The sequence below is a fragment of the Anastrepha obliqua genome, chromosome 2, assembly GCF_027943255.1.
Source record: "Anastrepha obliqua isolate idAnaObli1 chromosome 2, idAnaObli1_1.0, whole genome shotgun sequence".
In the NCBI taxonomy this organism is placed as follows: domain Eukaryota; kingdom Metazoa; phylum Arthropoda; class Insecta; order Diptera; family Tephritidae; genus Anastrepha; species Anastrepha obliqua.
In genome coordinates this window covers 21,255,418-21,327,506 of record NC_072893.1, presented here as the reverse complement: position 1 = coordinate 21,327,506, position 72,089 = coordinate 21,255,418, and the positions used below count along the sequence as shown (strand labels likewise).

The following is a 72,089-nucleotide window of genomic DNA, read 5'->3' as shown; positions in this document are numbered from 1 at the left end:
CATGCCTACGTACAGTGAATGCTAAATTTAAGTACATATATATACCTACTTATACATACATACATACATAAATACCTATATATAAAGAATTAACTTTAGTAGCGTGAGTTCACGATAAAAATCTAATGAAAAAGCAAACACCAAAACTTAATATTTACTTACTATAAAATACATAAACGAGTATTATTTATAAATTGCAATTTGTGTATATGTAGTGGTTAGCATATCAGCTGTTAGTAGTTAACTAATTAATTTGTGTGCATACGTACAAATAAAAACAAAACGAAGCGAATAGCAATTCATTTAAATCCCAACTGATTATACACTGAGCAATACTAAAAACAAAAACAGCAACGTTCTGGCAACGGCTCATGGACGAAGAGAGCCAAGGCCCGTGGTTATCTGTCGTAGATTTTTTGTTAGCCCTGAAATTATCGCATGTTTGAAGTGGGTAAAAAATCGCCTGGATTTTTGATACTTTTTTTTTGCTGACGGTGTGCGTGCTTACCTTCACCCTTCATACAAAAAAAAACACAATATCAGGCATTCTTTATATGGTTAAATATAAAAAAAATTAAAAATCAACCCAATTTTTGAGCCACTTCAAACTTGCACTTTACAATACTAAAATTCAATAGACTATAAAACTGCATAGTCAAATTTTTCTAAAAACCTGTTTAAATAGTTTCAAATGTTAATGAAAATTTTTGAACTTTTTGAAGTGAAACTTCTTACGCGTCGATGGACGAGCAAGAACGGAGAGTAAAATTTCAAGGCCATGCAACGTTTTGGGCATTTTCGTTCCGCGAGAGAGAAAAAATATATAACGTAAAGGAAAAGGAGAGAGAGAACTATGCCTTATATTGGGTTGGGGGAAAGAAATGTCGTATTTGTGATCGAAATTTGACGCTTTATTTAACGTACTTAGAATTATCCGATTCAAGTCAAATATGCCCCATTTGGTTCGCAAACTTGTTGCCATTTAGAAGGCAACTTCATTATCCCCCTTTTATAACTTATTTGCAAAAAACTCAGACAACCAGTTTTCGCAAGCCTCTTTTGAGGCCAACTTGGTATCACCAAAGGCGTTTTGCATGGACCGGAAGAGATGATAGTCACGATCTTTTTCGCTTGGCGTTGTCGTACGTGATCCACTTTTCATCGCCAGTCACTATCCGCTTCAAAAATGGGTCAAGTTCGTTCCGTTTTAGCTGAGAATCGCAAACGTTTATTCGGACCAATTGATTTTTTTGCGTCAACACGTGTGGCACCCAAACATCCAGCTCTTTTTGGAATCCAATCTTCTGCAAATGGTTCCAAACGGTTTCGTGGTCTACACCTAGCTCCTGACTAATCGAGCGAATGCTCACATGCCGGTCTCTTTGGATAACTTCAACGATTTTGTCAATCTCTACGAAGATTGGCCTACCAGTACGGGGTGCATCTTCGACATCTACTACACCAGAACTAAATCGATCGAACCAACGCTGTGCTGTGCGAATCGTTACAGTATCAGGCCCATAAACTTCACAAATTTTTGCCGCGGCCTTCGTTGCATTTTTGCCTCTATGGTAGTAAAAACGTAAAATATGGCGAATTTCTTGCTTGGTGGACTCCATTTTTGACGCGCTATATCTTAAGACTGAAACGTACAATCACAACACTGTCAAAGAGACACTTGTAGTAAAGATTGTCGTCTTCAAATCGCCGTTTAGTGTGACCCGATGCAAAAAGTACAACGCAAGATATGTTTAAATGTCGCGCTCAATTGACAAAATACGACATTACTTTTTCCCCAACCCAATATATATCTTAGATACACTTTAGGCTAGTTTTCCTGAGTTTTTCCTTGTGGTTCCTAATTTCTAGTGAGAAATAACACTGCCTACTTTTTGGCGCTTGTTTGTTGGTGCAAACGAGTAGGAAATATATTTTTGGTGCCCACTTTTTGGCGTTATATTTCCTTCCTGCCTACTGTTTGGGGCGTTTAATGGTCCCAATTCTTTTTGGCGTTTTTTTTTGTTTTGTGCCTATTTTTAGCGCCTATTTCCCTTTCCTCGCCAGTGCTTGTGCGTACTATAAAGTGCTATCCATTCTGTCGTCGGATTTATTGGTAATTGAGGTAATTTGCAATCGCTGCGTTTGTGCGGGTGATAAACGGTCGAAGTAGTGCGCGTTGTTGCCACGGTTTGTGTCCGGCGTTTACCTACACCGGTCAACCCTTCTCCGTTTCTTGTAAATTTTGTCTATTTGTATTCTCTGCAAATGTTGTGAATTTATTTAGATATATATTCTTTCTCTCCCACTCTCTCTCTCATTCTCTCTCGGGTCTCTCCCTCTTTCTTTGTCTGCCTTGAAAGTTTCACTTCTGTTGTGTTACTTGTGCCTGTAAAACTAACCATTTATTGGCCCTAAAATTTCTTATTTTCATTTTTTTGAGCTCACAGTTAAAATTTGTGCTTGTACCTTTCCATGTGCACTTCTTGTGCTTAACCATTTCTTGGCCCTAAAATTTCTTATTTTCTGTTTTTGAACTCACAGTTAAAAACGTGTGCTTGTACTTGCAACTAAATACTCGATACTTTTTGCTCGACAAAAGTAGTTGCTTTACTCGCTGTTTTATTCGAGTTTGGCACTTGGTATCAATATTTTTTTGCAGTATTTGTTATATGACAACGCTAAAACTATAATTCATCAAAAAGTCATACAGCGCGATAAGCGCTTAAGCGAGTTTGGCTGAGTTTAACAAAGCGCACCATTCGTTTGGTGCTAACCGGCGCCAGTTGGACCCACCAAGTGAAGTAAAGTTCTTCTTCACCTGAGCTTTCCAAAGTAGAGGAGGCCTTCCTCTTCCTCTTGTACCACCACCAGCTGGTACCGCATCGAATACTTTCAGAGACGGAGCGTTTGTATCTATTCGAACGACATGACAAAGCCAACGTAGCCGCTGGATCTTTATTTGCTGCGCTATGTCTATGCCGTCGAAAAGCTCATACAGCTCACCGTTCCATCGCCTGTGATATTCGTCGTCTACAACGTGCAAAGATCAAAAAATCTTCCGCAGAATCTTTCTCTCAAACACTCCAAGCGTCGCTTCATCGGTCCAAAGTAGCACTTGTTGGCAAGAGAGATTCTACGCTAGATTTCCAGGCTGACATTGTTATCGGTGTTAATGCTGGTTCCTAAATAAACAACATCTCTCACAACCTCGAAATTATAACTGTCAACAGTGACGGGGGTGCCGATATGCGAGTGCGCCTACTGTTTGTTTCATGATAGGAGGTATTTCCTTTTGTTTTCGTTAACAACCAGAACCATTCGCTTTGCCTCTTTATCCAGTTTGGAAAGGCGGAACTAACAGCGCGGTTGTTAAGGCCGGTGATGTCAATGCCATCGGCATACGCCAACAATACTGCGCTAGAAAATTGTGCCTGAGCGGTTAAGTTCTGCGGCTCGTACGATCCTCTCCAACATCAGGTTGCAGAAGTCACACGACAGTGAATCACCCTGTCTGAAACCTCGTTTGGCATCAAACGGCTCGGAGAGGTCCTTCACAAATTCACTACATCATGTCAAAGTGTTTACTTTTTGTGTAACTTCTGCATGAATTTAATTCTGATATCTTCCTCTCATAAGAACTTAGAAAAAGTAGCAAACCTTGACTGTGACAAATATATATATAATAAAAGGGCAATGTATGCTGTTCCTTGCGAAAGACCTTTCCCGAAAACAGGAAGTAATTGGTAATTACACGGAAAAGAAACCACCTAGCAGACTAGTTATAATTTCGTTTGTTTAGAGCTAGATGTTTAATTTGACTCCAGGAACTTCCTGCTCTGTCAGCCTCTGCTACTATTTGTCGCCTCTATGTGTTGGATGGTCTCCCGCACCTACGGCTTCCTTGGGAATTCCAGTCTAGAGCGCTGTCCTTGCGATGTCATCCCGTGGTTTGCGCAATGTGTGTCCGATCCATTTCCACATGCGACGCATAACTTCTATGTGAACTGGTGTTTGCCCGGTGGCCGCCCAAAGATCATCGTTGCTTATAATATCAGGCCAGAATATCCGCATTATCTTTCGTAGGCAACGGTTTAGGAAGGATTGCATTGATTGTGATATGCCTGTTGTTAAGTTCCAAGTTTCACATCCATACAGAACTACCGACTTCACGTTGGCATCAACTATTTTCAGTTTTGTGTGCCTGGAGATGTGGGTTAGCCTCCATACCTTGTCTAGCATGACAAATTCAACGTGTCTCTTAGATATTCGGTTGGGTATGTCAGTTGTTGATCCGTCGTTTTTTGAAATTATGCTCCCAAGGTAGCAAAATTCATCTACATCTTCAAGCGGCGTGTCGGCAATTTGAAGGGATTGCGTTTCGGTGGTGTTAATCCGCATTACTTTGATCTTTGCTTTGTTAATTTTTGGACCTGTTTGTGCTACTGCATGTAGTTTAGCTGATGCACTATTTATGAAAGTTCTGTTAGTAAGGCGGTGTGACGGGAATATGTCGAATTCGCGAAACTGCAGACGAGCGTAGTCTATTAGACAAATGTTTAGTGATTCAGGGTTAAATAGCATTTTTGAGTATTAAAATGTGCTACGAAAATATTTGCGGAAAAATTTCAGTTGACTCACAAAAGCTGTCAATATAAGTGTTTACTTCTAATTGGTATTCATACTTAAAAAAAGACAACTATTTCATGCTTCAAAAAAACTTTAGGTTCTACGAGGTTCCTACGAAGTCTACGAGGTTCTACGAGGTCTACGCATGAAGTACTTTCAGGATAATATGACCTATTCTCTGTGCCAAAACTGCTGTTTGACGGTGTTATTAGTGTATTATTTTTATATTTTAGTATTGAATTAAAATGTAGTCGCTTTTATTTATTTTACTTCATTTATGTTCTTTAATTTTCAATTTTTTTTAATTAAATAGTTTTTTTACCTACTTTTCTGAACTTTTTTGTATTTTTTTTTATTTAATTTTTTTTTAATTATTTTTTTTTTTTGAATTTAATTTCTTTTTAACTTAATTTCTTTTTCACTTTTATTTTTGTTTAACTTTTTTACTATTTTTTAATATAATATTAAATGAAAAAATTAAATTTTATTTTTTAATTTGTTAATTTTATTAATTTTTTGAGCTTTTATTTTTTTCACTATTATTCTCTTACCTTTGTTTAACCTTTTTTGTTACTTTTATTTTCTTTTTAGCTTGTATTTTTTTAAATTTAATTCTTTCTTATTTTTTATTTTTATTTTTTGTTCTTTTAATTTAATTTTTTTTTATTTAAACTTTATTTTATATTTTTTTAAATTAAATTTTTTTTTAGCTTTTATCGTTTTTTAATTTTAATTTTAGTTTTACTTTTATTTTTTTTTTATTTAATTTATTCATTTTTTTTTATTTCATTTTTTTTACTTCTTGTTTTTACTTCTTTTTAACTTTTTATTAACTTTTATTTTCGTTTTAGCCTGTATTTTTTTAATTTAATTGTTTTTATTTTTTATTTTTATTTTTTGTTCTTTGAATTTAATTTTTTTTAACTTAAATTTTTTTTACTCTAATTTTTGTTTGACTTTAATTTTGTTTTTAAGTTTTAATTTTTTTTATTTAATATTTCTTTTTAACTTTTCACTTTGTTTAATTTTATTACTTTTTTTTAACTTTTGTTTTTTAATTTTATTAATTTTTGTTTTATAATTTTTTTTATTTAAATTTTATTTTCTTAATTGAATTATTTTTTTTTACTTTGTTTAACTTTTATTTCCTTTTTAGCTTGTATTTTTTTTTTTAATAAAATTTTTTTTTATTTATTTTTCTTATTGTTCGTTGAATTTAATTTTTCTTTTAACTTAAATTGTTTTTTACTGTAATTTTTTTTACTTTGATTTTGCTTTTAAGTTTTGTTTTTTTTTTTTAATTTAATATTTTTTTTACTTTTATCTTTTTTTCAATTTTTTTATTTTTTTTTATTAATTCTTTACTTTTTGTTTTAACTTTTTTTTATTCTTTTATAACATTTATCTCCGTTTTAGCTTGTATTTTGTTTTATTTAATTTTTATTTTTTTATTCTTTCAATTTAATTTTTCTTAACTTAAATCTATTTTTACTTTTATTTTTGTTTAACATTGATTTCGTTTTCAAGTTTTATTTATTTTTTTTATCTTTTTTTAAATTTATTAATTTTTTTTTTTACTTGTATTTTTTTAATTTTATTAATTTTTTTTTTTAACTTTCACTTTTTTAATTTGTATTTTTTAAACAAAAACATGTAGTTCGAGTAAACTTTAAAAATTATTTCCCTGCTCTCTCCCTTCGTTTCTTGTACAAAATATCTAGAAGAAAAATTATAATACTATAGGGCGAGTACATTTGTATGTATAGAATTATAGCAAGTAGAGACTCATTTATAGGTTGCTGTTAGAGAATCAAAACTATGTATTGCGCACACATACTAATGCATGCGCAAGCAAGTGCTTTTACTTAATGTGCATGTGTGTGTGTGTGTAGCTACAAACTGATGAAACTATGAAATTGTAACACCAATATTTTGCTGGAGAAACGTATGAAATGCAGTGCAGTGTTGAAACCGAATTATGAGACATGAAAAATATTAAATTTTATTAAACTAAAAATAAAAATAAAAATAAGCTAAAAAATGCAAATATGTATAAATATATATATTAGACTTAAAAAATAAACACTTAATATACAATAACAAATATGTATGTGCATAACTGTTATAGTTCGTATAATAAATTTACAATAAAATGTGTAAACTAAATATTATTAAATTATGAGAATTATATTATGCAATAAAAATGTTAGGTACGTCAAATTAAATGTGTTTTGTCAAAAACTTTTTCCATAACCAAGTACCTATGACACTTCTAATGTGCTGCAGATGCTAAATTTGAAGAGCAAAAAAAAAAACATTTAGTTATGGCTAACTTTAAAAAATACAATATTTTATTTTAAACAAAATATAAAAATTATATTTGTGAAGCAAAGAAATAACAAAGTCTAACAAATTTAAATTTTTTTTCCTTTCAACAGAATGACAACCCTATAGTTCTAAAAGTTTATGCTATGTTGACTATTTTCGCTGAATACATATACGGCCCAAAAGGCCTAGATTTTTTTAAAGTAGACAACATTTTTCACATTAAAAATATTAAAAGAGGAAAAAACGTTTTGCCAATTGATGATTGCCACGAACCTTACTTTCGTTGCGTTTATTTCAAGTCTAAACCAGCAGCCCACTTAGCGCTTATATGAGCTTAAATTACCACAGATAGTTAAATAAATAAATTGAAAAAAAGGGTTTGGAAATTCTTAAAATTCACGCTTTGATACCGAAAAGTTATATTGCACGAAATACCCGTTGGTAGATAGGTTAGATGGCAAAAGTCCCTTCACTGGTAGGTTAGATGGCAAGAGTCCCTTCACTTTCCGCATGACAGTTTCATACGCTAGTCTAACTAATTTTGCTTTGCTGGATTGCTAACTTCGGGCTTACGCGCCTTATAGGATGCATAAAGTTCTTCATGCGATGATCGACGCCGTGCTACAAGTAGCACTAGAGCGCCGTTTTGATACCATAATGTGGAACCTCAAGCGCCTACCTGGCCAATCCGTACATTTGCAAAGAAAGCGCTGAAGTCTCTCTCTCTGCAAGATCTCCACAGCTTCTGCAATGGAGGTTGTACGGAAGTCCAAGCTTATCCGCATAAGTCCCCATCACCCAGGCTGGAACTCCAATCACCCAGTACCCGGTGAACACCGCTATGAGTTTGGAAGTTGAATGACGGTATATCCGAAGCACTTTAAGCATTATGCTTCAGTCGTACTGAGGCCAAAGTGTTGAGATAAAACCCCATCTGTATTGCGGTTTTCCTTTAACAACGGTCAAAGAGACGGCGATGTCTTAGATATGGACAACTGAAACTGATTCTGTCGAGCCTTTCCTGCAAAGCACATCGGTAGTTTCATTTCCTTCTATGTTACTATGCCTTGGAACCCAGACGTAGCACTTTCGAGACGTCCGATCTCCTCCTTACAGGAGTTCACCAGGAGAGAGCTGCAATATGGTATTGAGCTCAGCTTGACTAACGGAAAATATATTTATGTCTCCCTCCCAACAGCGATCTCAAAGCATTTTGCATGCCTGCAGAATCGCGAAGACTTCTGCTTGAGAAACACTACGAATTTTCGGCTCATTTAGAAAAAATCCTTTTTCCATCTCTATATTCGGGTGAAAACAGGGGTATCGTGCAGACTCTCCTCTCCTTTCAATTCAGCCAGGAAAGATAGTCCTAGTAAACTTCTCAACACCCAGTTTAGGGATCGTGAGATCCGTACGAAGTACAGAGAAATCTGCCTCAAATGATACAGGAGAATGCCACCAGAGGCCAACCTCCAAGTTCGAAGCCTGATTGTTTGGGAGTTTGGCCCAACTCCTCTTCCTATTTGGAATGTGCGTCACGATGTTTTCCACAAATGGAGTTCTTAAGATTTCTATGAAAAGGCAAAGCAAACTTCTCCGGATGTCAATCTGAAAATTAGACCTGGCTTGAGACATGTGAACCAGGATGGGCATACAAAAATGCTTTCCCCTCTTGATGCTGCCCCCTCATTTTTTTTCTATGGCCAAAAATATTAGGCGCGTATTTTTTTATATTTCTTGAAAATTATGTTGAAAATTATGGTATAAAGTTTTCTGAAGTGAAATTATCAGTTCTTTTGAGAAATTTTAAAATATGATTTTTTCTTCTTTGATTTTTTAGGATAAAATATACTATTTAAAAAAAAATATTTATATTACAAAATTTTTTTTTGGAAAAAATAAATGGGGAAAAAAATTTATTTGGAAAATATTTATGGGAATTTCTTGAAAACTTTTGGAAAATAAATTTCCCCATGAATTTTTTCCAAAATTAAAAAAAAATGGTTTTCCAAAAATTTTTCATTGTGAAGAAAAACTTTATTTCAAAAACGAATTTTTTCCAAAAATTTTTGGTAATAAAATTTTTCCAAATATTTTGAAGAAAACAAATTTTTCCATAATTTAAGAAAAAAAAAATTGTTTCTTCAAATTTCCATAAATTTAAAAAAATAAAATATACCATTTAAGAAAAAAAAATTCCAAAAATTTTCAAAACAAAACATGTTTTTGGAAAAAATGTATGGGGAAAAAAATTGTTTTCCAAAAAATTTTTCGAGAATGAATTTTTTTTCAAATATTTTGAAGAAAAAACAATTTTTTTCCATAAACTTTAAAAAATACAATATACCAAAAAAAATTTTCAAAACTTTTCAAGCAAAAAAAAATTTTCAAATATTTGGAAGAAAAAAAACGTTTACAAACATTTTCACAAAAAAACATTTTTTTGGAAAAAATTTTAAAGAACTTCAACTTCAAAACTTTTTGAAGAATGATTGTTTTCCAACATTTTGAAGAAAAAAACTTTTCAAAAATGAATTTTTTCCAAAAATTTTTCGTAACGAATTTTTTCCAAATATCTTCAAGAAAAAGAAATTATTCCATAAAAAAAAAATTTGTTTCTTCATATTTTGGAATTTTTTTTTTTAATTTTTGGAAAATTTTTTTTTATGTAGTTCCTTGTTCCGCTAGAAAAAAATCTAAGATACATATGTTTATTTTTCTCACGAAAGAAAGTGAAGGTCATTCATCCTTTTCAGCAATCATTTCAAATCATTTCCTTGTAGCAGACCAATCTTTTAATTATATTTGAGAAAAATAATCGAAAGAAATTAAATTATTAAATGTACCCATTTGTATGTATAAATGTGTAATTTAGTATTAGTCCCTTAACTTTTAGTAAATTCTCCTGATTTCAAACGATTAGCACGAACACAGTTTTAGGTTAACAAAATTAAGATTAACTGCATAAAACAAAAGCAAGTAAAATAAAATTTAAATTTAAATTATTCGCAATTTATTAAATCCAAGAGAAGTAATAACGAATATGTGTTTTTCTTAAAAATTGTAATATGTACTATACTATACATAAAATATTAAATAAAAATTAAAATCAAAATCAAAACTCCCAATGGATTTCAAATCAAGAGATGCAACATAATTTTACAGAACTATTCTCCATATCTTTTTGACTTGGTAGAATTTGTGGTAAGTAAAATAAATTAGGTTCATCCACGGGATGTTTAGCGATAGAACGGTCCTGGCAGGCGAGCAGAGTCACTCCGCAAAGCAATGTTCTCTCACCATTACTGTGGCTTATGGAGCTTACAGATATGCTGAAGGAGCTGGAGAGCAGAGGCTGCAAGGTGGTTGCCTACACGAATGATGTGGCACTTATTGTCGTAGCACTCATTCTAGATAGTCTGATGAATTTGATGCAGAGTTATCTAAATCTTGTTGTCGAATGGACCGCAGATTGCGGTCTCTCTGAAGGCAGAATTCGTCATTTACGAGGAAATATAAATGTAGAACTCAATTCCCCTCAATAGCGGACACTCCGTTACTGCTCTCTGAGTACCTAGGAGTCATTCGCGATAGAGGGCCAACGTGGATACCCACCATTGAGGAGGAGAATCAAGAAGGCAACAATCGCTTGAATGGAAGCAGTGTCGCTATCGGCAAAAGATGGCGCCTCTCGTTAGTTTTGCTGTATGGAGTCCTTGTCTGGTGGCACTCGCTACAAATGATGACATCAGTTAAGGAGCTGGAGAGGGTCCCAAGGTCTGCTCTTATTGGAATCAGTGGGGCACTTCGGACCACTTCTACACTAGCGCCTAACGCTATACTTAATATGGTACCCGTGGACGTCGCAGAGAAAACTGCCGCTGACGTGCCACAATCAAATTGAGGTGTTCGGGCCATAAGCTAGACTTAAACAATGGGCACTCTAGGATTCTTAGACACTTTGAGTTCACCCCATGGTGTTTGGTCAATGTGCATCCTCGCTGAGTGGTACTTTTTCCATTCATTTTCCCTCAAACGGCCGCCGTAGTCGAATGGTGTAGCGCCAATATATTATATATGTATATGTATATACAAGGTGAAGTCCAAAAAACACAAGACTGCCGTCATAAAAATGTTTTTGATGGCGCCATCTTTTTTATGAGTTCGTTCATTGGAAGTTACATCCCTAGCTGACTTCTAGTGAAAGCTTGGTGACATTCGGTTAAGTGGAAGCGAAGTTATTGCGTCTAAAGTGTCAGTATGTTTGTGTCATCGGTACAAAAATGAGTTTCGAGCAAAGAGCTAATATCAAATTTTGTTTTAAAATCGGTAAAACGTTTACCGAAACATTTGAATAGATGAAAAAAGTTTTTTGCGATAATTCTCTATCTCGTGCCAGAGTTCATTAGTGGCTTACACGTTTCAGAGATGGCTGTGAGGACATAAATGATAATGAACATACGGGCCGCTCAAAATCAGAAATCACCGAAAACTCTATCGAAATTGTTCGTAAATTTATCAAAAATGAACCGAAAGCAGAGTTGGAATTCATGGAATCGGAGTTGGATATCTCTAAAACATCGATTTATCACATTTTAATTGATCATTTGGGCTTACGAAAGGTATGTGCACATTTCATTCCGCACAACTTAACTGAGGACCAAAAATTGCTCAGAATACAACATTCGAAAGACCTCATTAAAGAGGCGAGAAAAGACGAGAACTTCCTTTACAACATTGTAACTGGTGATGAAACGTGGTTTGTCCAACATGAACCTAAAACTAAGCGTCAAAGTGTCGAATGGAAGGCCCCAGACGAGCCACCACCCAAAAAATCGCGTTTGGAGAAGTCAAAAATCAAGTCGATGCTCATTTGTTTTTACGATTCCAAGGAAATTGTCCACGAGAAGTTCGTGCCAATGGGCCAAACCGTCAATGCAATTTTCTATCTTGGCGTTTTGAAGCGTTTGTTGCATCGCTTTCGTCGAATTCGCCCTGAATACCGTGAAGGTGGAAGCTGACGCTAATTGCATGATAATGCACCATCTTATCGATCCACTCTTGTGATCCACTCCTATTCGGAAAGTTACATTTGGCAATGAAAGGAAGGCGTTTTGCGTCCGTAGAGGCCATCCAAGAGGCTTTTAACGACATCCTAAAGGACATTCGGGTCAATGACCTGAAACACTCTTTCGAAAAGCTTTTAGATCGCACAAAACAGGGTATCGAGGCCATAGCGGAGTATTTTGAATAAATAAACTCAGTTAGTTATCAGAACAAAGCTCCTGTCGTTTCTATTTTAGCTCAGTCTTATTTATTTTGGACTTCACCTTGTAAAGAGTTTCCCAATAACAGGTGTTATTTTGAACAGGATTGCGCTATTAACGATTTTTTATGGCCGAAATTGGATGGTATTGATCGGGACAACTATTATTTTTAACAAGACGGCGCTAGGTGCCACACAAGCAACGAAACCATTGATATTTTACGGGAAAAGTTTCCGGACCGTGTTATCTTTCGAAGAGGTGATCACAATTGGCCACCGAGATCTTGTGATTTAACACCTTGTGACTTTTTTCTTTGGGGTCACGAGAAAGAGAAGGTCTACGCCAACAGCCCAGGGTCGATTCAAGATCTCAAAGATGGAATTCGTGAAGCTATCGAGGACATAGGGCATCCACTTTGCAATTCGGTAGTGGAAAATTTCATGAAAAGGATATTGTCCTCTAAGCGTGGTCGTGGTGGTCATTTTTCTGATGTTATTTTCCACTATTAACGGCATACCTTCCTCTTTATAATGAAATAAACATCCGATCATTTATATTAAAAAATATTATTTTTCTTTGAATATCAAAATAACACCTCTTATTGGAAAACCCTTTAATTTTACCTTACTGAAATAAGATCAACGTTGGATTTTTTCGGGAGTTGTTTTGTTTGACATTTGGGCTATAAGAAGGAAAAAATAAAGTTTTTTATAAAAGCGATTGCACGCACTTTTTTAACGCATTCCATTTTACGTACAGTGCCCGACAGAAGTCTACATAAACCCCTCCCTTTCGTTGTGTACAAAGTACAAACACTTTGCTCAAAAATGTGCTTATGCAATTTCATCTATTTCTAATCGACTTAACTAAAAGAAATTCATTCTTTAACATAAAACAACACAGATATGCTAAAAAAACGCGAAAACAGCGTTGACAAAAGTGTACATACAGAATCGGTTTCCTAGCTTGTACTCTGATATCCTATGTTGTGATAACGGTAAAATACCGTTTGTCTATTTCTTTCCTTTTCTTATGTTTGTTGCTTTGCTAATATTGATTTTAGTTGCAATTTGAATACTTAAGCATCTACAATGGCTCCTCGAAAAAAAATATCAGTTGACGTTAGAAATTTAGTTATTCAGCACAGCTTGATTTTAAAAGAAGTAGACAAAAATCCAAATTGGCCGAGGATATAGCAAGCTCATCCAACAATTGTGTTCTTCCAACAATTCAAAGAGCTCTGAACAAAAACGGCTTTCATAGTAGAACACCACGAAAAATGCCTCTTATTTTTGGAAAAAAAAGGAAACTTCGCCTGGAGTTCGACAAAGCACACAGGGAAAAGCGGATGGATTTTTGGCAAAAAGTTTACAGATGAGTCGAAGTTTAATATATTCGGTAGCGATGGAAGAGTAAAAGTGTGGAGGAAAAAAATACTGCACTGAGTCCGAAGAATTTGATATCAACAGTGAAGCATGGTGGCGGCAATGTAATGGTTTGGGGAGCTGTTGATGCATCTGGAGTTGGAAGATTAGTATTTATTGAAGGTAATATGGATCGTTATAAATAGGGGAAAATGGGGAGTTGTGAGACATTGTTACCTTTCGGCATTATTCATTTGTTTACATTCGATTTTAAGTGTCAACAAGTGTTCTCGGTGCGATCTCACTTTTCAGCTAGCATTGGTCATATTTACACGCATTCGACGCGTCTCTCCAATTACTGGGTTTTGGAATTTCTCGGTAAGTTTTTTTCATCATTTGTTTTGCGATACATTCGATCAGTTGTTAAAGCAAATTGCAAATGTTCATATATACAAATTATTAATTGTCCTATTAGCTTTGAATTTACACATTCACTTGGGCATGAACGTTCGATGTGTTTATGACTAAGCGGCCATTTATAAAAAAACGATTTGGGGAGTTGTAAGACAACAAATGTAGGGAGTTGTAAGACACCGTTTTTTTCGACGTTTTAACGCATATTTCATAAGTACCTCGCAATATTCATGCATTGTTCATTCAAGTTCATCAGAATTTGAAGAAGAAGAAGATTTTTGCATCATCAGCAAAGGTGCAATGCCGAAAAAGTTAAGCAGAAACAACTCCATTCTTTGCAATGTATGCGATCGAGCTGTGCACCTAAAGTGTGCCAATTTACCAACTGGTTATTATAAATGTTCTCACTGCGAATCATCAGATTGATGGCATTGCATTTTTTAACACTTTTTTATAACAATTGTCTTTTCTTTTTTATTTTTCATCTTAATAAAGAACTAACAACTAAAATAAGTCATTTTTATTGATTTAAACCATGGTGTCTCACAACTCCCCACATTTTTGTATTTTGTATTATATTTTATATTATTATATACAATTTTAATTTTAAGGAAAATTGTAGTTTTGTTAAATAGGCCATACCAATAGCTTCCAGTATTCATTGACTAAAGATTCCATCGTTGACATATGCAGAATATTAAGATTTTGAGTAATACGGGTCCAAAAACAAAACCCGTCTCACAACTCCCCATTCTCCCCTACAAATTACTATTGGAAGTCAATCTGAAATATTCGGTAGATGATTTGGACCTTGGTCCAGATTGGGTCTTTCAACAGGATAACGATCCAAAGCACACAGCACTCATTGTGAAGGATTGGCTGCTTTACCATGCTTCAAGGCAATTAAATACACCACCGCAAAGTCCAGATTTGAATATTATTGCACATGTCTGGGAGATTTTAGATCGAAAATATAGAAAAAATCCGATTTCAAGCGCTTCAGTACTCAAAGAACTAATAGAACTAATAGAAGCTTGGAACAACATAACTTCTGCAGAGCTAACAAATTTAATCGCCACGACGGCTTCAAGCTGTAATTGATGCTAATGGTGGACCAACTAAATACTAATACAATATTACTTAGACTCAAGTGAAGTTTTTCACACTGGAGTAAGGTATTTGTGTACTGTATGTACTATATGTAGACTTTTGTCAACGTTGGTTTTAGGTTTTTTTGCCGTAGCTTTGCTATTTTATGTTAATGTATGGATTTTTTTAAGTTTATAATGATTAGAAAAAGTTGTCAAATAAAGCTGTGTAAACACATTCTCCAGTAAAGTTTTTGAACTTTCAATCCAGTGGAAATGGGGGATGTATGTCGGCTTTTGTCGGTCACTGTATGTGCACTACTAAGATTTTGACCGCATCTGTACCTTTTAGTGGGAAGTCATTTTTTGAAGGCTGACAACTTTTGAACAAACCTCGTATGGCTAAAAAAAAAGTATTAATTTTTTAACAGGAAATTAAGAAATAAAATACTGAAAACAATTTTTACTCGTTTCCGTTTTAAACGCTTTTAGAGAAACACCATTTCAAATGAGACAAGACCCTTAAGGGAGGAAACCGGTTTAGAAGGCCGAAATTTTGGTGTTTTTCGAGAATTTTTTGAACAAGGAAGGAATAATCAAAAAATTTTTAAACTTGGAGGGTATTTTACTTATATTTTTAAGCACACTTTAAGGAATTTAACCTATCATGAACTAAGAGGGAAGCTCTGTATGGGGATTGGTCGAACACCCTTACACGATGCGTGTGCGATGCTCGTCCAACCACCTATACGGAGAGTACCGTACCAACACATTCCCAAGTCAAGGTGTGCTTGGAATCGTGCCGAGGACTGAATGGTGCAGGGAATTAAAACATGTGCATCGCGAACGGAGTTTCCCTCTCGAATACCTGGCCGCCTTCGAGAGTAACTGTGGCCTTACCGCGGTAAGGGGCGCTGCCGCGGGGGACCCCATTACTTCCCCTAAATACTCGTGGGTTGTGGAGCTTGACGTAGTCAGGCGAAGCAACCGTAAGAAACAGATGATATGAACACACAAAAAAACGAACAAAACAAAAAATTTGTGCCGCGCTGCGACACAATACCATCCTCCGAGGAGGATACCCTGCTGGCCTCTAGTCAAGAAACGGCTGAGTCAGCAAAGAGTAAGGGAAGTACCAGCCATAGCACACCCCTACTAAACAAGCAACAACAACAACAAAAAGTTCTACCACAAACCTCGAAAAAGGCGGCGGACGGCACTCAGAGAGAGAGTCAGGCCGCTAGAAAACACAAATCCGAGGGTGCCCTCATGAAGTCTCGCTACACGAAGGCGAGGTTCATTCTAAGCAAGATTGCCAAAAATGAACTCGCTGGAGCGACTGACGAGCGTGACGCGGCCGACAAACTGAAATACCAGCAGGTGGTTAAGGAGTACGAAGACTTCTTATCCAACAAACCCAAGGAGGACAACAAAAAAAAAGGCGATGCGATGAAAAGGAACAGGTCACAGGACGTGATCGACCAGGCACCGAAGAGACCTAAGGTGTCCAGCAGCATCGAAGAAACAAAGCAACGACCGTTCAGTGAGGTGGTTAAGGATAACCTCCTATATGCACTGATCGACGAGACCACAAACAGCGGCAAAGTGGTCCTGCAGAAGTGGGGGCAAGTGGAGGCCAAACTGTCCAAGCTCGTGTTAGACAAGCATGTGGTTGGAGCACAGGGCGGAACTCTCCCTTCCTTCGATTCTGCAGGAGTACTTCGCGGCTGTAGGGTTATCAAGTGCGACGACGACTGGTCAAGGGTTGTCCTAGAAAGGTGTGTTGCTGAGATCAGCAGCACACTGGAAGGCTTAAAACTTAAGCTTATTCCGGCCAAGGACATCCCCTGCCCTCCTCGCGCTCGCATTTGGCTGCCGGTGATGGACTTGAGCGGTGCAGAAGTGCTGAAGTACCTGAAGTCACACAACCCTGCGGTGCCGATGGACGACTGGGCAATCGTGAAGGCAGAAAAACCGCAAAAGAGCAGCATGTCATTCGTTCTGCAGATTAACGATGAGTGCCTGCCAATACTAAAACAACACGACAACAAAATGCGGTTTGGTCTAAGAAAGGCCAAACTAAAAATTTTCAAAGCAGACAGCAATGAAAATGAGGAAGACCCAGATGAGGCAGACAACAATATACAGCTAGAAAGACTAGAAAAGCTCGACCTAGCTGAAGACAACAATAAATCCGATGCCTAGAGCCATACAGGTGAATCTGCAGCACTCGAAATGTGCTACAGAGAACTTGGATGTCTTCCTCAGGGAAGGGGACATCGACATCGGTTTCATACAGGAGCCCTGGGTCAGAGACAACGAGATTAAGGGATTCCAAGACAACAAGAGCATCAACATATTCTACAACAAAGCAGACGGTAAGCCACGGTCATGCATAATCACTAAAAAACACTTAAAAGCTTTTCTGTGTTATAATTTTAGTACTCCCGATTTTACGGTGGTGAAAGTGGAGCTACAGAAATCGGCGATATACCTGGCATCGGTGTATATGCCACATGAGAAACCGGCGCCGCCAGATGAAGTGGCTCGTTTCCTGTCAACATTGAACAGCACGGACAAACTATTGATGGGCTGCGACGCAAACGCAAGAAACGAGCTTTGGGGCAGTTCAGAGACGAATGAAAGAGGTGAGTCACTTTTCGAATTCCTATTAAACACCAACCTAGACATATGTAATGTAGGGACCACCCCAACCTTCACTTTTCCGAGCTCGGCAAATTTTCCAGGCTGGGAAGAAGTCTTAGACATTACCCTATGCACAAATAATAATTCCCAAATAGTCACAAATTGGAGGGTATCCGACAAGAGATCCTTTTCAGACCACAGCTGGATCCTCTTCGATATTAATCTTAAGCTTGAGAAACCCCTCCCATATAGAAATCCCAGAAGAACAAACTGGCATACATTCCGTAGAGTGACCCAGTCTAAACTTCAAAACTTAAATAGAACCATAACGTCAAGGGAAGACCTAGATGAGAAAGTAAGAGCTTTCGAAACTTCCCTGACGAAAGGACTTGAAGCCTCATGTCCCGCCACATATGGCAAAACAACCTATCCTACCTGGTGGAATGAAGATCTAAGTAAACTCAGGAAAATGACAAGAGAAATCTTCAATATCTGCTACAAACACAAATACTTCAAACCCTACAAAGACTGCCTTAGGGAATACAAGAAAGCAATCAAAGAGGCTCGGACAGAGGCTTGGAGAGATTTTTGTAGTTCCATAGAATCGACCAAAGATACGGCCAGACTAGGCAAGCTTCTATCCAAAGAACACTCCTGCCCTTCCTTCTTGAAGAAAGACAACGGAGAGTGGACAAAATCATCAGCTGACACACTAGAACATCTGGTAAATACACATTTCCCAGGCAACACAGAATATATTGAGAACAATACTGACAGTGTTCAAACATCCAAACTATCACCCATTATAATCAACCACATCGTATCCCAAGATAGAATACTATGGGCGATAAAAAACTTTGAACCATATAAGGCAGCCGGTCCAGATGGGATATTCCCAGCCATGCTGTGGAACACTCGAGAAACGACGATTCCTTGGCTGGAGGTCTTTTTCAGGAAAAGCTTTATGCTAGGGCACATACCAAAGAGCTGGAGGAGGGTAAAAGTGATATTTATCCCTAAAGCTGGTAGACGCGGTCATGATACAGCGAAGGATTTCAGACCCATCAGCTTATCCTCCTTCATCCTCAAAACTCTCGAGCGACTGTTGGATGTATATCTCAGGGAAAAGATTACAGACTCAACGATTTCACCATCTCAACATGCCTATCTCAAAGGAAAATCCACAGAGACAGCTCTTCACGAGGTTGTAAGTGCGATTGAGAGGAGCATAGAATACAAGCAATACTCACTAGTCGCTTTTCTCGACATAGAGGGGGCCTTCAACAATGTCACCACAAGATCCATAATTGAGGCTCTTAACATGTTAGGCATAGACACAGGTCTCAACGAATGGATAGAGAACATGCTCAAAACTAGAATAATCATCGGTGAGGTAGGCAGCAGCACGATAAAACGCTCTGTCAACAGGGGAACCCCTCAGGGAGGAGTCTTATCCCCTCTACTGTGGTTACTAGTCGCCAACAACATCCTCACCAAATTTAACCAAAAGGGAATTAAAGTGGTGGCGTATGCGGACGACATAGTGCTTATGGTTTCAGGAATGTTTCCAACCACAATCAGTGAGATTATGGAAGGAGCTCTGGTATTACTCAGCAATTGGGCCACGGACTGTGGTTTAAGCGTAAACCCGAGAAAAACTGAACTGATGCTATTCACCAAGAAAACCAAGGTGCCAAACTTTAATCTCCCAAAACTAAACGGCGTCAGCCTCACGCTAACCAAACAGGCCAAATACCTAGGGGTTATCCTGGACCCCAAACTCAGCTGGAAGTCCAACGTGGAGTACAGGGTAAAGAAAGCGAACATAGCACTTTACACATGTAAGAGAATGTTGGGGAAAAAATGGGGTCTCCAACCAAAATTATCCAACTGGTCCTACACAGCCATTGTAAGGCCAATACTAACATATGCGGCACTAGTTTGGTGGCCTGCAACAGAAAGGAAATACAACAAAACTAAGCTGAACAAGATACAAAGAACAGCGTGTATCCTAACTACAGGAGCGCTTAGCACCAGTCCTACTGAAGCGCTCAATGTACTAACACATCTATTGCCATTAGATTTACACATTAAAACAATAGCTACTTGCAGCGCGGTGAGACTCAGAGACATAGGAAGCTGGACAACAAGGCCGTACGGTCACAGCAAGATCCTCCTACAGGGACCCCCGCTGCTCAAAAACGGATCAGACTACACAGTCCCCGACCTAAACTTCAAGAAAGGCTTTACGGTACGCTTCCCACCGAGAGCCGAGTGGAGCAAAGGAGAGGTGATTGGAAGACACGAAATCGAAATCTATACCGATGGTTCTAAGATGAACTGTGGTGTGGGAGCTGGCTTCTATTCGGAGCCACTCAACCTATCTCAATCAATTCGTCTTCCTGATTATGCCACCGTGTTCCAGGCAGAACTTTTAGCGATCAGAGAAGCATGCAAATCCCTAGAACTCTACAAGGTAGTTGGTGCAAGAGTAGCTATCTTCTCAGACAGTCAAGCAGCTATTAAGGCCTTAGACTCCAACTACATTTCATCCAAACTGGTCCTACAGTGTAGAGAGGAGCTGAAACTGCTCAGCCATTGGCTTGAAATTACCCTGATATGGGTTCCTGGTCATAGGAACATACGAGGCAATGAGATAGCGGATGAGCTAGCAAGAAAGGGCTCAACACTAGACATAGCAGAGGCGGTGGCAGTTTCCACCCCACTGAACACACTAAAAGCATCTATTGCTTCACACTATCAAGCTTTAGCCGAAAGAAGATGGAAGCAAATACCTACATGTATCACAACAAAAAACACATGGCCGTCATATAAAATCCAAAGGACAAATGACCTGTTAGGATGCTCTCGGCCAAACATTTCACGGATTACTGCAACCCTTACAGGACATTGGAAAGTAGGGGATCATGCAGCTAGACTCAATCTACCCTTCAATCCTATCTGTAGAAGCTGTCAAGCGGAAGGGGTGAAGGAAAGTCTGTTCCACTATTTATGTGAATGTCCGGGACTAGCCAGGGCACGACTCCGATCCTTCGGTAAGCCTTTCCTACAGCAAATTAAGGAGATCTCAGCCATCGAGATAAAGGATTTGCTCCTATTCTTGGACCTCACTAAATGGATCTGACTTGGAAACAAAAAAAAAAAAAAAAAAAAAAAAACACTTCATCATTTCACGAGATAGTGGTATTAAAACGGTGCTGGTCACTAATTAGGAGCATTTCAGCTAAGAAATGTTCAACCACCTCAACAACTCAACAACAACAACACTTTAAAATTCTTTGTCCATGGACGATCGCCAACCGAGTATCTTGCTGGTGGGCATTCCTTAAGGGGGGACCCTCATTTATCGGGTCAAAAAAATCGATTTTTTGGAAATAATTTTAATCTATTCTACAACTATTTAAGAATATACTTTCAAAATTTCAAGTCGATATCTGTATTTTTGAAGGAGTGACAAAATTTTTAACAGGACGCGACGGGTGGCCTGACCGCCTGTATCCAAAACTTTAAACGCGTTTTTCTCGAAACATCATTTTTCGATTTTGTGTACACAATTGAGAACGCTGTATTGAACCAATCAGGCTTTACAATAGCTCATTTTAAAGATAATTAAATTGTTTTCAATGTGACATTAAGTGTTTTTAAAAAAAAAAAGATTTTCATATTTTTTTGTAATTTTAAAGTCAATTTTTATGCATGAAAAATCACTTTTAACATAAAACTGGGTAAAAAATATCAATTTCGACATTTTTTTTTTAAATCAAAATGTCACATCGAAGGTATTATCCTAAAGTTTTAAAAAAAATTTGGTTTTTTTATTTCAGAAAAAAATTCAGAGCGCTAGAATGTACACAGATAGAATGAGGTGCCATGGACGAGGTGTATATTTCCATACTTAAAATGTTTTTTTTCTTCTCCGAAAATTTTTGTAGACAGTCAAGACATTTATTAAAGTACTTTATGAATTACAAAACGTTTGAAGTTATTTTACCTGAGAAAAAAATTCCCAAAAATGATGCATTTTTCGACCGTCTAAATGAGGGTCCCCCCTTAAGTTGCAATTTTTCTCCGTAATTAACAATTTTTTTTTCGTTAATATGTTTCCTAAGAATATGAACCTAATTTTGATAAAATAATATTGAAAATAGCATATCTTTGAGGCGCTTGCACATAATGCCATTTTTTCATACCATATTTTTTCTTCTATTTTGCTTAAAAAAATATTTTTAATGATAATAAATGTAATCCCAGAATTAGGTTCATATGAATTAGGATTGAATAAAGAATACTCCAACAAAAATTTATAACGCTTCGTCGATAACTTTTTGAGCTAGAGTGCCACCAGTTGAAAAAAAGTAGTTTCGAGAAAAGCGTCGTTCTAACTAACACGCGCTACGGTGCGGAACCGACGGGCGGTCACTTAAGTGGTCATAGAATCGGGAATAATGCGAATTTTCTTTTAAAATTTTTACATTTTCTTGAGTAGTTATACTAACAATTTATGCAATAAAAAAAGTTGATTTTTTGATAAGTCTCAACTGGTTTCCCCCCTTAATTAGTAAATCAAAAAGAGATACGAAAGTGAAAAGCAAAAAAAAAATTTTTTTTTTTAAATATAGCAACTTCAACTAACCAATTTTTTGTTTGTTTTGTTTTTAAAGAAATACCAATCCATGTAAATGGTTTTTTCATATATTTTTAAATTTTATTGAATTTAGTTTTGCGTGAATTCATGTTTACAGTTGAAGCCTTATTAACTAGTTTGTATTTTTAGAGCGCTTCTAATTCTATGTTTATTTATTTTAATGCGAATTTTATTGAACAAAAGTAAACAAAGGAGAGGAATCAATAAATACAGTTACTGTTAAATCATACGCGCATTTACGTTAAAAATAAATAAAAATTAAAAATTGTTTCCTGAATTATTGGTAATGTTTACGAATACGTTTAGCTCCACAGCGTACAGTTATTCATGTTTATATGTATGTACATATGTAATGGTATTCAATTAGTATTATTTGTAGTTTTGCGCCGCAATTATGAGTCTCACCGACAAATTCATTATTCATGCGAAATTTCTCGGAGCGAGACCAAATTATATTTCTCATATAATTTACAGATATATTTATTTTATTTTACTACATACATTTGTTTTAGTTTATTGTTGATAACGGTTCCAGTTCATATAAAAGTTTGCGTTCATTTTTGCGTTTTTTTTTTTCATTTTTTCATTTTCATATTTCACAAATAACCAAATCTTTTGTTTTGGCAGAAAAACTAAAGTAAATAAATTAGGCAGTAAGTATCTTATGTTGTATCATACAAGATTTCAATTACGATTCAGAATAAACTAACTGACTAAACACAAAAAACAAAGATATTTTTAATATTTGAAAACATTCAAGAAAAAACAAAAAACAAATAACCTGCAGCAGCTATCCATTACGACTACACTGCCACGACATCACTGCTGCTGCTGCGACTTGATTTGTTGCCTGCCTTTGGCTTGATTTCGGTCAATGACACCGAGCCAGGCCCGTTGAGAAAATGCATCTTCACATGCTTTTGCAGTTCCTGTTGCGAATCGAAGAACAGACGACACAGATCGCATGAAAAGCGCACTTTCGGCGCTGGTGCTGGGGTTTTGGATGCTTGCGAAGAACTGTCACCGCTGTCTGCATCGCTATCGGCATCCGAGTCATTGTCATCGTCATCGTCTTCGTCGTATGACGGCGATGAGTCGCCTGTGGTGTCCGTCGAATTGCGTATAGCTTCAATTGTGACTTGCGACGCTACCGGCGGTCCGCGCCCATAAGCACCACCACCACCATTTGGCGCCGTAACATCATTCGAATCATCATTATGGGCATCAACGTCATCGACGTCATCTGCTTCGTCGGCGTCTGCGTCTGCATCTTCCTCACCATCATCGGCTTCATCGGCATCACCGTCATCTTCATCCTGCTCCGCTTCATCGTGATTGGCATGCTCGGTCATTGCAACCTGCATCATTTCACCCATATCTTCATATTCCTCATCCTCCTCGTCCTCGGAACCATCCTCATCGACTTCATCATCTAATTCCGCATCACGTCTGCCAGTCTCCCCTCTTTCACGCGCTTTCTGCTCTTCTTCAACCTCCTCATCTGCTTCATCATCGACCACACCATCCTCCTCTTCGGACTCCTCCTCCTCCTTAATACCATCATTCGACTCTTCCTTATCATCGTCCCGTTCACGCTTCACCACCACCTCGTCCATCATGTCGTCAACATTTTTTCCCGCCGCCGCCGCCGCCGCCGCCACCACCGTCGACTTCGCACGATTCTGATTCTGATCATGCGCCGGCTGTTGATCTTTCACCGGTACTATTTCCTTCTCCTTCAAGTGATTGTTTATGTGATTTATCAGCTTCTCCTTGCGTGACACGTACGCGCCACATAGCTCACAGCCCCACTGGAATGGACCGAATGGTTTCGTTACACGCGCATCGGCCACTTTATGTTCGATCCAATCGCTTTTCGTTTCGAACTTTTGCTGACAACGACGACAATGCAGATAGGGATCTGTATTGATTTTCGGTGGCACAGGTAGATTTCCAATTTCGTCTTTATGCAGTTCATAGATGTGGCGACGCAGGTTGTTGTTGCTAATGAACGTGGAGGGACAATATTCACATTTAAGTTCGCGTTTGCGTTTCTGGGATTTTGAAGAGTGGTGCTGCGGATTGGGCATAAGACCCACTGCTTGTAATCCCAGTGGATGTTGATGGTTGGTCTGGATCAGAGATTGAGATGACAGCCTCGCTGCTTTGGTTGAATGATCCACGTCGGCTTGGCACTGTGGGGAAAGTAAAATTAGCGCATATATACGCGATTGGGATATATACAATTAAATTAAATTTATTTTTGTGACTGGTGCGGAGGACGCGTCGTGAAATGCTAAAATGCCGAGTTGTAAATTTTGATGGCTAAAAAGTGGATTTATTGAAATGCGGGCGATTTAAGGAAAGGTATTAGGAAAAATATCCCCACATCCCCATGACAGCGAAGCGTACGCTAACGAAATGAAAAAAAAACAAAAAAAAAAACAAAAAAAAAACAAAAAAAAAACAAAAATAATTGCCGCGCACACTTTTGTTAGGTGTTTGGCCGAGTCTCGCCTCCTATTTCTGGGCGTGAGTCTTGATGTTGCTTCACAAATGGAGCGACCTACAGTTTTAAACCAACTCCGAACGGCAAATGGTTTTTTATGAGTAGCTTTTCATAGCAGAAATACTCTCGGAGGTTTGCGACTGCCTGCCGAGTGGCGACCCTCATTTAAAAAAAAAAACTTTCCCTATTATTTTTCTGTTTCATGCACGGCGATTCGAACCTTCACTCCCGTGATTCCTAGGCGCAGCATAGGGCCTCCACAAAAAAGTTGAAGTTCGGTTTATTCAATGTTAGAAATTTGATTTGTAGTCATGAACAGCCTGTCTGAAGTGATTCTGTTTCAACTAATCGTTTCCACGTGTTTGAGGGTCTTCCGCGCCTGCGACTTCCTTGTGGTCACCAGTCTAAAGCTGCTTTCGCAATACCTCCATGAGGCTTCTCAAGTGTAGGCCCAATCCATTTCCATTTTGGTCGCCGAATACCGAGTTAAACCGGAACCTGCTTCGTCAAACGCCAGAGGTCAGTGTTGAAAATGGAGTTTGGCCAGAAAACGCGTACAATCCATCGAAGGCAACATTCCCATGGCGACCGGATCTAAGTTGCCGGAATGACTCGGGTTTTTCCGACCACGAGCTGCCGCCCCAGTAAACAAGCTCTGTCTAGGAAACCGTTTATGATTGATGAATTACCAGGGGTTATAGCAGATCGTTAAAACAAAGCTGGTACAAAAATTTTGTATTCTTCACCCAATTGCGGCGTTCACTTTCCATACATTTTTTTTGCGTTTTTTTTTTTTCATTAAGTATAAATGTGTTTCACTCTTCTGCCCGCACTGTCCTACTCTTCTCACGCTCTTATTTGTAATAGTTGTAGTTGCTACCACCGACATAACACTTATCCCATCCCTCCCTTTCGTTGTGCTCACACGCATACTTCGCATCATTTTTCTATTTACCACATCCCCCCTCACTATACGCGCGCAAGTTAGGGCTACACTTGAATTTCGAACACCAAAACAATGGGACATTTTACTTCCAGCCTCACTGCACAAGCCCAAAAGCTCACCTGTTTGCTATCACCTCTGAAATGCCATTTACGATGCACTTTAAGTGCAGTCATTTGTGTAAACGTTTTGTTACAGAGATCACAAGCATATTCGCCATTGTCATTCACCCGATCCAAGTAGAATTGATTCGGATCCGCTGGGCCCGTATCAAACATGGCCGCAAGCGGATTATCCGTATACAATTCCAGTTCGTGCATTTGTATGTGTTTGGCGAACAAATCCTGATCGACGAATCGTTGCCCACATATTGTGCACGCCACTTCGGGTAGCTTGATTTTCAGGCCGCTCGTCGGTATTGGTGTTATCTCGAGCTCGCCGCCACCCAACGCATTGGTCGTAATCACACCGCTGGCATCGTGCGATGCCTCATCGTCGTCATCATCGCCGGTCTTGTGCTTGTAAATTGGTGGTGGGCCGACACTCTCGGCCACAGCGCCAGTCGCCGTAATCGGTTTGCGATTGCAAGTCGGTATGTGATTCTCCAGCATTTGACTATCGAAGAAGACCTTTTTGCAGAGCACACACTCCGAGGGTTCCGCGAATTGTGGATGCTTCTTGTAGCGATGCACCTGCATATTGGAAAAGCAGAAAAAATGTATAAAAATTATTAAAAATATTCTTATAGCGATGCGCGCCATTTTTGCTGCATTTACCCATAAACTCTTGCGTCCGCTGTACACATTTCCGCAATCTTTGCACGAATAGTCATTGGAATCGAATTCGTCATGTGAATTTATATGAATTGCCAGTTTCTTGTTGGTGTTAAAGTTCGATGGGCAATACTTGCATTGATACCAATACAGCGGTCCGCTTGTTGAGGTATCCAGCGTGCTGCGATCACCGCCGCCTGCGCCCACACTGCTCACTGGCGTCGATATGCCCGAGCGATCTGCGGGATTTGCGGCTGTGTTTGACTCGTCCAACGCCTCATCACCGCCCTGCTGTGCCTTCTGCTCTGCCCCTGCTGTAGCGCCGCCATGTACAGTCTTTTTGTGCTGCTGCAGTTGATCCTCACTGCGATACACAATCGAACAAATATCACACTCAAATTGCTTGACGATCATCTCGTCCTTCAGCAGCGTGTTGTGTATCTTGAACATGTGCACCTTCAAGCCCTTTTCGTACGCGAACTCTGCGTCGCACAATTTGCATTTGATAAATTGCACATTGCGTATTTGATGATCGTTCAGCATGTGGAAACGATAGGATTTCTTCGATGAGAAGCGCCGTTGGCAGAGACGACAACGCATGCGTCGGAAGCGGCGATCGGCAGCCTGCTCGAGACTACGTTTGAAGATCGCCTTTTGTACTGCTGTTTGATGCTGCATTGCTGGAGGGGTTGTTGGTTTTGAGGGTGGCTGTGGTGTTATGGTCAGCCCGCTTGGCGACGATTTGCTGGTGCTTGCCGCTGCTGCTGACATACTACTGTTCTGGGCAGCTGCGCTGTGCGAGCGCATATGATTAGAGAGGCCTATGTTGTTGCTGAAGACCGCATTGCAAATGGGGCACTCCTTGAGGCTGCTGTACATGTTGCCACTACCGCTGGCATTGCCGGAGCCAGAGCCAGTGCTGGTCGTCACAGCGCCACCGCCATCTATGCGCATTTTCTTGGCTGCGTGCTCACTGGAGTTTTCGTCATCGTCAGCTAAAGTTGTTTTATAGGAAAGTAAATTAAAAAATAAATTTTAAATTAAATATAAATAAATTTTAAATTAAATAAAAATAAATTTTAAATTAAATAAAAATAAATTTTAAATTAAATAAAAATAAATTTTAAATTAAATAAAAATAAATCTAAAATTATGGTAAATTTTTATGATACCATGAAAATCGAGTCAAGAAGATAGTACTCGTACAACTTATTTAAATACTTTTCTACTATCCTGTTGTGTTAAGTGTGTTATTTTTCTCAATATTAAAACTGTTAATTGTGGAATCTAAATTTTCCAAGTAAGTTTTCAAGCTCTAATTTCCATTTCCGCGTACACTTCTGTTAGGTGTTTAGCCGAGCTCCTCCTCTGTGGCGATGCTTTTCCATAAAGGAAGGGCTCTACAGTTTCAAGCCAACTCCGAACGGCAGACAGTTTTTATGAGGAGCTTTTTAATGGCAAAAATACACTCGGAGGTTTGCCACTGCCTATCGAGGGGCGATCGCTACTAGAAACATCTTTGTCTATCATTTTGCTCTTTCATGCACCGGGATTCGAACCTACACTCTCGAATGGGAGTCACGCATGAACTTATTATTGTTGTTGTTGTTGTAGCAGCTTACTAAGCCCTGTCAGTGCGATGTAGTTACCGGTCGTCTTCGTCAAACGCATCTAAGGGTGTACCCAGAAAACATGCTGTTTCGACAGGGTAGGTCCAGAGGGGAAGGGTGTTAGGTGAGTAGGTTTGATGGGGCATGTGAAAAGGTGGTTAGTGTCGTGCGGTGTGCCTTCACATGCTGAACATATATGGGGTATATCTGAGTATATTCTGGATATGTAGGAGTTTAACCTGCTACAATATCCTGAGGGAACTGAGGCTCTTCGTTTGCAATAGGTGATGGTTGGATTCCGATGACGGCATTCGGGGGTAGGGAGCTTAAGAAGGTGGTAAATGTATCCCGATGAATGTCGTTAAATGTATGTTTAAACACTGTCCAGTCCAGTAGTTGTTGACTTGTTTTGTCCTGGATCTTATCGGAGTAGTTGAAGAGGTGTTTCCTTGACTTGGCTGCTAGGCGGCTCCGCTTCAAGCAGGTGTCTACATGGTTGGTACCTGCGGTAGCACCCTAGCAGAAACTGTTTGCTGAGCAGTTTGTTGTGCTCCGCAGTTTGTGTTACCGGAATGACTCAGCTTTTTTCTCCCACCAAGGCCTACCGCCCCAGCAAACTAGCCCTGTCTAGTACACCCTACCTCATTCCCATGGCAGCCGGTTCTACGTTACCGGAATGACTCGAGTTTTTCCCGACCAAGGGCTGCCGCCCCAGTAAACTAGCCCTGCCTAGTGTACCGTATTCCCAGTACACCCTACCTAGTATTACTTGATCTTCAACGGCGATTAGAAATCTTTTCGTTTCAGAATGAAGCTCTCCGCTCTGAAGCCAGGTATAACTGTTCATTTTGTCAATATTTGGGTATTCCATAAGGTGTAAGTGTTGTCAAGTAACTGTTTCTGAACCCAAGCCGCCTTCTTTTCTTCAACTGTTATTTGGGTGATTGTTATTTCAGTGTTTTGTAGGTTTAGTGGGGTTTGCTTTATGTAGATCGGATGTATGGGTGTGGAAAAAGTGTCCTAGTTTTTAAATTTGGTTATTGTGAAGATTTTGGATATCAATGAATTCTCTTCCTCCTTCTAGTCTTGGTATTGTGAGTCTTTATGCGCATGAGTTGGGGTGAAGTTTTCTACATTTGGTAAGTTGTCTTCTTTTTGTTCTTTCCCGGTTGTTAATATCAGTTTTGGTCCACTTTATTATTCCGTAGAAGTATGTCAGTATTGATATGGCGTACGAGTTGATTACTCTACAGCGATTCTTCGGATGTAGTTGTGTTTTAAGTATCTGGCTATGGCGTTTTTTTGTTTGTAGTGAAAGTTGGTTTTTAATAGAGGTGTGGTGGCTTATTTTTGTACTTCGTGGAATCCAAGATATTTGTACGTTTCATGTTGTTGTTGTTGCAGCAGCATAAACATTCCCCATACTTATATACGGTGAATGCTCCTGGAGTGACAGTCCTTGACCGGATATAAATCCGGGTCGTTTCGGTAACGTAGAACCGACTGTTTTTGTACGTTTCATGTTCTTCCAAGCTTTCAAGGATTTGATCGTCGAATGTTTCAATCAGTCCAGTCAGTGCGTCAGTCTATTTTCTTTTCTCCATGTGTTGTGCTTTACATTTACTGATGTCAAAGCTTATTTTAAATCGTATGTTATTTGTTCTGTGATTTTTAAAAGTGTTTGTGTGGATGCGTATAGTTTGAAGTCGTCCATGGAGATGAAGGTCGTCTAGAAGATGTTTTTTTTTTGTGTTTTATAATTTTTTCGTGTTAGTCATGTTGTTATATTGTGTTGTGAGGGTGTTGGAACGAGGACTAAAACAGAGACAAAACCAGAGGGCACTTAAAAAGTCACCTTGAAATATTCCACTTTTTATGTCAATTTGTTCTGTTGTTATTTTTTCTGTAGATATTATTAAATTTATTTCTGTTTTCCATTCATTCATTGTGCTCTGAAGAAAGTTTATTAATTTTGGGTGTATTTTGTATATTTGAAGCACTTTGATCAGCCAGCTATGTGGCTCGGAGTCGCAAGCTTTCTGAATGTAGGATTAAAATTAATTATTTTTATTATTATTATTATTAATTATTTTAATTGGTTGGTTGGTTGGTTGGTTGGTTTAAGGGTGACCCCGCATCGGAGTGCCACATAGACCGCAAGTTGGGTCCGTTGTGTTGCCCTAGAGCTCATTATTTTAAATGATTTCCCCACCTAACCGAGATTTTTATTGTAGATTTTGGTCAAAGATATTAATTCGTTTCGAAAATTTGATGAGAGATTCGATTTTCAGGTCCGAGAGTACTGAAAGATTGTCAATTGTTGGAGAGCCTAGAAGAGCGAGTCGACTTCTGGCTAGACCGGGACAACTGCACAGCAAATGTCTGCTCGATACTTCCTCATCTTCGTCCTCGCAGTATCTGCACAGGTCGTTTTGAGGAACCCCGAGCCGACGTGCGTGAGTGCCCAAAAAGCAGTGGCCGGTGATAAGAGATATTATATGCCTTAGTTCGTGTTTCGAAAGACTTATAAGGGTTTTTGTCTGTTTCAGATTGTAGGATGGCCAGATTTGTCTGGTCGTAACGCAAGTAGTTTCCACTCGCCACCTCCGATCAGCAATGCTGTGAAATTCTCGATCGATGATCATTTTACACTTTTTATTATTATTATTAATTATTTTTACTATTATTATTAATTTTTTTTTTATTATTTTTTTATTATTATTTTTATTATATTTTTTATTATTATTTTTTTATTATTACTAATTTTTTTTATTATTATTAATTTTTTTATTATTTCTATTATTTCTTTTTTTATTATCATTATTGTTTTTTTTTTATTATTATTGTTTTTTTTTTATTATTATTGTTTTTTTTTATTATTATTAATTTTTTTTATTACTATTATTCAATTTTTTATTATTTTTATTAATTATTTTTATTATTATTATTAATCATTTTTATTTATTATTATTATTATTAATTATTTTTATTATAACATTACTTTCCCCCCTTGTTTTATCTACCCTTCTACTACCTAGGAAGCTAAAATGTAGCTCATGCGACACCTACCGATTGAACCGCCATTCGTTATCGACATCAAATCTTTCATCACGTAATCATAACGTCCTGTATAGACATTTTGCGTAGTGCCATAGGCTATTTTCACCGCGTCCGCGTTCACTATGTACTCGAAGCCGGTATGACGCGCCTTGTCCGCCGCATGAGCGCTAACCATATGCTCACGCAAGTTGGAGAGGCGTGGATAGCCAATGCCGCACTTGACACACTTGTAAGTCTGTGGCAATTGATCAGGATGCTTGGACTCCATGTGGCGCAACACATTGTTGTAGTTGTTATATTGCTGGTCACATATGGGACAAGCTTGCGGCATACGCGAGAAATACTGTGACTTTGGCTGTGTCGATGAGGTGGCCTGATGACTGCTGCGTGACTCGTCGGTGGAGGAAGCGCCTAAATATGCAATACAGAGAATGTAATTTTAAATTCCACACACAAACTGCCACATTTAACTCACCACCCAAACCAGCCGTTGACTTTTTGCCCGGCGAGTTCTCAGTGCTCATTGCGCTGATATTATGCGCCGTTCCTGATGATTGATCGCCAAAACCGGCCAAATGTTTTTCATAGACATGATCGAGGAATTTCTGATGATTATCGAATTTCGAATCGCATGTAACACAACGCAACGAGACAATGCAATCCATATTATTGTAATGACGCTTACGTTCGGCGGCATCCTCCAGCTCCAAGCCGCAATAGCAACACTGTTTCTGCATGGTATCCTTGCGTTGCATGTCGGCATGCTCATCGTAAACGTGCGAACGGAATTCCAACTTAAGCCGATACCATTTCGGGCACAATTTGCATTCATACATTTTGTTCACGAGCAGCTCCTTAGCGCGCAACTTCTCGGGTACCGCCGCCGCTGTCGCAGTCACTGCAGCGGCAAAGCTGGAGTCCTTCGCCATCAACGCATGCAACACCTTATACAGATTGATGCAATTACGTCGTTTCAAATGCGATATGAACAATGCCTTGGAGTCATTCAATTTGAGGCAGTTGAAGCAAAGGTTGCGCGGCAATGTCAGATATTTCTTGCGCATATGAGCCATGAAATTCTTGTATGTCGAATACGTTTTGTTGCAGCAACGGCAGGTCATATTTTGGTATTGGCGTAAGAACTCGTCGTTCTGTTGTAGGAACACGATTTTCTCATCAGTCAAATGGTGTTGATACTTCTCGGGATGTTCGTAGTCGAAACCACCTATTTCGCATTTGTTGAATGCATTCACGATTTCCTGTCGATATTTGAGCGGTGTTATGATGCCAGAGGCGGCTTTCGAAGCTTCTGCCGCAGCTACCGCGGCTGCCGATGCACGTTGCAACTCTAAGGCGGCGGCTAACGCGGGCGTCGGTTTTGTGACGGGCATATTATTTGGCGTTGAAGTGGACAGTTCGAAAAGGTTTGGATGTAAATTGCGTTCATGACGACGCGCATTGGCGCGTGTCGAGAACTTCAGATTGCAAGCGCGACAAGAAGCCTCCTTGGTATCAGCAAGGACCGCAAGTTCGATAGGCGGACGTGGCGTTTCATATTGATAGGACATGTGCTCCTGCAGGTGTAGAAGAGAATAAATAAAATAATTAAATGGCAATTAAATAAATCAACGCAAAACCTACCATTAAAGCCTCGTCGCCTTCCTCTTCGGTGCGCTCCAAGAAGAGTGTTGGATCAACCATGTCATCAGACTCGTCATGCTGTTTTGCGCTGTAATCATCATCCGGATCCATGGGTTCATCTTTGATTTCTACAGCTGGCAAAGGCTGTGGGAAAGGGGGATGAGAAAATTGTAAAACCCATTGATATGTGTGCCTAAATGTTTTTTCTTATATTAAATATTTATAAGCATGTTTTGTTTTGTGAAATCGTTAAGTATACAAATTTTAGGAACTGGCTGAAAAAAGAAATAATTTTTATGACGAAAAATTCGTTAAGTTAGTTGAAAAGAAATTAAAGAATTTTGAGGAACGAAGGTACGCTTGAATGTTTTATGAGCTATGGAAGTAATAATTTCAAATGGCCGATTAGTTTCACCCTCTAGTAGCGCAAAGCAGAACACAGTCGGATATAACCTAACTTTTTTTATCCAATGCATATTTATGCAATCCCAGGAGACTCCAATGCACCTTTTTCGCGGAGAAGATTGAGACATCTCAGTCATTTGCAGCCGGAAGAAAGTCACAAACGTGCAAGTCCAACCCAGCTCTATCTTAAGTTTAATAAGAGAACAGGGTATGAATGAGATACGGTGATAAGTAGAGGGCACAAAGGACTATCTATCTATACTAAATATTGTTAAAGGTAGTTTTAACAGTACGAAAATCGGGCATTCATCCATTTCATTCAAGCAGGTCAAGGGAACTGAAAATATAATGTATTTAAAATGTGTATTAATCAGTAAGGACGTATGTTGATGTTGTTGTTGTAGCTTCATATGACATTCCCCTACAGTTTCGGGTCAAGCTGTTGAAGTGAGTCTTTGGCCGAAAACAATCCTGGACGTGCCACTAACGTAAAACCGACTGTCTTGGATATGAATCGTTGAATGCTTTCTTGATTTCTTGTCGGTTGCTGTTGCTATTGTAGCAGTTTATCAAGCCCTGCCAGTAAGGTGTAGTCACTGATCGTCACATCACTCATCTAACGGTAGGCCAGCAAATATGCTCCAAACGAATGACGAATTGGCTCCAAAGGAGAGGGGTTTACGGGATATGTAAATAGTAGCCACCGTAGCCGAATGGGTTGATGCGTGCCAACCATTCGGGGGTACGTATGTTCGAATCTTCGCTCAAGAAAAAGCAATATGATGTAAAACAATTTTTCGAATAGCGGTCGCTTCTCGGAGACAATCAATGGCAATCCTCCGGGTGTATTTCTGCCATTAAAAAAGCTCCTCATAATATCTGCCGTTCGGAGTAGCCTTAAAACTGTAGGTCCCTCCATTTGTTGAACAACATCAAAGACGCATGCCATAAACAGGAGGAGCTCGGCCAAACACCTAACAGTGTGCGCAGCAATTAATTATTTTTTATCGTTCCTTCACATAGCGAATATATATTGAGTATATTGGCGTCGATTCAGGATAAGTAAAAGTTTAACCTGCTACAGTACCCAGAACGCAATGGGGCAAAGTAACGCCGGTCTCTCTGAGTAGCTTAAGCTTGCGGCATTCAGAGGTCGAGGAAGGTTGTAGCGGTCTGTAGTGGTGATACCTATGGTAACACCCTAGGAGAATCTGTTTGCGGAGCGTTTTGTTCTGCTCCTCTACATTAGTGCCCCATTATGTAGGTGTTGTAAGGGGGTTATGAGGAGGCATCCCGTGGCTTTCTTGATTGCAGTATTTTGGTATGTCTGAAGCTTAGCCCAGCATAATACAGAACGGGCTGGTCAATTCTTTTAAATGTTGTCAGCAAGATTTCTTTGTCTTTGACCCAAGTGCTGCCGGCTAGCGATTTGAGCACCTTGTTGCAGTTTGGGACTTTGGTAGCAATTGAGGTTGTGTGCCCAGAGAAGGGATTATTTACTGTCACTATTGGTATGTCATCAACTTTAACCTTAAGCTATAGTTTGACCTCCTTTGTGTACTAGGGCTACTTTACTGGGTTGGCAGAACTTGTTCGGGAAAAACCCGAGTCATTCCGGTAGCATAGAACCGGCTACCATGGTAATCTGCACCGGCCATCTATCCCTCTAGTGGTTGGGGGAGCTTCGATATGTAGAAGTTGAAAAAGGACACCACCCTGCGGAAGATCTCTTTTTATCTGCCTCTGTTTTGAGTTTTGGTCTCGACAAACGACTCAAATAAACTGCGGACCACCTCTTCAGCCTCGACGCGATTGTCGACTGAAAAATATCATATAGTAGAGAGGAGTGGCTGACTGTATCGAAAGCCTTCTTCAGGTTCCGCGCTACTAGGACAGTCCTCTCGCAGGCGCGGTTCCGGCTAAGCCCGCGTTTAATGTGGTGAGTGCTGTACACTCTTCGGAATCCATGATGATATGTGGCTGGGGTTAGATGTTTCGTGTAGAGTGGGAGTAAAAGAATTTCAAGATACCTCACTACTGTTTGAGCCGGTAGTTGTAGTTGTGTTCGGTCTTGGATCTCGTCAGTACAGTCGAACAAATGACGTTGTTGTAGTTGTTGTAGCAGCATAAATATATGGAGAATGCTGCTAAAGCGACAGTCCTAGACCTGATATAAATCCGGGTCGTTCCGGTTACGTAGCACCGCCTACCGTGGAAACTGTCGAGAGACGATGAAAGCAGGTGCCTGTAAGGGACATTCCTACTCAAAACCCATCAGCCAATTACTTTAAATGTCGCCAGCAACATTTATTTTGCATTTGCCCCAAGTGCTACCGGCTAGTACTTCCAGCTGCGGTTATTTGTAGTCCGGGATATCCAAGTTTTTAGAACTTGGGTTTTTCAAATAATTTAAAAGAACTATAGGAGCCCGATCGGGACGCAGCCACCAATAGAAAAAATCTGTATCATCTTTATCATCTCTCTGCGCTCACTAAAGGGCCAACTGAATTGCAATAAAAATGAAAAACAAAAACGAAAACGAAAACCTAAGCAATATGCGAAGGCTAGAATATATCTATGTATGTAACATATACACATATACATATATACATATATACACATATATATATATATATGCAAAACGTTGTTCTCGATACGTTTACGTTGTTGTACGTGTAACGTCTAAAGAAACGCAATTGCTGCGCGGCGCTCTGACACGAAGTGGACGCTGCGGCAGCAATTGGCTGCGTTTGCAGTTGCTGTAGATGTTGGTGTTGCTGCTGCTGCTGTTGCTGCTGCAATTGCTGTTGTTCTAGCAACTTTTGCTGCTCTTGCAGCAGCTGTTGTTGCTGTTGCCTTTGATACTTTTCCACTTCAGCTTGCACATGTTGTTGCAATTCTTTTTGTTGTTGCTGATGGTGCTGCTGTTGCCGCTGTTGATGTTGACTGCGATGATAATGCCTGGCTCTACGCAATGGTGCCTGTGCATGAGCCTGTGGTTGCGGCTGTGACAGAGCCACCGATTGTAGGCGACCAGCACCAGCAACACCAATTAAACCAGCTGTAGGCACAAATGGCCTGCTATACTTTTTATATGGCATTTGTTGTTGCAGCAGCAATTGCTGTTCATGTTGTTGTTGTGACTTTTTCACATGCAACGCTGTGGATGTTATTGTTGCTGGCAATTGCTGTTTATTAGTAGCAACAGTGGTAGTGGTGCTAGTAGTAGTGGTAGGAATACTAGCACTGGTAGTGGTAGTAGTAGTAGTTGGGGTTTTTTCTTTAGGACTCACATAAACAGTTAACGATTTTCGTTTCTTTAACGATGATATGCCGTCCAAAATCGATGATGCTAAACTCGGTGCTTGCTGTTCACCATCCTCTGAATGTTGTTGTTGCTGTTGATTGGTGCCATCTGCACCGATCGTTGATATGCTAACATTGTTGTCGAGCAATTGTTGCCTTTTATTGCAATCCAACCAACTGCGTTGTTTACTTTGCGAGGCAATGCAACGATTCTTGAAGCTCTGCCAGGAATTCAGGTAACTGATGCACGCATGACAGATGCGCAGCGATAGGTGATCATCGGGATTTATCTAAAAGGATTAGGGGAAGAAAAATTATTATTAGAGGATAGGAAAATAATATATATTAATGTTATATTTTTCAAATGTAAAGCAGAAAAAATGGAGTTTGTTTAATGTCAGACGAACATGGCACCTCAAAGTAATGGAAGACTATTGACAGAAAGAAGTATCCTATATTGGTAGATATAGAGGCGCATTCATTAAAGGTGCTCTGTACGTTTCCTTGTCAAAGCAAAGTATTGAGAAACTAGAAAAGAAATAATGAATTCGCCTTGTTTCATTCTGCGCTGACAGCCACATGGACACGGCGAAAGAAAAGAACAACTCAGCTGATTTACTAACACCACCTTTAATAGATTCGCCTTGGTGGGTATGACACCAAATTGCAACATCTCATCACAAAGTACGGTGCACCAAATCGACAACTACTGGACCGAACAGTGTTTAGACAGACAATAAACGACATTCGTCGGGAGACTGTTACCACCTTCATAAGCTCCCGTCCAGTAAATGCTGTAATCGGAGTTCAACCACCACCTATTGCAGATGAAGAGCTTCAGTTACCCCGAGGGACCCGCGTAACCTTGGCACAATTACGTTTTGTATACTGTAACAGGCTAAACTCTCTAACCACCTTTTCACATGCCCCTTCAAATCCATTCACCTAACTCCCCTCTCCCTTTGGATCCAACCTGCCAAACAGCACTGGTCTGAGGTAGACGAAAACGACCGGTTAGTCACCGCACTACAACAACAAAAATTCATCGCCAAAAGTCTGAATTTTTCATCATTTAATTCATCGTTCCTATATTAGCGTTCGCAAAAGAAGGCGCGCTGCGAATTTCAAGGTGTTATTAAAACAACACCGAAGTAACGTCTGCTGCCGGTCGGTAAAATCATCAATTTGTTTACCACCCGTCGCTAAAAGTTTCAGTATACAATACGCGAGAGTCGTTTCTTTCTCGTGTCTAATCTTTCCAATGCAGAGCAGACCCTCCCCTTCCTCTGCTACCACCAACTGGTGCCGCATTGAATACTTTCAGAGCCGGAGAGTTTGTATCCATTCGGACGACATGACCCAGCCAACGGGACCGCTGGATCTTTATTCGCTGCGCTATGTCTATGTCTTCGAAAAGCTCACACAACTCTTTGTTCCAAATTCTACGATACTCGTCGCCACCAACGCGCAAAGACCCAAAAATCTACCGCATAATATTTCTTTCGAACACTCCAAGAGACGACTCATCGGATATTGTCATCGTCAAAGCTTCTGCGCCATACGTTAGGACGGGTATGATGAGAGTCTTGTGGAGTGTTAGTTTTGTTCTTCGAGAGAAGAATTTACGACTCAGTTGCCTGATTAGTCCAAAGTAGCTTTTGTTGTTAAGGGAGATTCTACGTTGGATTTCAAGGCTGACTTTGTTATCGGTTTTAATGCTAGTTCCTAGATAAACGAAGTCTCTTGCAACCTCGAAGTCATAACTACGAACGGTGACGTGGGTGTCGATACGCGAGTGCGCCGACTGTTTGTTGGATGACAGGAGTCACCTCGTTTTGTGCTCTACCAGACCCAACTTCAAAAAACTTCACTAATAGAAAAAAAAAAACTTGTTCTGTCAAGTGTCTTCAATGGGCATCAAACATTTTTGGTTCAATTGAATTTTAGTCACGCAAAATGTCGCTCGGTAACTGCTGAACTTTTTAACGTTTTCTGTGCATTCCCACGACACAGTTCTATGACTTGTCACTCCCGCACCATTCCTGGTACATGTATAGTAAAAGGAATGTTTATGCTGCTACAACAACAACAGCCTTTTATGTGTGCAATTCTGTTAAAAGAAAAAAACGGCTATAAGCAAAATAAAAATTACGACAGCTGAAACTCAATCTTCAATATCAAATTGGTTTGCGTTTTCTAGATTTTAAGATGCAAATAAAAAAGCGGCTGCCGTAGCCGAATGGGTTGCTGCGTGACTACCATTTGGATGTGCGTAGGCTCGAATCTCCGTGCACGACACAGCAAAATGATAGAAAAAGTTGCGTCTAATACCGGTCGTCCCTCGGCAGGCAATCACTGGCAAACCTCTGAGTGTATTTTTGTCATGAAAAAGGCGCTTATAAAAAACCATTTGCCGTAGGCGACTCGGCTTAAAACAGTAGGTCCCCTCCATTTATAGAAAAATATCAAGACGCACACCAGACGCACGGCCAAACACCTAACGGAAGTGTTACACCAATACACACAGGTAATCATATGTATGGAAATTTGGTATCGTTAAAGTGAATGCATGCAATATTTATAAGGATTTTTTTGTTACATTTTTCAAGTACGTTTAACCCATAGGTACTCAATGTCTTTGACAACCTCTAGTGAAATTTTCCAAAACATCTTTTTGTAGAACATATTAACCCTCTAATACTCAGTTCAAGAGTGATTTTGAAGAATTTTTGAAAAAATGGATTAAATAGTCACATAACGGTGGGATTCAACGGGTTAAAATGGTCTACAAAAAAAAGTATCATTGAATTTTACTAAAAGTCTTCTAAGAGGAAATTTGAGAAAAATCAATATTTGTACTGGAACTAATAGGAAAATTCGCCCCAAAATTCTTTTTTTTTTGAGCATTTTATTCCGCGATTTTTTTTCCATTTATTGTTAATTCATATAGAAATTATGAGATTAATAAACAAAAAAGTGTTTGGTTTTTTCTATTCAGGTCACTGACGCTGATGCTACAATGCCGGCCGATTGAGAAGCCCCGCTGCGACCTTCCTGGAAGAATTGAGTGTACATCCGCCATTTTAAATGATTAAAATAAAAAACAATTATATTATTTTAATGTATAAATAAACTGTATGCAAATTAAAAAAAATATATATATTGACTTCTTCATTTTAAATAATTTTAATGAAAATCAGGGAAAATATTGCCGTTGACAGGTATCTGCCCCCTTAATATGGCATTTGATAAATATTGCGAAGCTTTAATACACTGTACAAAAAAAAAAATTGTGACCCGGTAGACCAAAACCCAGTTAGGGTTTTACTATTCTATATCAGTACTTTCATTTGCAATGGGTTTGGTTTGGGCCCGAGCCGATGGCCTGAAAATTGTCGCACTGTGTTATTTATTTACTGATCTTAATAAAATATCTATATATTTTTAATTCGCATTGAAAATATTAAAATTATATTTGAAAATTTTCACAATCCTATTTGGGAGATTGATTTTAAATTGCTGCCGCAAATTACGTCTACCTCCGGCGACCGGCAGTAATGGTAGCTGCATAGGAGTAGGAGTATGAGCCAGTACGAGCAGGAACAGCAGCGGTAGCATGCATACATATGTACACAAACATATAACAGTACACACATACACATAACAGTAGTTATAATGAGGCAGCAAGGAAATACCAACTGCAGCAGTAGCAGCTGGGGATGTCAATGACCTTTACTGCTCAACATAGTGCATGTAAAATTGTATATATGTGTGTGTGTGTGCGGATAAACTTATGCCAACACTACAACACCGCTCACATCAACCCGCACGGGTACAACCCCCTTGCACCTTGCAACGAAAATATAGGAAATACGTACACACATACGCACATACATATGCGTTTGTACATATACAGGGTGCTGTAAGCTCGGGTGAATGCATGTGTATTTCACAATATACCACACACACACACACATACACATACAAACATATGCAAAATGCAATTATGCACGCCGCCGCCCACAAAGACAGAAGTCAACGTAAACAAACAGTCAAGTGCGATTAGAAACAAAACGAAGCTGGAAGTGATAAGCAACCAAAAGGAGAGTCTTCGTCACCTTGTCGCCTTGCATTATCAAATAGCCCTTTTGTGGGAGGAATAAAAGGTATTTAATTGAATATTTTAATTTTTCATTTCGGCCATATGCCAATAGTTTCTGCATACAAACTGCAATGTACATAGTTGTTGTTAGCACGCACACACATCACACACATATATATCACTTAACGGGGAATAGATGTACACAGAATAGTTAGTTGGAGCTTGTTATTGCCCGCGAAGCACTCAAGCCGATTAAACACAAACCCTTTGTCATTTAACAGGGATAATGATTAAAGGCAAGCAAACACATGAGTACGTACATACATACATGCACAACTGTATGGGTGTGTGTGCGTATGTATGCGTAAAGGGGCAAGCAAGTGTTTATAAGTGACTATATATGCATATATAAATATATATGAATGTAGGTGTGTATGTGTAAATCTACATACATCTATGTATGTATGCGTGTATGTATGTATGTCTGTATGTAAGTATGTATGTACTGCATGTAAATCAAATAAGTGCATCGAAATGCATTACAAATAACTACGTACAAACTTAAGTACATACATACGCATATATACACAAATACAGCTGTGAGAAAAATATCAACAGTAGTGTTTGATAAAACAGCTGACCTAAAAAAAATTAAGAACTTTACTTTTATCGCAATATGGCTGGCACTGAGTAGAAAGGGAGTTCCCGCCAATATAATCCGCCTCATCAAAGCCCTCTACGAGAACTCCGAACTGGCAGTGCTTCACAAAGGCGATATCAGCGATCCATTCACTAGCAACACTGGCGTAAAGCAAGGTTGTCCGCAGTCACCCCTTCTCTTCGTCAACGTCCTTGATGACGTCATGAGCCAACAGACCCTGCACAAAAACAGCATCGTATGGAGTTTAACCAGACATCTTGAGGCCCTGGACTTCGCCGATGGCATCTGTCTCCCATCTCACAAACTCTCCGACATACAAGCGAAGGCGGGCAAACTAGTCGCGTTGGCAGGCACTGTCGGACTGGAGGTCAACATCACCAAGACCAAGTCAACCACAATAACGCAAGACAGATCTTGGTTGACGGATGTCCGGTGGAATTCGTTGAAAGCTTCTGCTACCTCGCCTGCATCATCACGGCAGATATTTGAGCAGATGAAGATGTCAACTCCAGGTTAAACAAAGCAAGGGCAGTATAGAGGAGTTCGCAAATCTCCAGGCGCACTAAACTACGAATATTCGGCTCATGCGTGAATGCAGTTTTGTTGTACGGAAGCGAAACATGGCTGGTCTCTAACACCATCATCTGCAGGATATTCTGGTCAAACACCATCAGTAACGGCGCACTGTGGAGACTAACGAACGAGGAACCCATCCTTAGGCAATTCAAATGCAGAAATTGGCGATGGATAGGACACACATTGAGCAAACCACCAGATAACTTCACGCGAATGGCACTGAACTGGAACGCGCAAGGAAGCAGAGGCCGCGGTCGAACACTTGGTGAAAGTCGATGCTGCGCAAACTAGCAGATGCCGACATCTCATGGGACGGTGCAAAAACAACAGCATAGAACTGTGTACGATGGAAGAGTCTTGTCGAGGCCCTATGCTCCCGAGAGAAGTGAACAAGGGTAAAAAAAACTTTTATCACAGCAAGTGATGATTGAATTACGAAATTCCATTGATATGGGTAGGCATAAGCATTGCGATCCATACTCTGAATAGTCACAAACAATAAATGGAGTACTCTATTCCTAGACCCACCTTCGGCAGACTCTTCAAGCAGAGTATACCATCAAGAAGAGGGGTCTAAACGAGTTTGTTGTTGTAGCAGCATACAAAACCCTGTCAGTGCAGTGAAGACTACCGGTCGTCTTCGTCTAGCACATCCAACCGTAGGCCCAGGAAATTTTCTGTTGGGTGCAGTGAGTTGGCCGTACAGACCGACTATCACCACAACCTAACCTAAGCATTATGATCAAGAGATCGAGTTGAAATTTCTTTATGAAGCTTCGATAAAAAAAGGTGTCAAAAATGCATTTAAATACCAGAAATCTCAGCCAAACAATTAAAACGCTTGCCAGCTACTAATTTAACTGCAGCAATAAATCGGAATAAACTCACTTAAGCTCGAAAAAAAAATCTCTTAATTCTCTCAACTCGAAAAGCTTCCGAAAATGTTCAACCATAACAAAAATCGTGGAACAAAGATTACACTTGGCGGAAAACCATATTAGTTAGACTGACGATAGTAAAAATTATTTTTTTAGCTCAGATCGAGAAGTCCACATTAAGTTCTTCAAATTCCAAATACACTATAAAACCGTTTAATGCAGTGATAATAACAGCATGGTATGGGGACAACGGTATGGTGAAACACAATGTTGAATATTACTAGGGAAGGTTTTGGTAAAGAAAAAATGATGTCATCTAAGAACATGGAATTGCTGAGTCTGTAGCTGCCACTTGGCCAGCCGTCCAGGATCGATAGCACAAAAGTCATTAACTTCGAGAAGATGTTCAGAATTGAACGGGACGACAAGGTGAACTGAGTACACCTACACCTCCAAAGCACAAAAAAACTGGTGCCGGCTAGCACGAGAAAGAATGTTGTTGTTGTAGCACCATAAACATTCCTCTTACATGTACAAGCAATGCTGCTGAAGTGACAGTCCTTGGCCGGATATAAATCCGGGTCGTTCCGGTTACGTAGAAGCGACTGTCGTGGGAACGTACGAGAAAGAATCGACGAATTGGAGTGCCTTGTCAAATTCGGCTAATATCGCGTAGGCGGTTATCGCGCTAATCAAGAAGAAGAAGAATCTGCCTTATCGTTAGCTATCCTAAGCTTCTCCTTGATAGTGTGTTGCCCCATAGCAAAGAAAGGCTCAGGTTCTATTGGTAACGGGGTGCAGCCTCTCTAGCCAAAGCTTCAATCACATTCAATAATTGCTGAGATAGTATGGCCTTTGATGGTCATACCCGCCCATTCTTATTAATGACAGGATTGCATTGCGAGAAAAAAGTGCACAAAGACACATCTCCACTCTTAATGTTTTGAAAAGGCGCAATTCTCAGAAACGCCAGCATGCGAACTAGCTTTGAACCTCCGCCTAACTCTCCCAGCACATCCTACATTTAGCGTCAGAAAGCACTTGGACCCAGCTGGAAGGGGTCGCGCGCTTCCTTGAAAATGGCTAGAGCAGTCAGGTGGGAGTGATACTGCCACCAGTTTTTACACGATTGTATGTACTGCATTCCATATCTGTAAGTATATAACATCTCAGCTATCGAAATGTATGCGAAAAGCTTCTAAATGCGTGTGTATGTGCTCATATGTATGTATGTATGTATGTATGTATGGCATACACAAGTAATTAGCATACATATGAACATAACTATGAAGTTAAGTAGCAACATTAACGCATACAAATCACTACATATAGTACACCAACATATATTTACTTGTATGCATGTTCGTATGTGTGTATGTATGTATGTATGCATGTAAGTACATACATAGCGTGCAGCATATGGATTTACCCATATATAGTAAACGCACACACAAGTCTCATCGCATGACGCTTGAACGGTAGTTAATTGCAACAACAATCTTAATTATAATTATCCCGGCAGAAGACATAACAAAATCGAAGAAAGCAGCAGAATAACAAAGAAGAAAATTACCCATACCAAAAGGAGCAAAAGAAAAAGTGGAGATGCAAAAGGGTAGCCAACACCAAGAATTTGGTGAGATACAGATATATATCTGTATGCATGTGTGTGTGCATGTAAGTATGCATAAATGCATTTATAAGCACATAATTATAGGTAAATTCACACATACATACATATAAATAAATTTGCATTTATGCTCTTCATTATATTAAAATCAGGCACATGCACACACACATACACGTACCCTTTTGCAAACTTACGTATATAATATACATACATACATACATGCATATATCGCCTTACATTCCCCCATAAATATGCAAGCAAGAAAACTGTACACCACTACAAATACATTCCCCAGCAAATAGTATACGCAAACTTAGGTTAGAATGCCTCTAATTGCCGTAAGGTGTACGAGTGTACAGCCCATCACTTCGACAGTAAGGCGGTGGTCCATTTGATGTTCATTCACCTCACCCATGCCCACGTCCATTGTCCAGAATCACTTACTCGCGCAGAACTCCTTTGTGCAGCATCCTCCCGCTTTTTGCATTGTGCCAACTCGCACCACTAGCGTCGCCAAACTTCTATCTTCGAACGACAATAAAATTAACCGATTCCCATTCAATCCATCCGCAATTCAACTGTTTGTTGTGCAATCGATCGATGCATTGAAGAGAAAATTGGCGTAAAAGAAGTGCAGTAATTGCGCAAAATTCAAGAAAGGATTCAAGGAATGCTACGAATTTTACACGCAAATCCAAGAAGAATTATGAAAATATATAAAATGCGACACACAAAAGCTGGGTTAATGTGACTCAGTGAGTTTAACACTCCGTTGACCATTTTTTGTTAAACACTCGGGCAACCAGGTCTGGCCTTTTTTCGCCCCCATTCAAGGATCCTTTTGAAAAGGTTATATCCATAAATCGACAGAAAATTTAATTTTAGAAAGCTACCTGGAAGCTTTAGTTGTTGTTGTTGTAGCAGCATAAACATTCCCCCTACATATATTCAGAATGCTGTTGAAGTAACAGTTCTTGTTGGATATAAATCCCGGTCGTTCCAGTTACGTAGAACCGACTGTAGGGGGAAGTGCCAGTCGTTAGCTATAATAAAAAGATGTTAAATTCACGTTTAAAGTCGAAAAAGGCTTTTCTGGGCAGACCCGGATGCCGAAACGGAGGGTTAAGGAATGGACCCTGCCTTGAGTTAGGTACTTGAAAGCCCATTGCACTCCTCTAGCAATGTAGCATTACACTTTGTATTGTGGAAATTTGAAGGCTCGTTTTTTTTTTTTTTTTTTTTTTTTTAAGGAAACAAAAAGTAAAATTTTGAAAAGAATAATTAAAAAAAAATTAAATCAAATAAAAAAAAAAAATGCAAATAATAATAAAAAAAAATAATAATAAAAAATTATAATAATAAAAAAAAATAATAATAAAAAAAATTTAATATTAAATAAAAAATAAAATTATAAACAAATAAAAAAATATTAATAGAACCAATTAAAATATAAAATAAAATAAAAAATAAATTTATATTACCAGCTCTCGCTAATAAAAATAATAATAATGAAAAAATAATAATTATAAAAAAAAAATTAAATACTAAATAAAAAATTAAATATTAATTAAATAAAATATAAAATTAAAAACAATTACAAAAATTAAAAAAAAAACCAATTAAAAAACCAAAATTAAATTAAAAAAAAAAACAATTAAAAAAAAAAAACAATTAAAAAAAAAAATAAAAATAAATTTATATTACCAGCTTTCGCTTCCCTACAGAAACAAAGAATCGAAAATGTTAATGAGCATTAATTGCAACCTTTCAGCAATGAATTTGCTGCGGATAGAAAAATCCCAACCACAAGAGGTTTGTAAAAACTCATAACTCCCACCAAGGATAAACTGAGAATGCTCACGGGCTCGCCGAAGACCACAATACACCTTATCCTTGTAAGCTGCGGTACAGCGATATATATTAGAAGTTTGAGACATCTCGGCCATTTGCAGTCGGAGGAAGGACACATACGCTCAAGTCCAACCCAGCTATATCTTAAGTTTAATAAGAGAACTCGGTTTGGATGACGTACTGTGATGACTAGAGGACACAAAAGACCATGAGGTGCTAACCTCCAATAAATCTAAATCTGAACAAACAAACAGCACAACAACAAAAAAACGCGATCACTGTCATATCCAAATCGCGACAGTCGATTCTAAATTACCGGAACGAGCCGGATTTATATCCGGCTAAGGACTGTCACTGCAGTAGCATTCCCCGTATATGTAGGCGGAATGTTTATGATGTTACAATAACAACAACAACATCCAAACAACGTTATCACAGAAAAACTAAGTCAGCCGCTTCTTGTATGAATGTACATTACCCGATACAGCATTTCGATTTTTTTGTTTAAAAAAAGACCATAAATATGTATAGAAATACCAATTTTTTTTTTATAGTAAACTAATAGCCTTTTCCCATGTTTTCTAATTTTTAGTTCTTTATTTCTGTCGATAAGTCGTTATGGTTCATATGGTTCATCTAAAGTTAAAATCAAGACACATTGAGCAGGTATCAGCAGCCGGGTTGCAATTTTGATTATTTTGTTTTTCTATTTATTTGCTCTCTATAGTATAAAATTTTGTTTCATTCATTTCATTTCATTTGCATTCCAGGGATTAAAGGCCATTTGAGTAAAATAATAAAAAGAAGAAAAAAACAAAGAGTTTCCCAAAAGAGAAAAATATTGCCTGTATGCACCGCACCTTCTTCGATTTTGAGCAATTGTCATTATGATTATGATTTATGTAGTGAAAACTTGTTACCTTTATTATCAGTTCTATATTTTCGTCACATTTATGTTGGTTCTTTAGAGTGACGCCTTACAAAAAGATTTTCTCGATATTACAGTTTTTCTCACCATCTCGATATGCCCAAAATTGTTCCCAAAAAAAAATGTTTAAAAGTTATATTGTTATTGACTGATCATAATATTTCACAGTTTTACTTCTATAATTAGCGATACTCTGATATTTCGAGATCTATGCATGAATTTCATTATTTTTTATTTTGCTTAATTTTGTACTTTTATTTTTATTTGTTTTCATTTTCTTATTATTTTTTTATTTTATTATTTTTTTTTTATTATTCTTTTTTTATTATTTTTTTTTTATTCTTTTTTTATTATTTTTTTACTTTTTTTTAATTTTTTTTATTTTTAATTTTTTTTATTTTTAATTTTTTTTATTTTTTATTTTTTTTATTTTTAATTCTTTTTATTTTTTCTTTTATTTTAATAATTTTTTATTTTTTTTTTATATTTTTATTTTATTTTATATTTTTATTTTATTTTATTTTTTATTTTATTCATTTTTTATTTATTTTTTTTATTTATTAATTTTTTTTTTAATTTATTCTTATTCTTATTTTTTTATTTTTTTTATTAATTTTTTATTCATTCCTTATTTTTTTATTTTTTGTTCTTTATTTTATTAATTTTTTGTATTCATTTTTTCTATTCATTTTTTTTATTTTATTAATTTTTTAGTTTAGTCATTTTTTATTTTATTCATTTTTTTTTATTGATTTTTTATTCTATTTAATATATTTTTCTTTATTTTATTTTTTCATTATTATTCTTGTTTATTTATTTTTTATTTTTATTAGTTTATTATTTTCATTTTCTTAATTATATTTATTTTTTTAATTACTTCATTTTTATTTTATTTATTTATTTATTATTTTATGTAATATATATTATTTATTATTTTATTTATTTGTTTTTATTTTATTTATTTATTTTTTTTTATTTATTTATTTTTTTTAGGTTTTATTTTATTTATTTAGTTTTTATTTTATTTATTTAGTTTTTATTTCATTTATTTATTTATTATTTTATTTATTAATTTTTTATTTTTTATTTCTTGTTTTATTTTTTGATTTTATTTATTTTACTTATTTTATTTATTTGTTTTTATTTTATTTATTTTTATTTTGTTAATGAATTTATTTATTTATTTTGTATTTTATTTATTTTTTTTTATTTGAGTGAAGCATACAACCACAACAATGATTGACCTTAGAATAGCCTACTAAATAAAAGAATTAACAATAAAATTAAAAGTAAATTTGCAGTTAGTAGTGAAGAAGTAGATGTTGTGGAAAGTAGTAAAGAAATACTAACGATGAAAAACTAGTAAAGGGTGTTTTTTTAGAGGTTAGGTTTTCAAGTTGGCACTACTTTTTTCATAGATAGTCTTTTTGACAGCTGTCACTTGATTTATGCTCAGTTTGGTTTGCCATTTCATAATGAATAGACTTACACCTGAACAACGTTTGCAAATCGTGCAAATTAATTACGAAAATAATGGTTCGGTTCGCGCGACGCATCAAAGAAAATTTTGTTCAGCGATGAAGCTCACTTTTGGTTGAATGGGTATGTCAATAAGCAAAATTGTCGCATTTGGAGTGAACATAATCCACAAGCCATTGCTGAGACGCCGTTACATCCTCAAAAAGTCACTGTTTGGTGTGCTCTATGGGCAGAGGGAATCATTGGTCCATATTTCTTTAAAAATGAAGCCGGCCATAATGTTACAGTCAATGGAGAGCGCTATAGAGCCATGATTAATGACTTTTTCGTGCCTGAATTGGACGATGTTGATGTGGACGACCTTTGGTTCCAACAAGACGGCGCTACATGCCATACAGCCAACGCAACAATCGATTTATTGAAGGACACTTTTGGTGAGCGCATTATCTCGCGCCGTGGACCTGTGGCGTGGCCTCCAAGATCGTGCGATATAACACCGCTGGACTATTTCTTGTGGGGCTATGTGAAGTCGCTTGTCTACGCAGATAAGCCCGAGACGATTGACGTCTTGGAAGAGAATATTCGGTGCGTTATTGCTGACATACGGCCCCAATTGCTGCAAAAAGTGGTCGAAAATTGGGCCTCTCGGCTGGAATTTATTCGAGCCAGCCGCGGCGGCCACTTGCCCGAAATCATTTTTAAAACATAATGGCAAACCCTTATCTTTATAATAAAGCTAAATTCTTGGTCATGACATTAAATTATATACGTTTTATTTCATCTTGAAAACCTAACCTCTAAAAAAAACACCTTTTAGTAGAGATTAATTGGAATTAATTAAAAGAATGAAAAAAGTATTTGAGTACATTCCACAATATTTGGCAAGATAACGAATCAAATTAGGCGCAAGTTCTCTTTTACACATTTAATTTTTCAGAGCAAGTTACTCCATTATCTAATCAACACTTTCCATGTTTCTTCTTTTTAAGTCATCATGGTGGATACTCGACTATTGGATATTCTGAAATCATTTCATTATTTATTTTATTACTAAATTTGAGCACAAGTTTGTGAAATATTGCAAAATATTTATTTCCAAATTCTTAAAATTGACGCCAGCGTCCAAAGTATTTTCATCCGCAACCCCACAGCCACGTGAACGGAGCTTTAATTTGCTAGCCGTGCAAAGTTCCAAAGCACACGCTAACCACATAACCACAGCGATACACACAACACATAAGCATTTTTTGTGAAATACAACGATAAAATGTACCAGATAGCTAACAATGTTGGCGACGTCACTGCTGGCGTTCTCAAGGGTGAGTTAACGAAGACGCTGACGTGGTACTCGTTCCAGAAAGCCAGCAAAGCAAGCGAGCCTATCAATCGAGTTCAGCAGTTGATGAGCCACCTACGAATTTGAATACAAAAATTTCGAAAAAGGTTTTGGATATTAACGGAATTTTAAAACACAACAGAGAGGCGAGATTCTGAGTAAAGAGCACTCACACTCACAGCAGAGTAAACGAGTGCCTCAATAACTGGCGGAGCCTCAGCGGAACAACAACGAGTCCATACAAACAAACAGCGAAAGCGTATGAAACTCATGGAGTAAAGTGTGATGTGAAACAAGCGGATACGTTGTATGACAGCAGCCGAGGCATCGCAAGCTGCGTGAAGCGTAGTTTTAATGTTGTTGTTCCAGTATTACAACCTGCAAGCGAGCGCTTGAATGATGCGATTTGATGGAAAATGTAGTAGTGTGCGCATCAAACAATTGTAAGCTCCAAATCGCAATGCACTTATAGACGCTTGGCCGAAGGTTCAGCGCTCACAGTAATAAACATCAGCGTCAAACATCCAAATAGTATCATGACGAAGCTAAGCTGCTCATTAAACAATAAAATCCTATAAAACTCGCCGTCAAATTGGCCTCAAAAACTGGAATTTATTGGAGTAGAAGGGCTGGCATTGCAAAAGTAAACGTGTTTATCTGCATAAGTGGGTAAAAATAAGAAATTGAAGTAGTTAATGCATGTGGATACATGCATACATAAGTACTCTATACATATGCACATTACATATTAAACAATTTCTGAATTCCCTTGCAGGATAGTGGAGAAAGTTTTGGGAAGAAAATTATCTCCCAATGAATATTTTTTGGCACGCTATACAGGGTGCAAAAGGTTCTGATTAAAATTGTGGTATGACAGACAGTTGTTACGCGGATTAGTGGACAGCTGATTTGCTTATTGGATACTTTTGTCAGTAAAAGATGGGCCGCAGGCAACAAATACGGGTATTAACCAAGGCGAATTGAGTATCTAAGGTGACGCATTTAAAAAACAGTTACTTTATTTTTCGCTATTTTAACAAGCCTGACGTCAGCTCCCTTCGCAATACAAAAAAAACGAGCAAAGCAAACAAAAGTAGAAGAAATTAGCTGTTTGTGAAAATTCAGTTAATGGCTTGGTAGTTTTGTGATTTGTAAGATTTAAACTAATCAAACTAATGCAAAAGAAGTCCCGTGTGTTAAGTTGGGAAAGCACAAATTAATATAAAACCTCCAAATGCAGTTTGTTTGCGTTTTTATACGGAAGACGCCGTGGCAAGAAAGTATGTGTGTGTGCGTATAATTTCTTCAGTTTGGTTGTTTCCATTGCTTTCTCCTATTCTTCTTCTGCATAAACAACTAATTGCTCTTCCTTTTGTTTGTTTATGCATGGACTCTTACGACACGGCGAATTCGAAAAGCGCCAATCTTTTACACTATCATTCGTGGGTATTAACTGCCCTGATACTAAGAAATAATTATTGATTTAAAAAAATCTTAAATTGCAATTTCTCCGAAATATCAAATGACAAATACGTATGTGCATAGGGTCGTACGAAAAATATGGACTTTGGAGATTTCATCCATGAACTTGTGGTGATGGCTCTTCTGTTTTGTTTACTCGAATGGATAAATAAAGAGATAGCTTGATTTAAATGATAAGTTGAAGGAATCACAGAAGTTCTTACAATTAAAACAACTTTTCCTTTCGATTCAAGATTGAGCTTTGAAGGAAAGCATGCTTTTGTGGCGGCACTCCTGGTAAGTCCAATTAATTTGAAATTCGATAGGATACACTTTACTATAATAAAATTAAATGGAATATAAAAAGACATACTCAGAAACTTTCTAAAGATTCTGATTAAAAGGTTCACATTTTTTTTTTTTATTTGTTATTGGAGGTTGAATTAGTTTTAAAGGTTTTTTTCGAAGATTTGGGGCTTTATTGTGAAAAAACGGTACAAAATATTTTATTCGAAGTATTGGCCATCGCTAGCTACAACTTTCGCCCATCTTTCGGGCAATTTCCGGATGCCGTTTCTCCAAAATTCTGGCCGCTAAATAAATAAATAAAAATAAATATGCCGGAACAAATGATAATCGGAGGGAGCTATGTCTGGACTATACGGCGGGTGGGGTAACACTTCCCAGCCAAGCGTTCCAAGATATTTTTTGACAGGTTGTCATGTTGCAAAATAACCTTGTCGTGCCTTTTTACCGTTTCCGGCCGTTTTTCTTTCAATGCCCGGCTTAAACGCATCAATTGCAGTCGGTAACGATCCCCCGTGATTGTTTCGCCCGGTTGGAGCAGCTCAAAATATACGACGCCGACCTGATCCCACCAAATGCAGAGCATGATTTTCTTGCCGTGAATATTCTGCTTGGCCGTCGACGTTGATGCGTGGCCGGGCAAACCCCATGATTTTTTGCGTTTTGGGTTATCGTAGTGGATCCATTTTTTGTCGCCAGTCATCACCCGATGCAAAAAACCCTTCCGATTTTGTCGCTCGAGCAGCAATTCGCACGTAAAAAATCGCCGTTCGAGGTCGCGCAGCTTCAACTCGTACGGGACCCAATGTCCTTGCTTTTGGATCATTCCCATCGCTTTTAGACGCTTGCAAACGGTTGATTTATCAACGCCCAATGATTCAGCAAGCTCTTCTTGGGTTTGGCACGAGTCCTCGTTTACCAATTCCCCCAATTCCGCGTCCTCGAACTTTTTGGGCTGGCCAAGACGCTCCTTGTCTTCGGTGTGAAAATCACCACTTTAGAATCGTCGAAACCAGTACTCACATGTTGAAATCGACGTAGTATGGTCTGGGTAGGCCTCCTGCAGCAATTCACGGGCTTGGGCTGTATTTTTTTTTTCAAATTGAAGCAGAAAAGCAAAGCTTCCCGCAAATTGCGTTTCGACGGCACGAAAGTTGACATACTCGGAGCACGAAAACACTGCGTTGTTTATACTTCAGCGAAATGACAGATACTGATAAACAAAGCCTAGGGATGAGGCTTTGTCATGAATATATATTCAGTATTGCCAACGCGATAAAGTGATAAATAGCGCCATCTGTGTGTCACCTTTAAAACTAATTCAACCTCCTAATAAATTTTTTTGAATTTTGTACAAGCCCTGGAACTTTGATTTATAAGGTTTTTGTTATATTGGGTTGGCAACTAAGTAATTGCGGATTTCACTCATAGATGGCTTCAGTTGAATTTTTAGGTTTCCAGACGTAGTACAAATGTAAAAGACATTTTGTTATTTGATAGTTGGCAATTCAGCTGTCAATCTTTAAAAAAAAGTGTTTTGATCGGTTGGGCAGCCGGTTCTACGTTACCGGAATGACTCGGGTTTTTCCCGACCAAGGGATGCCGCCCCAGTAAACTAGCCCTGTCCCACGTAAAAGGGAAATGACAGCGGTTTGTTTATAACAGATGTCAAACGAAAACTGAGATTGTGTTGTTCATATAAGAAAAAATCAAGAATAAAATGAATAGCGACTGATGCAAGATGCATCTATTAAAGGTGGTATCGACAAATCAGCTGATTTTCTTTCGCCGTGTCCATGTGGCTGTCAGCCCAGAATGAATCAAGGCGAATTCATTTTTTTGTTTTCTACCTTTCCAATACTTTGCTTTCATATTCAAACGTACAAAATATTGTTGTTGGTCTAGTGCTACCAACTTTAATAAATGCGCCTTGGACTGATGGGAAGAAAGCAAGAATGAGCGCGCACAATTTTGCTGTCAATTTCCCTATTACGTAGCAGCCGAAGTTACTTTCACAATTTTGCTTCTGATGGCCAAATCTTGTAATCTATCATTCTTGATTTTCTATTGCTTTTATATATTTTTTTATAGCTTTTATATTTTTTTTATAGCTTTTATATTTTTTTTTATAGCTTTTATATGTGTGCAATTGAGAAACATTTCTCTCAGTCGCCTATAATTTTTGCTCAATGAATATTTTTCTCTACTCGTCAGCTTTTATCGAAGAATATTGTTGCGCTAATGATAAGCTTTCAACATATCAAGCGACCGCCGCAGCTGAATGAATTGGTGCGTGACTACTATTCGAAAGTGTGCAGATTCGAATCCTCGTGCATCAAACACCAAAATTATGGAAAAAGTTTTTAATAATAGCGCTCGCCCCACGGCAGGCAATGACAAACCAACGAGTTTATTTCTACCATGAAAAAGCTCCTCATAAAAAACCAGCTCGTAACAACATCAAATTGGAGCAGAAGATCGGCGAAACTCCCAAAAAGAGTGTAAGCGCCAACTATATAATACATATACAGTCACCGAAAAAAGTATAGTTACAGTACTGCCTAAACATTTTAACTCTTATATAAGATTACTTCACATATGCAAACAAAATCAAAAGCATTTCATACGAAAAAAAAGACGAAAATCTTAGACTTGTTACATATTTTTCAGCGAAAAAACATTGCCACATAGAAAATTGATTTTTTCTTATTTCTAACGGCAATATTTAGTAAAGTGTAGATAATCCTTTCCTTATTATAACTTCATTTTGTCTATTCGGCATTGAAGATACCAGTTTTTGGGTAATATTCGATCCTATTTTCCGCCATTACTGGTTTCAGTTGTACTTTGTTTGAAATATGATGGTTTCGTATACGTTTTTCCAACACATCCCATAAATGTTCGATGGGGTTCATGTCTGAGGATTGTGGTGGAGTGTTTAAAGTATACGGAGTATTTTACAACATCCATTCCTTAACAATATGAGCTGCATGTTTCGGATCATTGTCCTGTTGGAAATAATATTTGGAGGAGTAAACCAACTTTTTTTAGCGCTGCGTTTTAAATTTAATTATTTTGTGAAATCGAATTTTTTCTGCTGGTTTATTTAGCGTATGTATGGTTTTTTCCTCGGTAGGTATAATAGTTTGCAATGTTCTGGGGGTCATATCGATGTCACAGCATTCCTCAAGCTCGTCTACAGTTTTAGATGAAAAAGTCCTAGGCGATTTTTTTACAATTTTTATTAAGTAGCGCTCCGCTTTTTCCATCAAATTTCTTAGTCGGCCCGATCTCTTACAGTTTTCCAAATTTTCTTTTACCTTTAAATCGCTTTAAAATACATACTTCTCACACTATAGCGGCTATTATTAACAAATTTTCTTATTTCTGAAAGTGGTTTTCCATCAGAAGTGAGGTTAAAAATAATTATTCTTTCAGCAATTGGAAGTTTCGCTACTATTTCTACCTAATGAAGCAAACTGTCAATAAATGTGAAATGCTTTGAAAATTGATACTTCGCGAGCTTGATAAGGTTTATTTGTCAACGATTTTTTACGTTATTGATAAGATATTCAGGCATATTGGGTAGACTAAAATGTTCGATAACAAATTGCCGATATACATGTAAATATGTGTGCACATGGCTTTAAATTCGAACGCTTACTTTATAATAAAAAAATAGTCGTTTTAATAAAAACTTTTTTGGTTTTGAATATTCATGAAAATTTTTAACATGTTTCTAGTATAGGGTGATCAATCATGAGGTGCTTTTTTCAATAGTTAAAAAAAAAACAAAAATGTAAATTATGTTCAAAACCTTTATTTATCATTTGAAAGGACATTCTTTGACATTTACTTTTTGAATATGACTTCATTCAAATGTTGGCCGCAACTACGCTTAAGGTGGTCCATTCTGAAGGTCCAATTTTCAATCACTCGTTCGAGCATTTCGACTGGTAGCTGGTCTATCAGCATAGACCTTGGACTTCACGAATCCCCAAAGAAAAAAGTCCAAAGGTGTGATATCACAAGATCTTGGTGGCCAACTCACAGATCCTAAACGTGAAATCAGCTGCTCTCCGAAATGACTTCTCAATAAAGTCATTGTTTCACGAGCTGTATGGCAAGTGGCTTATCACAGAACGCTGATTTTCATAATACAGTTGAACAATTTGTAGACGTTGTTGCGGTGTGAGTCTTTCCATGATGAAATGCCAAACGCTGTTCAACAAATCCACGATGACAGTTTGCCACAACTCGCGCGCGATCTGTAAAAAAAACGCAAATGAAAAAAACTCCTCTTAATTGATCACCCTATATAAAAAAAATTGCGTCATTGTTCACGATGTAAGCCACAAAAACAAAATTGGCTCGGTAAACTCTTGATGCTGATATCTTCGGTCAACAATAGATAATATCGAGCCATTACCGCCGGTGTATCCCACACCATAATCGATTTTTGTTTTGTTATCGAAATCGATAGTTCAACATCATTTGCATCATCTGTCAAAATTTCATGGCTGTAGATTAAACCGTTATGATTTTATAACAAAAACAATTTTAATGTAAATGCATATGGTGACTTGTTTCCATTTTCTTTGAACGCTTGTGTGGGATACAATTAAATTCTCTTTTAAAATAAATGAAACACAAGGGAAAAAAATAAAAAAAAACACAATTTTTTGAAACTTTAATTAAAGATAAAGCTTTAGAACAATATGTCGAAGGTATGAATTTGTTTTTTTGCAAAATATGTTTTTGTTTTCAATTATTGGATATTTTTACAGCTCTCCCTGGTACCATATAGCGATTCAGTTGAATCTTTCGTTGATTTAAATGGTTTGGAAAGTTTAAAAGAAGTCGAGGAGGAAACGTGTGTTGGGAAAAGGGGCTACAGAAAGCAAAAGAGAATACATAAAAGGCTGCAAAAAGTTACGAAAAAAATACGAGTGTTTTGCCCAACCCGTGCTTAAAGAAAAAATGTCCAAATTCGTCTCATGATAAAATTTCTGAAGATGAAAAAGTAAGAATAAATGAACATTTTTGGGGAATCGGCAACAAAATTAGACAGAAAGATTGGCTGTCTTCTTGTGTTAAACAAGTCGATATTAAAAGGCGATATGGAGAAAGTGACAGAAAAAAGTGCAGCTTTAATTATTTTATCAATATCAATAATAGCAGTTTTAAAGATTGTCAACAATTTTTATTGAAAACGTTGAACATTTCACAAACGATTTTAATATCCGTAATAAAAAATAGAAGTTCGTATAAAACTTGCCTTGAAAATGTAAAAAAGCCAACTGCACACAACAAATCTGAGGAAGCAAGCATATCGCTAGTAAAATCCTTTATAGAACAATTACCAGCGGTTCCTTCACATTATGGCAGGAATAAAAGTACAAAATTATATCTACCTCAAGAATTTCGAAACATAAAAACTGTATATCAGCATTATGTAGAACATTTGAAAGCTATTAATAAAGTAAATAGTCAGTTATCGTTAAGAGTATTCCGTATTTTTTATCGAATATTCTAAGAAATGTATACATTTATTTTTTTTTTTTTTAAATCAAATGTAATTTAATTTTAAGGACTAAGTAAAAAAATTAAAATTAAAATAAATTTTTGTGTAACCCACACACTTTTTTAATAATAGGTTGCCAGAAGGAAAGCAAAAAAATGTATCCCACAAAAACAACCCTTATGATGCAAATATCTATTTAAAATTATTAAAATTAAACGTATTACACAAAAAAATATTTACATTATAAATTTTAAAATAATGGCTTTATTCAAACTGATTTAATTTAAAAAAAAACCTTCCCCTGTAAAATTTCGAGTTTGTGGGATACATTTTTTCGGCGGTTATGGCTCGATATTGAAACAGGCAATTCAATTGTAAAAAGTTACATTTACGATTTACGCTTTTTTGGTTTTGGAAGGGCTTGAAAAAAATCTTAATTTTTGGAATTTTTAAAAACGGCTATGTACGACTGTAGCCAATACATGTACAAAAATTAAAAAAAAAAAAAATTAAAATCGTTTCATAAGTCTTCCAGAAATCGAGGCTACCGTGTACAGAAAATTCGTTTTGAGAAAAACGCGTTTAAAGTTTTCATTGGCCGTTGTAACTCACTACCTGCACTTATTGTATTGGGTATAACTTCGTCAATTTTCAAGATTTTAAGTTAAAATTTTTCATATTTTCGAATATATGTATCTTCTTTAAGAAAATGCAAAAAAAAAATCTATTTTTTTGCAAAATCACAGTGGTGTTCCCTTTTAAAGATCTTCTCACCAAAATATACCAAATAATAACAATTTTTAATTGCCGCCTTTTTAAATTGACGCCTAAAAAAGTCTTCTTCACTCATCTTATAGTAAATCATTTCAATAATGTTGTGTCAAAATTTTAAGTGGATCGGAGCAGAACTCTCAAAGTTATAGCCTTTGTAGGCACTCTACCTCGAATGCATCGATAATTTTTCAGAGTCATTTTTTCAAACGCGTTTTTCCCGAAACGACTTCTTAAAAGTCGGTGCCAATCACAACTCCGAAACTATTCAACCAATTCTTTTCAAATTTGGCACACGTTTTCTAAATCAAAAATACCTCCTTTTTTTTAAGGTTGTTCTTCACTTACAAATATGGCGAAATTTTTCGCCAAAAATGACTTTTTTAGTTTCAGATGATTCTACGACGAATGCCGATTGGCACCGCAGAGCACCTCTCGAAAAACATATCTCCAAAAAAAACTCTGTCATGGGCTTATTTGTCAATATTTTATTTTTAATATTTTTTAAAAACTTATTGAAAAGATGTACAATAACATGCAACTGATTTTATTAAAGTATCTTAAGCCATATTTCTGTAAAAAATTCAAAAAAAAAAGTGTTTTTTTTTTAGCGCTAAACCCTACCACCCCCTTAAAAAAAAGAATGGAGAAAATTGCGGCCTTCTGTATTTGCTACCAGACACATGAATAAATCGAAGTTCCTATGCAGGTTCCATTGAATTTTGAAAAATGCAGTATTTTTGCATATAACTGCTTTCAGAATGCGTATAACCGCATCGAAAAATAAATTCCCCATAAATTAATATCAAATTAATCAAATGTATAGGGCGCTGAACAAAGATGCTAGATTAGGCGAACTCAATTCGCCTTGGGCGCTGAACTGCAACACTTCACTTGCGCGTATGTTTGTTTACATTTGCAGCCGTTTGGCAACACAATATAACTGTCAGTTGCAACGAATTGTTATTTTCGTTTCAAATTGGAAGGTTTGCATTTATATTTCATTAGAATATTTTTAATACAAATATAAAACCGAAAAAAAAAAACACTCGCTATTTAGGAACCCCAAACCCCTAACATCTCCATTAAACTTAATTAAATTAAAAATTTTACTTTGCATCAAATTGAATTTTGTTTACATCAGCGACAACCCGCACTTTTACTTTGCGTCAAATTGAATTATGATTTACACTAACAACAACCCACACTTTTAATTTGCGACATCCAAATTTAAGTATGAACATTTGACAGTGAGAATTAAATGTGCGCCTTTTTTATTTCATGCATTTTAGTTTTCCAACCACATAAATGAAATTTTACTGAAATTCCTACTTACACGTAGACATTTTACTTTAAATTCCCGAACAAAATGAGAACATAAAGATTGCCCGCTCTGCCTGACTCATTTATCATGCAGAGACAACGCATCAGCACCAACAAAACTGTTTAATAAAAGCAACGTCAGCGCGAAACTCTGGCTACATATCCAGAATACATTCCATTCCCCAACGTACAAGCAAAAAAAATCTACGTGTATTCCTATAAGCACCACAATCGGAGCACATAACCTCAAAATCGCTTCCTCAAAAGACCAAACTTCGCCATGCTATGGAAAGCGTAGCAGCTGCTCAAACATGTTATGCAACTCTCAAGGTGAAACTGCTTGGTTACTCCAAATGTGCGATGTTGCTAGTGCTGTAGTTTTCAGCACTGTAACTACTTTTTTATTGAATCCAAAGTAGCGCAGCACGAACAACAGCTGCGACCAAATAACAACCTACTTTATTTTGTATGAGCTCTCAAATTACTCAGCTTATCAACATCAATTCATGTGAAAAGCAAACTGGTGTGCCAGCCGCATTAGCCTGTATAAAAAGCCAACATTTCCTCTTTTGGAATCGGTCAACGATGGTGAGCAAATCGATAGACAGCAATGACGATAACGGCTACGAGTACAAAGTACCGACAACAACGAAGCCACTATGTTTTCCATGTATTCAATGAAATCAAGGGTGCTGCCGCCAATTCCCAGCACAGTACAGCAGCGAAGAAAATGGCAACGATGTATACAACGCACTGCTGCTAACTCCGATGATACGCGCCGGGTGCAGGCCAGAAAGAGACGGCGAAGTAACCAATGTCTGTTGGTCGCCAGACTACCGTTGAATTATTATTTTTAATGTCAATCGTGGCGTTCCAGGCTACCCGCAATGGCTGCAGCAGGTACGTAGCCTAGTTCTCGTGAAGAATTATCTGGGTATAGATTCCTTAATTTCCGAATTAGCGAACTCCACGATTTGCCGAGCGCCTTGACAGGAAGTAACAGACGCTTTCAGCGGCTTCCTGAATTTATTTCTGCTTTATGTATGCAATTCTACTAAAACTCATTTGGTTTCCATTTATGCTCTGCACACATATTCGTTGTTTCTATTTTGTTGCCTACTGCTTCGTAATCGTCACTGTTGTGCATACATATGTAGCTGTTACCGGCTTTGTTGTTGTCAATGCTTCTATAGAAAAACGCTGGCCACATTTCGACGCCGCCAAATATTCCCCAAACAAATTGTGCGTTCAAGCGGACATGGAAGCGATACGCCTCCATTTTTACATTTGCTAAGAAATTATTTCGAACTCAAGTCACCCATATGCCGCCAACCACCTGAGCAAACGTTATCACTTATCAATTTTAGCATAGAGTACGCCACTTCAAAAGTGACACAAAACGAAAACCATCAGATGAGATGTAATAGGTCTTTGTGTGTCACTAAAAAGGTATCGCGCGACAAGGAATATACGAACAAAAGCAAGCGATTTCATTATGCAGCTGCTCATCCATCCGTCTTTCGTTGAACAAATGGTGGACGAACTTTATTCTTTGCACACAATTAACAATGCCAGCAATCGACGAGTCAGCGTGTCGACGAATCTAGCGAAGCTAATGCTGACGACTGCCTCGAAAAAGCAGCACACACTGCAGCTACAGCCAGCTGCTGTCGTAGCAACCGACCGACCGACTACGCCTCAGAATCACAAACCACGCGGAGCTCTACAGTCAGTCAGCACTACATCCACACACAGTGAACCACCATTCAGCCACTCAACCACTCATCTACACAATCAACAACAACCAAGTAACCAACCAACTTACCAACCACGAGTCATTGTGAGTCAACGCGAGTGCGATAACGATGTGAGCGCTGTGAATCCGGATCCGAATTGGAATCGATTCCACACAACGCCACAATGTTATAATACGCCAGCCATATCATACCAGCCAAGTCATGTCACAATCGAGGAGGCGCTGAGCGGCAGCGGAAGAGAGCGCGCGCACACACAGCAGGCCAGACAGCACCATCATTGATTGCTTGCTCAGAGCTCACGGGCTGGCAACGCCACACCAGCAACTAACCAACAAACGCCATTAACCAATATGGTGACTTGGCAATTCCGCATGGCGTGGCATGACATGTGGGAGCACGGACGCAAAACTTGCACAATCAGTCGCAATCATTATCGTTGGCTGACGCTCATCCTAACCTCAACATCATTTTAGTTCAACTAATTCCAATGCAACTTTGGACATTTTATTAGTACTCAGGAAACTTCCTATCCTAATTTTATGTATACATATCTTATTGGCGAAAAATCTATGCCACCTTACACAGGTATATAGACAAATATGCTCCTGGGTGCGACCCAGTCGTCAACTTGATAAATGATTGATTGGGTCACATTATTTTCAGCTCAGTTTAGTACGTATAGATAGATATTATGTACTCACCTTGATGCTGACGCAGTTCTGTATTTTAGTAGCCAACGGTTCCTTATCCGCTGCATAGCTGTTCAATATGGATATGCACTCGCTGCCCGGAGCTAAGCAGAGGCGACAGCAATTTTGTCGCGCACGCACTGGGCTACCGTCCGACATTTTGTAACGACGACTCCGTCAAATCTGACGCCGCTCTTCCCTCCCAGAAATTTCACACTGTAGCGTAACACTACTGCCGAGCAGCCGCCAACTCTCTATATAGACAGACAGAAGAAGTGCAGTTTTTTAATTGGTTTGGAAATTCCTATTCCAAAAATTATCAAGTTTCCAGTTCACTTTCCGTTTTTTACACTTAATTTCACTTTTTTACAAATGTTCTTTTTGTAATTATTTGCTTTTCTCCTTATTTTTCCACTTCTCTCCCGACTTCTTTGTTTTTATCATATCTTCTCGAACTGTATTAAAATTTTATGTCTCAACACGACGGGATTTTCTGCGAAACTGAAAACCGAAAACTGAAATGAAGTTACTTCATTTTTTCTTCACCGGGAATTTTCAGCACGAATTGTGGAAAGGAAAAGGGAAAAAACGTGCATGACGACATCTCGTGGGAAAAGAGATCGCCACTTACCTGAACTCTAGCGTGAAAAACAAGCAAACCAACAACCTTTCGCCGTTGTTTTGTTAAATCAACGTTCAGCTGATGTAGCTGCCAATGCAAATTAATACACAGACGTTTGTTTATGCTATTGTGAATGAACTGAAATATTGATTTCATTGAATAGTAGTTTTTTTGGGCTTTTTAAAACAATAAACTCGCAATTTTATATGCGCTTATGAGGTTGAACTTGATGCTTCGAAATTTTTTTGATAAAGTTATCACCGGGACTGATAGAATTGGTCTAAAAATATTATCTAGTAACTTGCCAGTAACTTAATTTCCGAGAATGCGCTCTCAGAGAGAAAAATATCAAAAAAAGTACATGAACGCAAAACGAGTGACAATTTGCAAGTGCTGATTAAATTTTTGGCGGGGGAAATCAAAACACAGTATATATTTTTTCAGTTGAGCTACCTCGTATTACATTACAAAAAAAAATAAAATAAAGCAAATAAAATGCAAAATAACGAGATTAGCATCACTTGTTCCCCAGAAGCATTTCGTAAGTAGGAACCTATTTGCCGACCCAAATTTCCAAGAGCCATTCATTCTATAAATATCTGGTGAAACTTCATACGAGACGGTAGTTCTTTATGAACACATAGTTACTGAAAGAGATGAAACTTCGCAGGCAGTTTTGCCTGTGGCTACTGGCAGCAGTGATGGTAAATGTAGGGAAAATTCCCTACATGTAGGGATATTTGTTGAAAAAGGACAGATTTTTTTAAATTCTGTAAATGTAGGGAATTTTCAAAAAAGGCAGAAAAAAATTTACAATAGCGGGAAATATTAAAAAAGTTCATTTAAAATAAAAAGCCGCAGTAAGATTTCATGCCAGCATTTTTTTCCTTATGGCAGCATACTTTTAAAAGCGTTAATACGGCAACATTGCCTTTTTTTTCGTCGTTAACGCTAGCACGATTTTTTCTTTGCGCGAAAATTGTTAGTTGTCCCACGTTTTCTGATGCTTTTCACGTTTGAAGTAAGTTTGCAATTATTTTAGTTTTAGCTTTTTTTATATTTAAAATACATATATTTTACAGAAATGAGCTCCTCCTCTTCGACTGACTCTTCGGAGGAGTACCAGGAAAAACAACCTAAGTATCGAAAACAATAGTTCAATAATAAGTGGCTTGACGACGACAATTTTAGTGGCTAGTTTGAAGCTGTGGCTAACGATCCATTCGAATGCAAATGCACTGCCTACGACAAAGTTTTAAGCTGTGGCAAGTCTGATTTACAGAAGCACGCCGAAACAAAAATGCACCAAAAAATATGAAGGCAAATAAAAAGACATCTAAAATAAAGCGAGTAAACCAAATGGTTCCAGAAATTTCGAAATAAGACTTAGCATGTTCTTCGCTGAGCTTGCGCTGCAAGTGGTGGACCATTTAATCCCACTCTTAAAAGAAGTCGTGCCCGATTCTGAAATAATAAAAAACTCTGAGCTCGGAAGAAAGAGGTGCACCAGCATAATAAAAAATGAATTGGAAAAAGACAATTTAGTTAAAAAATTAAAAGTAAACAAATTTTCCGTAATATCGAAGAGAGCACAGACATCGGACTCAATAAGCATATGTGTCTCATGGTGAGATTTTTCCACGAGGAAACTGAGCGGCTTGTGGTTAAGCTGCTGGATTTAATCCCAATAAGAACTGATTGCACTGCAGAAGCTCTGTACGGAATTTTTAAAAAATCTTAAGCAAACAATTTTGACGTTGTTTGTGTGTGTAAAAACAGGAGAAAAAAATGTAGGGAATTTCGTAGGGAAAATTTGTTGTAAGCGTAGGGAAAAGTAGGGAATTTTTTTGGGCTGTGTAGGGATTTTTCAAAAAACCATTTACCATCACTGATAGGTGGTCGCTATGAAAGCACGGAAACCAAAAATGTGTGGTTGGATGCGCCAACAAAGTTCCTCATCTCTAAAGTAAGAGACTTAAGAGCAAAAGTAAGAGCGTCTCTTTAAAAAACAAAAAGCAAATGTAGGTTACAATATACAAAGAGCTGTGTGAGAAGGGACACATATATTTACTTGCATTCTCCATTTTAATCACCCAATTCGCAAATTTTAATTATTGTGGTTATCTACTTTGCGATCTACTGTTTTTCTCATTTGCAAATTCTTGCAAGTAAAAATGTATCCAGTAAAAAATTGCAACTTCCCCTCAAAAGGAAATGGAATTTTGCTCTCTCCATTTCCCCTACTTTACGAGTTTTTTGGGTACATGAACACCAAAACGTGATAATTTTTAACAATTATTACAAACTATTTGCTTCATGAACAGACCTAATGCGTTCTATTCGCCTTTATTATCGGCTTTTTGTAATCTGCTTAATCGACTGTAAATAGTAAACCTGCTGTTCCGACTAGCGGAGATATCATATGCATTGTGCTGATTTTCTTCAATAGTTTGTTTATATTTAATTGAGAATATCATCCAAATGTATAAATTATCAAAGAATATAATAATATAAATGTTAAACAAGCAGCCTAATCGTCTAATGCTGTGTCTCCACGACACTTAATTCTCTCTCCCATTCATAATTCACTTTCCAATTACGCTTCGAATCAGATAAAGTAGCTCTAAAATTTATTTTAGCGAATTACCCCATCTGTGAGTAATTCGTCTCAAGAATCAATTCGCCTTGATTTCGTGTCAAGAACTTAGCGAATTACGAACAATTCGTTGCATTCGCTAATTTTTGTAGGAAATTTATTGAAATAAGCTATCAAACCAAAATGAAATATTTAACCAAAACAAAAATAAAACGTTGAATAACAAATAGAAACAAGTAATTTTAATACTGGAAGCGATATTGTGAAAAAATTATTACGTTGTTGTTGTGTCAGCAAAAACATTTCCCATACATATTTACATGTGCGAAGGAAACTTTGACGGTACCCCACGTTGCAATACTGTGAAAGAAGAAGTAGGAAAAGAAGGTCAACTGTCACCACTCTTCCTGTTTTTTTCAGACTTTTATACGTTCAGAGTTTTGTACGCTTTCAATAATAGCCTTCTAGTTGATGCGGTTTATACGGATTTTTCCAAGGATTTCGATGAAGTCTGCCACTCAACCTTAAACTCAAAACTAATAAGTTTTGGGTTTCACTCTATTTTCCTTAAGGGGTTAGGGGTAGTCAGAGGCCCGAAAAAATGATGATTTTCAAAAATTTTTTTTTAGCTAGTCAATTGCTCTATTTTACAAAAATAAAAGCATTAGTCCAGTCAAAAGAGGATTTAACTTCGTAATTTTAGGAGTATGCGAGTTTATGGTTTTATTATGTAAAGCCCATCACTGTGAACTTAAGTTTGAGTTTTCGGGGTCGGGGTCGGGGGTTGTGTCCCGCGGCCGCCATCTTGGAAATAACGGTGCAACTGGTTTTTTGCGATTATCTCGTGAATTTCGAAAGTTACGAAAATTTTTGTAAAATACTTTTTTGTAGATAATAATATTATCTACAACTTTCATTCAAAACGTTTTATTGTAAAATTAATAATAAAAAAGTTATAAACAAAATTACGCGAAAAATTAAGTGATGCATTGTTTTAAAGCGTAATAACTTTTTTTTTATTGATTTTATGGAAAATATACATCAGAGCTTTTTTATAGAGCATTCTTTTGTGAACATTTTTGTCTAAAAGTTTTTTCCGCTATCTTTATTTAGTCGTATGATTTTGAGCTGCTAAGCGGAGCAACCAATACATTAGCGAAGCGCGTACATGATTACACAGGCCGACAAAATTTAACCAACATTCAGACCCAGAAACCAGACTATATATTTCCAAAGGTTTATGATGCGCTAAATCCAAATCTGGCCTCAGAATTGCTCTATCAGCTCTGGTTTTCGAGATATCCTAACCTAAAAGTGCAAAAAACACCATTTTTGCCTATATCTGAGGTTATGTAGCCTTGCAGATGTTTTCCTTCACCAAAATTAAAGGATGGTATCTTTAAATACAAGCCTTTTTTTCAAATGGCGTTTTGTTTGCTCAAATATCATTTTTTTTTCGCAGAGATATCGCATTTTGAAATTTTCATGTTTCGAAATTTTCCTACACCTGAAAATCGATTAAGATAACATAGACATGATATAGTCGCTTACTAATTTTCTTGGGTTTGAGGGCCTGAAATATATGGATTAATAGTATGTAAATTTGGAGTTTGTGGGAAAGCCTGCTCGCGGTATGATAGGGGTGGTTTCTAGGGGTTAGGGCTGTGTGTGACTCGGTACCCAAAGGTTAGATAGTGTGGGGATGTGGTGAGTCAGGACACTTATGGTGTGAGACAAAATTTTAAGAAAAATAAGACTCAATTCAAGAAAATTAGTAATCGAATATATCATGTCTATGTTATCTTAATCGATCTTCAGGTGTAGGAAAATTTCCGCTTAGCAGCTCAAAATCATACGACTAAATAAAGATAGCGGAAAAAACTTTTAGACAAAAATGTTCACAAAAGAATGCTCTATAAAAAAGCTCTGATGTATATTTTCCATAAAATCAATAAAAAAAAAGTTATTACGCTTTAAAACAATGCATCACTTAATTTTTCGCGTAATTTTGTTTATAACTTTTTTATTATTAATTTTACAATAAAACGTTTTGAATGAAAGTTGTAGATAATATTATTATCTACAAAAAAGTATTTTACATGTAGAAACAATTGCAAAAAAGTAGTTGAAAATTTTTTATTTAGCAAAAAAGAAAAAAAATTTAAATTTTTTCGAAATTCAATATTTCAAAAAGTGTATTTTTGTTTTTTTTATAACTTTTTCCAAATCAAAAGGACATCTCAAACTTTAATTGAGCTGAATGCCTAGTAGCTAAAATGCGTTGTTTTTGAGTAATGAATTTTTGAGTAGAAAACCTGTTTCGCACTTTTTGTTTTTTTGCAAAATAAAAAATTTTCAACTACCTTTATGCAACTGTTTCTACATGAAATCGCTCGTATAAGTAATGACGTTCATTTTTAACCCAAAATTATTAAAATCGGTTCATTTTTGACTAAGTTATGAGCATTTAAAAAAAAAAAATTTCTTATATTATTAAAAAAAAATCGATTTTGAGCCGAAAAACAAAATTGCCGATAAAGCTTGAAAAAAATTTTTTTCGGGCGAACAAAAAATACGTGTCTCATTATTTTGACCAGAGAGCAACATATTTCAGTTACATCGAAATCGAAGAACATGTCCCGAATATCCCTTTTGAATTGAAATGGAAAGAATCTATATAAGAAATTTTTTTTTAATTACTCATAACTTAGTCAAAAATAAGCCGATTTGAATGATTCTGGGCTCAAAATAATCGTAATTACTTACACAAGCGACTTCATGCAGAAACAATTGCAAAAAAGAAGTTGAAAATGTTTTATTTTGCAAAAAACAAAAAGTGCGAAACAAGGTTTTTACTCAAAAATTCATTACTCAAAAACAACGCATTTTAGCTAATAGGCATTCAGCTCAGTTAAAGTTTGAGATGTCCTTTTGATTTGGAAAAAGTTATAAAAAAAACAAAAATACACTTTTTGAAATATTGAATTTCGAAAAAATTTAATTTTTTTTCTTTTTTGCTAAATAAAAAATTTCCAACTACTTTTTTGCAATTGTTTCTACATGAAGTCGCTCGTGTAAGTAATTACGATCATTTTGAACCCAGAATTATTAAAATCGGTTCATTTTTGCCTAAGTTATGGGCATTTAAAAAAAAAGTTTTCTTACATAATTAAAAAAAATCGAGTTTGAGCCGAAAACCAAAATTGCCGATAACTCTTGAGAAAAAATTTTTTCGGGCGAACAAAAAAATACGTGTCTCATTATTTTGACCAGAGAGCAACATATTTGAGTTACATCGAAATCGAAGAACATGACCCGAATAGCCCGGTTGAATTGAGATGGAAAGCATCTAATGTTTTTCAAAAGCAGTATAAAATTTATTGAAACCTACCAAGCGGTTTTTAAGTTACAGTGATCTCTTCTCTTCTTAATGGGCGCGATAACCGCTTACGCGATTTTGGCCGAGTAGAAGGATGGTTCCATATGTAGAAGTCCACACAAGTGGGGAAAGTTACTGATCGCCATCACTTGGGGTTGGCCAAGACGATTTTTCTACATATGGTTCAAGTAGCTCACAACTTCCGGGATTAGTCCAAGTATCCTTTGGGTAACTTTCGAACACCCGTTCGGAGTGACACAACGTGAGAAGGTGAAGCATCCCAGGATAGCTGGTTGTGCGCTCGGTTTGGGACCCGCCACTAAAGAATACCTCCCAATGAAAAGATGTACAAAGCCTCGGTGAGAAGTAACAGTGATGACTAGTTCAAAAAACATAGTTTTGAGAAAACATACTCTATGGTGCTGGAATCGACGACTCCGTGTAAGTAGAGAGAAAAAAGTATTTTCTTGACGTTTTCATAACTTAAAACTTTAAACGCGGTTTTCTCGAACCTTTTTTTTTAAAGTGCGTACTCATTGGCATTTGAAAACTACTCAACCGATCCTTTTGAAATTTTGCACACATATTTTACATATAAAAAACCTCCCCCCAACGTTTTTTTTCGCCATTTTTTTTATAGTAAGGTGGTTTTACACGACTACTTCAAACGACTACCAAATGGCTGAAAATGAAAATAAATCGTCAAAATAAACGTTGGGAAGAAGTTTAACTCATATTTTAACTAAATTATTCGATTTTTTTGATTTCAGATGATTCTACGCTGAGATATGCTGACTACTGCAAAATGTATTTTTGAAAAGACGTCTACGTAAATGTGCTCTCATTCGCTCATTTTGCAATATTTTTACATGAAAATTTTATCAAATATTCTTGAAATGTTACTTTATAATATGCAACAACTTTTAATAAACTGACTTGAACCGTTTCGCTACAATAAATTCATGAAAAAAGTATTTGTTTTTAGCGTTTATCCCTTACCCCGCCCTTAAGAAACTGCAAAAAAAAAAATCCAGTTTTTTGAAAATTCTGAATACCCCTAACACCTTAAATGGATAAAGTAGTACCTCTTCAATCGTGTATGTGTAGTTGTTGTCGATGATTTGTTTTCATATCCTTTTATTGCCTCTTCCGGTGTCACTTGAGACTCTCTGTGACGACTGCGAAAGGCCATGTTCTCCAGTTTTGACCACAGACTGTTGTCCAATGGATTCAAATCTGGACTTCCAGACAGATAAGCCGTCGAATGCGGCGGCTATGAACCCAGGAATATTGTTTTTTAGCCACTGCTTGGTGGATTTTGCCTTATCTTGCTGGAGGATCAAAGGCTATTGAATAGAGTAACTGCTTAACTGCTTCTCCACGCCTTCGAAGGCAACCTCCTAGTAAACTTTTGCTCCATTTTTCGCAGAAATGAAGAGATGTAACGCCTTTACAAGACACTCCTAACCAAACCATTACGGAGGATGGATGGTGGCCACGCTGTGCCTTGGAACAACATTTTTTGCGTCCTTAGAACTTTTAGCATAGATTTTGTCGTTTTGCTTATTAAAAACTTCTTCAACAGTGTACATTTTCTGATCATATTTTCATGGCCGTTCACCGCGTGCCATCAAAGAAGCTGCTTTTGCATCTGTCGAGTCTCATTTTCTTCAAGCGCGTTGTCAAAAGCTGACCACTTAAGCGACGGAAGGCTTTCATGTGGAGATCATCTCTAATTTGTCTTCACATGGATTTGGTCGATACATTCATTTCACTGGACATGATTTTCTGCTTTCTCAGGGAATTTCTGCGAATTTTTTCTCGAATGGATTTTGTGGCTAAACTGGTTTGAATTACGCGAGGTTAGGTTAGGTTAAAAAGGTTGCCCAAGGAGCGGGCACACTTTGGCGAAGAAAAAACGAATTCGTCCTATAAGGGAAGTAAGTGAAGGAGAAAACCGATGGGATGAAAGGAGAGGGTTGAGATAGGTGGGAGTAGGAGCCAAGATGCCTAAATCTTAGCCTCGCGAGAGCAGGGTGCTAAGAAGAAGCTGCTGAGATGATTTCACCTCATCCTCTATATACCCGCCGTAAAAAGGACTCGAGGTAATTCCACGTCTCACAGCAGGCGTCCCTCGCAGATAGTGTCCTGTGAGAAAGCCCACGAGGTCCGAGAGTTAAGATTTTGTCAATCTCAGAAGCTCGCTTTAGCGCCCTCGATCCACATGTGGCAGGAGGATTTCGCGTCTTTACAAGTTTGTGTACTTGTCCAGCGCTCGCTGAGCTGACGCGAAGCCCATCTTTCCAGGAGGATGACCACTTCTCTTTCTGTCTGTCACTTCAGATGTCTGGAAAACGATTGGGCGTACAGTAAATAAACTTTCTCGAAGTTTTTTCAACGATTCGCAAATCTTTGCCATACTTTTGTAATGCAATCACTGCAATGCGATTTTCCTTAGCTCCCCACTCCATTGTTAATAAGCGAGATTTACCACGAAACTGAGTATAATTTGTGAGTAGACAATGCATACAAAAAAAATAACGGCACCTTTTTCTGCGAATTTTTGTTCGCCTTAAAATTTGTCACAGAATTTACGGCAAGACTAGGTAGTTCTTACAAATACTGTTAGCTCTATGTAACGGGTGATCAATTAAGAGGAGTTTTTTTCATTTGCGTTTTTTTTACAGATCGCGCGCGAGTTGTGGCAAACTGTCATCGTGGATTTGTTGAACAGCGTTTGGCATTTCATCATGGAAAGACTCACACCGCCACAAGGTCTACAAATTGTTCAACTGTATTATGAAAATCAGCGTTCTGTGACAAATGTTTTTCGTGCGCTTAGACCGCATTATGGTCAACATAATCGGTCTGCCTTAAACACTATTCGACATACCATCAACAAATTTGAATCCGAATATTCATTGGTGGATGATTCTCGACCGAATAGACCACGTCCAGCAAGAAGCATTGAGAATATAGCGGCAGTAGCAGAGAGTGTACGTGAAAACTGCGATGAATCGATTCGGCCCCGTTCTCAGCAACTTGGACTGTCGTATGGAACAACTTGGTCAATTTTACGGAAGGATCTTCATTTAAAAGCATACAAAATACAGCTCGTACAAGAACTAAAGCCAAATGACCTTCTTGCACGTCACTGTTTTGCTGATTGGGCTCTTGAAAAGATTGAAGAAGATCCGCTGTTTTCGAGCAAAATTTTGTTCAGCGATGAGGCGCATTTCTGGCTCAATGGTTACGTCAATAAGCAAAATTGCCGTATTTGGGATGAAGAGCAACCAGAACAGGTTCAAGAGCTACCTTTACACCCAGAGAAAACAACGGTCTGGTGTGGTTTATGGGCTGGTGGAATCATCAGTCCATATTTTTTCAAAAATGATGATGGCCGCAACGTAACTGTGAATGGTGCTCGCTACCGTACCATGATATCGGACTTTTTGCTACCTGAAATTGAATCTAATGATCTCTACGACATTTGGTTTCAACAAGACGGAGCCACTTGCCATACAGCTCGTGAAACAATGACTTTATTGAGAAGTCACTTCGGATGATAAATAAA

General features: G+C 37.6%; 2 protein-coding genes across 2 annotated transcripts; one reads left to right on the top strand and one right to left on the bottom strand.

The window, feature by feature from the left end:
• The first annotated feature begins 16,092 nt into the window (after positions 1–16,092).
• LOC129237182 (uncharacterized) lies at positions 16,093–17,195 on the top strand. The gene is made up of 2 exons (XM_054871693.1): positions 16,093–17,144; positions 17,186–17,195. The coding sequence occupies exons 1-2, from the start codon at positions 16,093–16,095 to the stop codon at positions 17,193–17,195; spliced, it is 1,062 nt and encodes a 353-aa protein (XP_054727668.1).
• A 5,235-nt stretch (positions 17,196–22,430) lies between these two features.
• Positions 22,431–62,460, bottom strand: LOC129239555 (zinc finger protein hangover). The gene is made up of 8 exons (XM_054875135.1): positions 61,931–62,460; positions 36,634–36,936; positions 32,936–33,079; positions 31,770–32,868; positions 31,304–31,705; positions 26,628–27,619; positions 25,974–26,543; positions 22,431–24,594 (listed from the first exon to the last, which is right to left on the bottom strand). Exons 1-8 carry the CDS (start codon positions 62,075–62,077, stop codon positions 23,203–23,205), a joined length of 5,049 nt encoding a protein of 1,682 aa, XP_054731110.1. The 5' UTR covers positions 62,078–62,460; the 3' UTR covers positions 22,431–23,202.
• Positions 62,461–72,089: the final 9,629 nt, after the last annotated feature.

Bases quoted from the DNA above. Each gene is read 5' to 3' on its own strand.
- LOC129237182 (XM_054871693.1), top strand. From the start codon at position 16,093: ATGAACACACAAAAAAACGAACAAAACAAAAAATTTGTGCCGCGCTGC.
- LOC129239555 (XM_054875135.1), bottom strand. From the start codon at position 62,077: ATGTCGGACGGTAGCCCAGTGCGTGCGCGACAAAATTGCTGTCGCCTC. The intron at 36,937-61,930 runs GTGAGTACATAA...TAATCCTTTTAG, and splicing joins AGAACTGCGTCAGCATCAAG to ATAAATCCCGATGATCACCT. The intron at 27,620-31,303 runs GTAGGTGTCGCA...AAACAACTTTAG, and splicing joins AACGAATGGCGGTTCAATCG to CTGACGATGACGAAAACTCC.